The sequence below is a fragment of the Humulus lupulus genome, chromosome X, assembly GCF_963169125.1.
Source record: "Humulus lupulus chromosome X, drHumLupu1.1, whole genome shotgun sequence".
In the NCBI taxonomy this organism is placed as follows: domain Eukaryota; kingdom Viridiplantae; phylum Streptophyta; class Magnoliopsida; order Rosales; family Cannabaceae; genus Humulus; species Humulus lupulus.
In genome coordinates this window covers 129391335-129463423 of record NC_084802.1, presented here as the reverse complement: position 1 = coordinate 129463423, position 72089 = coordinate 129391335, and positions in this window count along the sequence as shown.

The following is a 72089-nucleotide window of genomic DNA, read 5'->3' as shown; positions in this document are numbered from 1 at the left end:
GTTTGGGGTTGGAGATTTGGTGTTGCGAAGAGTCTTCTTAGCCACCCAAGACCCCCGGTGTGGGAGTGTTAGGACCCAACTGGGAGGGCCCATACCAAGTTGAAAGTGTTGTATGCCCGGGAACATACAAGTTATCCCGACTGAGTGGGGAATTGATACCCCACACCTAGAATGTCGAGCATCTACACCGATATTACCAGTGATTTGAACAAGTAGATTTATTAATTTTTGTAATCTCCTTGTAGCCTCCGGGAATAATTAATGGAAATCGTGTAGACAGAACACGGTAAAATTTTCAAGAGATTCTACTTATATTTCTTTTTAGTTTCCTTTATTCTGTATGTACTACTTGTAGAGTGCCCGCTTGCTGGCCTAGATAAGTGAACATAGACTAGTCTTCGATCACTTGGGGGGGCATGGAGTTAGAGCAACCTCGCAGAGTTAAGCCTAGGAAACTATGCTTGTCAAAAGTGGATTAAGCCTAGTGTCAATGTCATGAGAATAGAAAAACCTAGGAAACTAAAAGAAACTAAAAATTCTTGAGTACGCGACCTAAAAAACCAAGCTCGTTCAGAGCGGAGTAGGCTTAGCGTCTAGGGATTGAAGACTAAGAATCCTAGTAGCGTGAGAACGGACTTAGGTTACCTCTCGTGGACATGACGCCCGAGGAGCACTAAACAAGTCCTTTGATCTCGAGATGCGAGCGAAAGACCGAGTCCTCCTTACTCAGTCCTAAGGCATGGACTTGGGTTACCTCCCATGGGACTATGGGCCTAAGGAACACTGACCAAGTCCTCGGTAGGCAGCAAGCAAAAATAGCATTGGGATGTTGATGACTTGGGAAGCTAAGCTAGTCGACGAGTGAAGCGTCCCTAATGTCATGAGACTCCATAGCTAATTGGCTTGGGAAGTACCCAATGCCAAAGAGTTCCAAGTAATGCGAGGTTGGATTTTGCATATTCTCTCGAGGACAGTGCGCGCCCGAGGAGTAATAACCAAATCCCAATCCTCGAGATGTGAATGGAAGCCCGAGTCGTTGGTACTCGGGCACGAGCCTAAGTCGCCTAAGAATAGCGCGAGAATTGGCTTAAGGTTACCTTCCATGGATTCCATGCCCGAGAAGTGACAACCAAGTCCTTCAATCTCGAGATGTGAATTGGGGCCCGAGTCACTAGCATTCAGAGTTAGGAATCGACCTAGAGTAAAACCTAGTCTAAGGGTGGGGAACTCAATTACCTAAACCTAGGATGATGAGTTCACAACTTCCACATGATTAGGTCTCAAGTTGTGTGCTCGGGGGGCAAATCGAAAGGCCCAAGTTGACCCACCGGTGACCATGTACCCGGGGGGCAGGTAGCTTAGTGCGAATGACCTCCTAGGGACCCGAGTCATTGGGACTTGGTAACATAGGAAGACATTAAAGTTACTTTCAAGGACATCAAGCCTCGAAAACAACAATAAATGTCCTAAGCGTCAAGCACTAAAGCAAAACCCTACAGTGCAAAGACCTCCTCAAAGCCCGAGTCATTGAAACTTAGAGGCGTAGGATAGTCAAGTGCCCTCACTTGACCCCACATCAAAGTTACTCTTAGGATTGCGAGCCTAAGAAGAAACATTAAATGCATAAGCATTCTAAGTACCACAGGCTGGCCCCGTCCTGAGCCGTTGGAAGTCGGGAATGCAGGGTCGCGTTAAGTGAAACTTGACTTCGTGTTAAAGTTACTCTCGAGGACCATGAGCCTACAGAGCAAAACTAAATGCCTACAAAGTGTTTAAGTACTAAGATAAGTCGATAAAGACTCAAGTTTTTGGGACTTGAGCACAAAACCTAAGTCGGCGACTTGGAACTCTCGTGAGTTACGTTATGACGAGTTAGATTAGTAAAGTCTGTGTTGCTTATTTATTAGATGTCAATTCGATAATAATTATGCAATCATGGCGATAAAGAAGTGCAAGATGCATAGTTTTCAATGGAAAAATAGTTACAATAGACCAATAAACTATGGCACGCAGGCCTATTTAGCTAAAAATGTATTATATAGGAAAAAATTACTAAGGCCCTTGGCTTGGAGGCACCTCTACCACTAGCTCGATCACAAGATTGACTTCGGGGATACGACCTGCCGCTGAAGTTTCCCTCTCCTGGGCTGCCTTGGCTTCCCTCGTCTCAAGGCATGCCTTGAGCATTGTCCTCATATTGGGGCACCTTAATGAATGAGAGATCCATATCTCTGTTGCTCTGCCATGCAACAAAGAGTGTATCATTGGCTATCATGTCGAGGTCCTTCTCCAGTTCTTCAGCTCAGTGACGGAGGTCTTCAGCCTCTTTGCCTGCCACCTCAGCACGAGTAGGAGCTCATGCAACGTCCTCCCTGCCTTGCTCAGCTCCTCCACGCGGGACCAAGACTTCACCCGGCTCGATCGGAGCTCTTCACGAGCCTTAGCCAGCCCCTCCTCCATGGCCCAGGTGTGACCCATGACCTCCTCTAACAACTTAGAAGAAGTGTCCTCCATAATGGACAGTTTTGACCGCTCGGTGGCTAGTAGACTCTCCATCTCGCAGACATGGGCCTTGTCCTCCACTCCCTTCTGGAGTCGTGGGTGCTCCTTCAAAGGGATCGTGGTTTCCCAGAACCACACCAACTCTTCCCGAGCTTGTGCCAGCTCTTCTCGAGCTTCCGTCAGCTCAAAGGATTGCATGATCACGATGTCCCTAAGCCGTTGGTTGAAAGCCGCAGTTTGCCAAGTTAAAATATCAAATCAGTGAAAAAGGGACAACGAAGTAAACTATACTGAGATAAAAGAATACTTACCCTCACAGAGGAGTGGCAGCTGGCAGCTATCAAAGAGACTTCATTGTCGTTGCCACAACGAGCGAAGCTGCAAGAGGACATCTCACAAAGGGACCTCGTTATCCCTTAAAGGAGTTCCACGGCGAGTGAAGCAGTTTTTCTTCCTACTCTCGACATGAGAAGAGGCTCCAGCTCCTCGCGGTTGGGATGAGCGATAGAATCCTGCAATCGATCCTCACACAGGAACTCAACAAGGAGTTTGAAGTCCTCACTGCCCTCATCAATACAGGTGTTGTAGTAATCAATGACCCGCCTATGCTTCTCGAAGTCTTCCCCATCATAGTGCTCCAGGAAGACTATCAATCAAGGTGCTCTGATCGGAGGGGAGTCGACACCTTAGAAGGGATTTCCTTACCCTTCTTGGAGGATTTCCCATCTTGAGGGGGGGGGGGGGGAACCTCGAGGTCAATGACCTCACCTGGGGCCACCGTCCTCAGGGTGAGGATTGGTGGAGCAGTTGCTGGGGCCACCAAGGCTGAAGCTACAGCAGCGGGGGGCGTGGATGCTGCCAGGAGATCTATCTGAGAGGGTCCTGACACCCTCTGATGCTTTGACCTGACTAATTCGGATAGGCCTATGCTTTCTGCACAAAGGAAACAAACCAATTAAACCCTCAAAGGGGAAGGAAAGCAATAATGACAAATAAAAATGTATGTGAAGTCCTCGGGAGCCCCACCGTGATCAGGATCCTCAAAGTGGAGGACGGAATTGGCTAATTCATGGATGAGTCGACCCATCTTTTTGTGTTAGATTGGTCTTGTATTGATAAAACCAAGTGGCATACATAGTCGCCATCTCTCCCAGAGGCACGAAACCTTAGGGTGTCTCTTCCTCCTCGAGTGGCGAAAGAATATGTCGATGAGGTCCTGATAGTTTTGGTACTCCTCCTTGGACCAACGACATCATGAGATTTGTCCACACTCGTGGAGTGAAAATAAAGAATGGTTGGGAATAGTTCCCTCCCCTACGTGTTTAGCATAACGAAGAAAAATTGGGGATTTACCTTAGGGCATGGAAGATGACCTGATCCCTGCCTCGAGCTCTTCATCTTCCTTTGCCTCCGTGAAGGCCTTGATGGCAAGGACGCTCACCACATGCTCTTCGCAAAGGCGTTGCATATATTCAAACTACTCCTTAGCTGCCATGTATTCCGTGTGGAGCCTCGCCTCGTGACACGACGCTTCGAGTCCTGAAATCTGGTGAAGACCATCGGGCTTATACTCTGCCCGTCCTGCAATAGCCCATACTACTGGAGATTGGCATCAGTGATGAGGAAGGTGAGGTCCAACTCCTCGTCAAGGAGGTCGTTCATCTCCTTAAACCTATCGTTGAAAGAATCCACGGAAGGTGTACGGCGGAAATGACCTGAAATGAGAACTTTCAAGACTAAGGATTAGTTACGGGCGAAAAATTGTTAGACAAAATGACACAAGGATAAAAGGACTTACCAACACTAGCGAACTCTAGGAGTAGAGTGGGATTGGTCCTCGTTGGGATACCACTCGCACAGAAGAAGTGATCCTTGTAGTCCCGAGGGTGATTCTCATTGCCGCTCGGGGCCCTGTAACTTCTCCTGGGGATTGTGTGCTTCATCAGGGTGTAGTACCCATCTTGGCCCCCCTTCTTTGGACACTTTCGAAAGCTGTAGACATATAGTATCTCAGCTGGGTAAGGGGTAGGCTAATTTTGTCTCCTATACAGAACATAAAGCTCGTCCAGCACCCGATATCCATTCGGGGACAGCTGGAAGGGGGCTATGCCGATGAACTTGAGGAAGTCGACATAGTACTGGTGCAATGGCAGGGTCACACCAGTCTATAGGTGAGAGGCACTCCAGGGCCCGAGCCCGTGGATGCTCTCATGCGCCCTCTCGTCCTCCTGAGACAAGTGCACCAACATCTCATGAGTGTCCACTCCATAGTTGGTGAGAATCTTCTACAGAGCACCTCGATGTCGGAGCTAGTTGGGGACGACCTCCGCCTCAAATCCTGCGGCAGTGTAGGGTTTGTTTGTTGGCATCGGACCCTCATTGGCTGCTTCCTCCGAGATTCAAACTTGAAGAGGTCTTGTTGCCACCGGGGCGAGATCCTCTCGCACCATGAGGGGTTGACTGCTGCTAGCCACTCGCTTCCCTTTCTCAGGTTGTTGGTCAGCTTCTCGAGCCATTTTTAGAATTTTGGCGTTGAAAGCATAGAACCCTTGTGTGTGTAGTTGATAGAGCTTTTCGGACATCTGAAACAACAAACCAAGCAGTTATCGCCTTGCCCCGAAGAAAGATGGGTCAAAATGAGAATGCCTAAGACAATTGCTCTAGGAGAAAAGTGAAGAAATTCTAAGGATGAGGGGTGTCCTCGGGGCCAAAAATTGGCACCGGAGAGCACCACCAGAAATTATGAACACAGTTGAAATCTAGGAATTTTATAGATTCCGGTCGAGTGTCCAGAAAGGCAAAAATTGCCTGCCAATTTGACCACTTCTAACACCAAAATGTGCCTAAAAAGGCCTATAGAAGGTCAAAACAACCTCTCAAATACCACAAAAGCCCATTCCTAAATATGCATCTAAACTCTCAAAATTAAACCCGACGCAAACACAAAAACAGTAAATACTTACTCGAGATGTAGTGGTAGTAGATGCTAAAACGAGTTCGAATGCTAATGAATCGCTTGGCGTTTGCCCAGAAGTATGGTGATTCTCACCAATCATCCCGAATTGCAGAGGAATCTCAAAAACGGTTGAAAAACTGGAAAGCTTGGTAGAAGAGAGAGTTTTGGAGAATTTGAATTTTGAAGGGTAAAAGTGCTTACTAAGAGGCGGTTCTCGAGTTTTTATACTCATAGAACTTGGGGTGGAAGAAACCCCACCCTGACCTTTGGATTACCTATGACGTAGGCACTCGAGAACAATCCAACAGTCAGGATCCAAAAGGCTTGGATCATGATCATTAACATTGGAAAAGAATACCTCGGGTATGGAGCAAAATGACACCTAGGGTACGGATTAGACGTTTGGGGGAGTGGAGTGGATTCCTCATTAATTGCATAGATTGATGGGCCTAGAAATAGGGAGTCAACACATGGCATGGCTTTCCAGAGTGACATCAGGGGAAGCCCAAATGTCTCTCCCCCCCCCCCCCCCCTTCGAAGACCTTTTCGAATTACTCCTCAGTATAATTCTCCATTGTTATAGGATGAGTGAAGACTTGGGGGGCAAATATTGTCTGTGTTTTTGCCACATGACACGTGGCAGTCAGGAATAATTAGCGACAAATCATGAAGTTCTTGGAGTTTGATCTCTTCCCAGAAGGCTAGACCGGCCATGTCATGGATGTCTCCAAGTGAGGCCATGCCTCGAGGTCTGCCCCTGAGGCGAGGATGTCTCTAGGTGAGACCATGCCCCAAGCCAATCTCCGAGTCATGGATGTCTCTGAGTGAGACCGCACCCCGGGGCCTGTCCTCAAGGCAAGGATGTCCCACGAGGCTCTCTTCATTCTCCCATTTCTTAGGTCCAAGATTCTGGTCCTCAGACTTGTAGTTGATGCCAGGTGTTAGTCACTGTGGGTGCGGACCACAAGAGGATCTTATGACAACTTTAGGTGAGCCTCGATTAATGGTGTCGAGTTCGTACCCTCAAAAATTGGCATTTCCCACAATGCCATCTGACACGGGCAAATGTGTGTCACACCCTGACAGTTAGAGATATGCTCCCCATAAAGTTGGTACGCGACTTTCTGCTGGAGTTTTATGCCCTAATTAAAACCCAATTTCTTTGTAATCTCATTTTATTATCAATAAAAGAATAGAAATCAATTTTTGACTTGGTCAATCGCTTTGCTCACATGTTTTATTTTCATGATTATAAGTTTAATATAAACTTCTATTAGATCCCGAGCATATATCAAATCATATTTATAGTGACGTAATCACAGTGGAATATAAATATGATTATATGTTCAAACATAAGTTAGTCCTAAGATTAGTCAGTGCTCATGATTTACACTGACTTACTAATCTATGATATGATCTACTTACACATTGTAATGTTATGTTCTTTCTAGAACATTAGCAAAGTAGATAAGATCAGATGTATTTGTTGCATCCGACTGGACCGATATTGACAGTAGATAGGATAACTAAACATACTGTTATTATCTATTCTACTCATATCATATAGTTGACCATAGGTCAATTCAATCTCAATTCTGAGTGATTAGTATTCTAACTGATTGTATGATTTGAGTTCTTTGACTTGTTTGTTACCAGCTTACCCTACGGACTAGCCCATACTTACATCTTGGGAACTCGGTAGTATAATTGAGTGGTAGTGTTAATCATAGATATGAACATCTATAGCTTATGATGAAGAAGTAAAATGATGGTTTCCTTTTAGTTTGGTTTAAGGTGCTAAATGATAGAGATCTCATTTCAGTAATTAATATTAGTTTACTAAAATATCATTTACAAGGAACTAAGTGTTTTAAGGATAAAATACAATGAGGGGTAAAACAGCATTTTACTCCCATCTCATTGTAGACCGTCTATAGAGGATTGAGTGATAATTATGGTTGTAATAGTGGATAACTCATAACGTATCTATATTGGTTATAGAGCGTTCTATGAATTCAAGGGTGCAATTCTGAGTCTTTAATGGAGTCACGAGGAATTAATAAGTTAGTAAATTTATTTGTCAAATTTATGATAACTTATTGGAGCATGATTTCATAGGCCAATGGTCTCCACTGTACCTTGGATAAAATCATCTAGATGGTCTCAATTAATTGATTTAGTTATCAATTAGAATTATCAAAGTTGACCAGGTCAATTTTGGATAGTTTCACAAAGTTATACAATTTAGAGAAGAAAAGAGATTTTAGGGCAGATTTATTAATTAAGACAAATTGGTGTCTAAATTAATGAATAAGTTTAAATCAAGGTTCAAATTATAAATAATTAATTTGATAAATGATTTAAATAATTATTTAATTAATTAAATCAATAGAAAATAATACAGACCTTCATTTTAAGTCCAATGAGCTTATAATTAAATGAGAAATTTCACACGCCTAAAGCCCATGAGAATTTTGACCTAATGGTTGATATTATAATAATTTTATTAATTTTTTATTTAAAATAAATGACCTAATTTGAACCTATAAAAGGAATGCTAAGTGGGAGTTGAAAACACATGTTTTAGATGATCAGAACATCTATGTAGCGTCCAAAATTTGCTAATAAAGCTTAGGGCCTTGATTAGCATGTCGGGAGGGCAATAATTGATTTAATTATGCTAATATATGAATCAAATGATTATGTGATTAGAAAAGCATGTTTAGGTGAATTAAATATGCATGTGAGCCCCATCTGGTTATTAAGGACGAATTTGTAATTTTAGCCCGTTGAGGGCATAAATGTGATATATGTGTATATTGTGATTGATACCACGAGTGAGTGGTGATATATCTTTGATATACAATTCGAGACGGTCCCAGGGAGCGATTTAGTTAAATAGTCATAACGGGGTCGAATACCCGACTCGAGAGGGGCCTAGGGGTATTTTGGGGACACAATTGGTGTTCGGGATTTATCGGGAAATGGGTAGTAATTTGGAAATTTTTGGACATGTCGAGATCAAACATGGATTTATAGGAATGCTTGAGGACTTAACGGGATGTGGCATATGACGGGATTGCCCTTAGTGGCACTTGAGGATTAAGATAAGCTTAAGGGGTATTTTGGACTTATGACTAGGGATAGATTTGAACACTTAGGCTACTGAGACTCTAGAAGGAGTTAGAAGGAAACAAAAGGAGATTCCCAGCTCTCTCCCTCTCATACTCGGCTCACTCCCTCTCTCCTTTGGTGCTTGAATTTTGTTGAAGGAACTTCAGGACTTAATGCTAGAACTTGTGAGGATTGAAGCTTGAAGAGTTAGGGAATTAGCTCAGCCCGGATTTATAACAGAGGTAAGAAATCTAGCACTGAATCGTCTGAGTTTTTGCTGAATTCTGTTAGAATTATAGGTTTGCATGTGAAATGGATTCTAATATTGTTTTTGGGTGTTTGATGAGTGTATGGAGTTGTTTTTGGATTTGTTGTGATGTTTAGGTTATGTGAATAAGGATTCTAGGCTTAATTATGGGTGTAATTGATGTTTGGGGTGAGAATTAATGGTTTAGGCTCGGGGAAAAATGTAGGAAAATGGAGGATTTCTGGGTTTCTGGGGCCTGAGCCGCGACCCTGTTCTTCAGTGCCGCGACCCATGTGTGCAAAAAGGCCTAGGGAGGCCTGAGATTGCCCAGGAGCCGTGGTGTAGGGCTTAGCGCGCCGCGGCCCGTGTCCTCCAGCAAAGAGGGCTTTACCCTCTGTCTAGTAGCAGGTCGCGGCCCTAAAGAGCATGATGCGACCCTAAATGGGAAAAAGGGAAAAAGGAGGGTTTTCACTCGGGAACTTTAATGTTAAGGCTTGGGAAGGATCCTACTACCCGGATTAGTAAAATCCAAGGTCTCGGGGGCTAGATTAATATTTTGAAGTTATTTATTGGTTTAAGGCTTGATGGATGGTTATTATGAATGTGTTGTGATTAGGTTTTCAATGAAGCTTGGATTAGAGGACTATGCTCGGAATCACATTGGCTTATCTGCTAGGGACACAGGTAAGAAAACTGTTGTACCCGTAGATCAGGGCATGACCCTATTGTTTGTATTTCAGGGCGCGACCCTATTGTTTATGCTTAATATATTTGTGAATATCTGTGATTATTATGCTATGATATGCATGTATGTGAGTGAACGGCAAAGGCCAGGAACGGCGAAGGCCGAGAACGACGAAGGCCAAGAATGGCAAGAAGCCGGGTACGGCAAGGGGCTGGGATAGATGTTGAGCACGCTGAGTGCATGCCGTTAGGGTGAGACCTTCCTAGGGTGCTGTATCCACCCTCTCGGTGAAGACCACGAACCAAGGGCCTGGTAATGCGCCTAGGACGGCGTAGGCCGCTATTTTTTTAGCCCATTAGCAGTTTTGTTGTATATTGTGAATTGTTTCGTATATGTTATATGATTTGTGTTGAGTTTTCTTGTTGGGCTTCGGCTCCTGGGTGCTCTATGGTGCAGGTAAGGGCAAAGGGAAGGTCGACCAACCATGAGTACGGAGAGCGTGGAGCGATGGGTACATGTTCGACCTACTTGGCTGCCACGGCTAGGGTTATTTTGGGAAAATGTACTGTAATGGTTGTTTTGTCTCCTAGGTCGACCGTGTGTATATTTTGAGTTGTAATACAATTTTCTAAACAGTATTTTTGGGGATCCCAATTATATAGCTTTTTTTTTTTATAATTTCAATGAATGTCCAAATTTTATAACTAATGTTGCTAAATGAGTTTTATTTTAGTTTAGTCACATATTAACCTCGATTAGTGAGCTAATGCCACATTTTTTTAAACTCACATAGTAACGACTCTAAGGATGTAGGGCGTTATAACTTGGTATCAGAGCGTGCCAAGGTTTATGGTTCCTGGAGATTGACCGAACATGTACGCTCACTGTTAGTTACAAGCTCGACTCAGGGTTGGTTGGTAATTAATGAATTATATGCTTAATTTCTTGTTTAAGTTCCCTGTTTGCCTGAATATATAGATCGAGCATGATGAATGTGTTATTATATATGCATGATGTTAGGGCATGGCCCTTTGATTGTTATATGCTATGTGTGATATGTGGACTTGCTGGTTGTGGTTGATTGATGAAATTGGGAGGTGGTTTTGGATGTTGTTATCATCCCTGATGTGCGGCGTCATTGATTGCAGGCATATTGCAGTAATGCCTCAGTGATCGATCAAACTTCGCGGCAATAGGGTCGAGGATGACAACCAGGGTCAGGACCCTCCACTTGCCCCACCGAATTTACAATAGTTATTTGCCGAGATGAAAGCTAGACTCCATTGAACATAAGAAGAGCTTCGATAATTGAGGCAGCAGACCTCTCCTCAGGGCATTGGGTTATAGGTTCCACAGGCTATGGCACCAGTGTAAGTCCAGTCTGTTATGGAAAACAGGTGGGAACCTTTGTATAAAAGATTCAGGAAGCAACATCCTCCCACCTTCGAGGGTGGCCCAGGCCTGCTGCGGGCAAAGCAGTGGATGAACATGATTTCTTCCATCCTGGATTTCATGAGGGTGGAAGGGAATGTGAGAGTAGCCTGCGCCAACTACATGTTGAGAGAGGATGCCCGCATCTGGTGGGATGTTATGTCTTAGAGAAGGAATATTGCAGTCATGTCTTGGGAAGAATTCAAAAGTATATTCAATGAGAAGTATTACAGTGTCGCAGTTCGAGCTGCGAAGGTGGATGAGTTTATGAACCTGACTTAGATACGGATGATAGTCACATAATATACATTGAAGTTTGACCGGTTAGCGGAGTTCGCGCCGGATCTGGTGCCTACTGACATGGCACGAAGAGATCGGTTTGTGCAGGGATTGAATGTTATGATCGCCCGTGACATTAAGATAACCTTGGATCCGGAAACTACCACCTATGCACAGGTAGTGGAGAAGGCCCTTACAGCTGAGAGGGCCGAGGATCAAATATGGAGAGAGGGCGCTGCTAGGTACGATGCTCGGAGGACGGTGCCTCTTTTTATTGGATCTAGCCGAGGTAGTGGCCCCAGTGAGCAGAAGAAAAAGACCCCAGACTCTTTTGTTCCTCCTTGCTCGAATAGGAGGGCATTGGGTGCTTTCAGTGGCCGTCAGGGCGGGGGACACAACTAGGGGAGTTTCCCAGTGTGTCCTCGATGTAGACGACGACATCAGGGAGAGTGCAGGATCAAGGCCTACTATAATTATGGGAGCATTAATCATTTGAGGAAGGACTGCCCACAAGCCAGAAAGGAAGAGCCAAAACAAAGCGATAGTCTCACTCATGCCAGAGTATTTACCTTGACCCAGACTAAGGCTGAGGCTAGCCCCTCGGTCGTGACAGGTCAGATTTCTAGTGCTGGTTCTTCTTTTACTGCATTGATTAACTCAGGGGCTAGTCATTCATTTGTATCTGCTAGAGTGATAAATCAGTTGTGTAGACCTAATGATTTGTATGCTAGGGGATTTTGGACTTAGTTGCTGACTGGGGAACTGGTAGTCTCTAGGAGATGGGTTAGAGCATTGCCGTAGAGATGGACAGTAGGGAGTTGTCTGTGGATCTGATTGAGTTAGCGATGGATGACTTTGATATGATCCTAGGGATGGATTGGCTATTAAAGTACGGGGCAACGATTGACTGCAAGCATAGGATGGTCACCTTTGAACCGGAAGGGGAGATACCCTTTGTATTCGTGGGGACAGTGAGTGGACCGCGAGTACCTATGATTTCGGCACTGAAGGCTAGAGACCTAATGCAAGAGGGTTGCATAGGATTCCTAGCAAACATTGTGGATACTTCTAGAGTTGTTTTAGTTGGACCAGATGAGACCAGACTAGTATATGAGTTTCTTGATTTATTCCCCACAGATTTGTCAGGGTTGCCGCCACACCGGGAGATCGAGTTCATCATAGAGTTGGCGACAGGGGTGGAGCCAGTGTCTAGGACACCTTAGAGAATGGCTCCAGCAGAGTTGAGGGAACTGAAGATTCAGTTGCAGGAGTTACTGGATTTAGGATTCATTAGATCGAGTTTTTCGCCGTGGGGTGCTCAAATATTGTTCTTCAAGACGAAGGATGGATCCTTAAGGATGTGTATTGACTACAGAGAGTCGAACAAGTTGACCATTAAGAGCAAGTACCCACTACCTAGGATCGATGACTTGTTTGACTAGCTACAAGGGAAGACAGTGTTCTCCAAGATTGATCTTCGATCAGGCTACCAGTTAAGGATTAAAGAGGAGGACGTACCAAAGACCACATTCCACACGAGGTATGGACACTATGAATTCCTGGTATTGTCCTTTGGATTAACCAACGCCCCAACAACCTTTATGGAATTAATGAATAGGGTCTTCAAGGATTATCTGGACAAGTTTATGATCGTATTCATTGACGACATACTAGTGTACTCTCAGTCAGAGACAGAGCATGAACAACATCTATCCCTGATATTACAGTGGTTGTGAGAGCATAGGTTATATGCTAAGTTCAGCAAGTGTGAGTTTTGGCTACCCCGAGTTACATTTCTGGGTCATATTGTCAGTAAGGAGGGGATTCTAGTGGACCCAAGTAAGATTGAGGCAGTGAGAGATTGGCCCAGGTTGAGCAGTGTACTTCTTGGGATTGGCAGGGTACTATCGGCGGTTCATCGAGGGATTCTCCAGAATAACCACACCATTGACCGAATTGACGCGTAAGAAGACTAAGTATGTATGGACAGACAGGTGTGAGAATAGTTTTAAGGAGTTGAAGCGGCGACTGATCACCGCTCCAGTATTGAGTTTGCTGTCAGACAATGAAAAGTTCGTAGTCTACTGTGATGCTTCTAGACAGGGTTTGGGGTGTGTACTGATGCAAGCTGAAAAGGTAGTAGCCTACGCATCAAGACAGTTGAAGGAGTATGAGTAGAGGTATCCCACACATGATCTAGAATTGGCGGTGGTGGTATTTACACTAAAGGTTTGGAGACATTATTTATATGGCGAGAAGTGCGAGATATGCACTGACCATAAGAGTTTGAAGTACATCTTTACTCAGAAGGATCTGAATATGTGCCGGAGGCATTGGATGAAATTGGTAAAGGATTGTGATTGTGATATTCTATACCATCCTGGGAAGGCCAACGTGGTGGCCGAAGCGCTAAGTCGGAAGGGCCCATGACAATTGTTCAGTTCGAGGCAGATATCAGATAAGTTAGCTGAAGAGATGACTAGAGTAGGTATTGAGTGGGTAGTTGGACAACTAGCCAACATCACTCTTCAGTCTACGCTCCTTGAAAGGATCAAGGAGGCACAGGGGGAGGATCCCCAGTTGACAGAACACAAAGAAGGCATCTTAGCCGGAGCGACTAAAGACTTTTCTATTTCAAAGATGGGATTATTGAAGTACAAAGGCCGGATTTGAGTTCCGTTGGATTCTGGTATCCAGCGAGAGATTTTAGATGAGTCCCATACCACTCCCTATTCTTTACATCGGGGTACAACGAAGATGTACTAAAATTTGAGAACTTTGTATTGGTGGTTGGGAATGAAGAGAGATATGGTGGATTATGTGGCCAGGTGTTTGACTTGTCAGCAAGTAAAGGCTGAACATTAGAGGCCAGCAGGGTTGCTGCAGCCTCTAGGGATTCCAGAATGGAAATGGGAGGATATTACCATGGACTTCATGGTTGGATTACCGAAGACTGTGGGACAATATGATTCAGTGTGGGTGATTATGGATAGGTACACCAAGTCAGCCCACTTTTTGCCTGTTAAGAAAACTTATACTGTGGAGCAGTATGCTGAATTGTATGTGAAGGAAATTGTACGACTACATGGGGCTCCAAGGTTGATAGTATCCAAAAGGGACCCCACCTTCACCTCCATGTTTGGGAGAGCTTGCAAAAGGCTATGGGTACATAGTTGCTGTTTAGTACATCGTATCATCCTCAAACGGATGGAGAATCTGAGGGGATGATTTAGATACTGGAGGATAAGTTATGAGCCTGCGTGTCGGATATTGGAGGATCTTGGAGTAAGTATCTCCCTTTGATTGAGTTTTCGTACAATAACAGTTACCAGGCGACTATCGGAGTAGCTCTGTATGAGATGTTAAATGGGAGGAAGTGCAGATCACCCATCCATTGGGATGAGACAGGTGAGAGGAGGTATCTAGGTCCTGAGGTTTTCAGAGGACCAACGAGGTGATTAAGAAGATTAGAGCTCGGATGCTCGCCTCCCAAAGTCAGAAGACGAGTTACTCAGACTTGAGACGCAGGAGTGTAGAGTTTCAAGTCGGAGACCATGTGTTTCTCAGAGTTTCTCCCTTGAGAGGAGTGAAATGGTTTGGAGTAAGGGGCAAGTTAAACCCTAGGTTTGTTGGCCCCTTTAAGATACTGAAACAGGTTGGAGAGGTAGCTTACAGATTGGCGATGCCTCCAGCTCTAGAAGGGGTTCATAATGTGTTTCACGTATCCATGCTCCAGAAGTATGTGTCAGATTCTACGCACGTGCTGAGTTATGAGAACTTGGAGTTGGATCAGGATTTGTCATACGAAGAGAAGTCAGTTCAGATTCTAGACCGAAAGGATAAAGTCTTGTAGAGCAAGACCATCACCTTAGTGAAGGTGCTGTGGAGGAACAACAAAGTGGAAGAGGCGACTTGGGAACTCGAGACAGATATACGGGATCGGTATCTCGAGTTATTCAGGTAATTTCGAGGATGAAATTTCTGTAAGGAGGGGATAGTTGTAGCGTCCCAAATTCTCTAATAAGGCTTAGGTCCTTGATTAGCGTGTCAAGAGGGCAATAATTGATTTAATTATGCTAATATGTGAATTAAATGATTATGTGATTAGAAATGCATGTTTAGGTGAATTAAATATGCATGTGGACCCCATCTGGTTATTAGGCGCGTATTTATAATTTTAGCCCGTTGAGGGCATAAATGTGATATATGTGTATATTGTGATTGATACCACGAGTGAGTGGTGATATATTGATGCACGAGTCGAGATGGTCCCAAGGAGCAGTTTAGTTAAATAGTCACAATAAGGTCGAATACCCGGCTTGGGAGGAGCCTAGGGGTATTTTGGGGACACAGTTGGTGTTCAGGATTTATTGGGTAACAGGTAGTAATTTAGAAATTTTTGGACATTTCGGGATCAAATAGGGATTTATAGGAATACTTGAGGACTTAGCGGAATGTGGCATATGACAGGATTGCCCTTAGTGGCACTTGAGGATTAAGATAAGCTTAAGGGGTATTTTGGACTTTTGACTAGGGATAGATTTGAACACTTAGGTTGCTGAGACTCTAGAAGGAGTTAGAAGGAAACAAAAGAGATTCCCAGCTCTCTCTATCTCATACTCGGCTCACTCCCTCTCTCCTTTGGTGCTTGAAGTTTGTTGAAGGAACTTGAGGATTCAACGCTAGAACTTGTGATGATTGAAGCTTGAAGAGTTGGGGAATTAGCTCAGCTCGGATTTATAACAGAGGTAAGAAATCTGGCACTGAATCGTCTGAGTTTTTGCTGAATTCTGTTAGAATTATAGGTTTGCATGTGAAATGGATTCTAAGATTGTTTTTGGGTGTTTGATGAGTGTATAGAGTTGTTTATGGATTTGTTGTGACATTTAGGTTATGTGAATAAGGATTCTAGGCTTAATTCTGGGTTTAATTGATGTTTGGGGTGAGAATTATTGGTTTAGGCTTGGGGAAAAATGCAGGAAAATGGTGGACTTCTGGGTTTTTGGGGCCCGAGCCACGACCCTGTTCTTTAGGTGCCGCGGCCTGTGTGTGCGAAAAGGCCTAGGGTGGCCTGAGATTGCCCAGGCACCGCGGCGCAGGGCTTAGTGCGTTGAAGCCCGTGTCCTCCAGCACGGAGGGCTTTGCCCTTTATCTAGTCGCGGGTCATGGCTCTAAAGGGCATGACGCGACCCTAAATGGAAAAAAAAGGGGAAATGAGGATTTTAGCTCAAGAATTTGAATATTAAGGCTCGGGAAGGATCCTACTACGCAGATTAGTAGAATCCAAGGTCCCGAAGGCTAGTTTAATATTCCAAAGTTATTTACTGGTTTAAGGCTTGATGGATGGTTATTATGAATGTGTTTTTACTAGGTTTTCAACGAGGCTCGGATTAGGGGACTGTCCTCGGGATCGCATTGGCTTATCTGCTCAGGACATATGTAAGAAAATTATTATACTCGTAGAGCAGGGAACAACCGTATTCTTTGTATTGCAGGGCACAAACCTATTGTTTATGCTTAATATATTTGTGAATATATGTGATTATTATGCTATGATATGCATATTTGTGAGTGAACGGCGAAGGGCGGGAACGGCGAAGGGCAGGAACGGTGAAGGCCGAGAACTGCAAAGGCCGAGAACGGCAAGAAGCTGGGTACGACAAGGGGTCGGGATCGGTGTTGAGAAATTTGAGTGTAGGTCGTTAGGGAGAGACCCTCGTAGGGTGTTGTATCCACCCACTCAGTGAAGACCGCGAACCCAGGGCCTGGTAAAGCTCCTGGGATGGCGTAGGCTGCTATGTGTTTAGCCCGTTGGTAGTTTTGTTGTAAACTGTGGATTGTTATGTATATGTTATATGATTTGTGTTGAGTTTTCTTGCTGGGCTTCGACTCACGGGTACTTTATGGTGCAGGTAAGGGCAAAGGGATGGTCGACCAACCATGAGTACGAAGAGTGTGGAGCGACGGGTACATGTTCGGCCTACCTGGCTACCACGGCCAGGGTTATTTTGGGAAAATGTACTATAATGGTTGTTTTGTCACCTAGGTTGACAGTGTGTATATTTTGAGTTGTAATACAATTTTCTAAACAGTATTTTTGGGGATCCCAACTATATAAAATTGATTTATTATTTCAATGAATATCTAAATTTTATAACTAATGTTGTTAAATGAGTTTAATTTCAGCTTAGTCACACTTTTAACCTTGATTAGCGAGCTAATGGCACATTTTTTTTAACTCACATAGTAACGACTTTAAGGAAGTAGGGTGTTACAATCTAGTTTTGATGCTTTAGGGTTTTAGACTCTCTCTAGCAAAAGTCCTTTTCTAAGCCCCAATATTCTCTTTTCTTCTTCTCTTTGTATCTATCTCATGTGTTGAGAATTGCCCACTCTAGTCTAGGTGATTCTAAGGATACTTTGGAAGGCTGTGAAGAAAATTGAAGATCGGTTCAATTTCTTGGTGATACTCTGCGACAGAAAGGATTCAAGGGTTTGAGAAACTGAAGGAATGACTAATACATTCCGTTGTGTATAATGTAAGTGTTCTTATAATTATCTCTGTTTAAATTCAATTATAGAAACATGTTCTAGGTTGTCTTATATTAATTTGTTTAATATAAGATTTACATGAAAATAATTAAGATCATGTATAAGTTTTCCCAACACTTTCTGCAATGGGCCCCGTACAATCTGCCTGGGTCGTAGCCTTTATTTAGTGCAGCTATTTTTGTAATAATTCAACACTAATGCCCCCGGATGAGGGAATTTATATTAATTATAGATGATTAACATTAATGACCCTAACCTCTATAAATAGGGCTGGGGTATCTCCTTGTAAAGGGTTCAGATTTTTAGAGAGAAAAACTTTGTAACTCAGTGCAATATATACGATGCCTGAGAATCACCATTGAAGCTTGAAAACACAAGCTTCAAGCTCACTAAATACCATAAACTCATGGACTAGGGTTCTTTTATAGCTTGAACCACGTAAAACCCTGGAGCTCTTTTGTATTGTTTTCTTTATACTCTCAAATTTAGTTGGTAGTGAAAAAGGCAATCAACAAGCTGCCTACATACCCCGGTTGAGTGATCAAGCCACTTGTAGTTCTAATGTGATATTTTAGAAAGTGAGTAGAAGAATTCTGATGAATGACCATTTAGAAATCCATGGTAATTTTAGAAATTTACAAAATTCCGGTAGATGACCATATCATGGAATTATTTGATGTTTTGGAAGTTAGGAAAAATTCCGAAGTGAATGACATTTTTATTGAATTTTGAGAGTTGTGTTTGATATTTGAGAACTTTGGGAATTTGTGACTGCACTTTGCTTTAGTGACTAAGTTGCCTAGGTATCTTTTAAATGAATCAAGTCAAACGTAGTTCATGGATTTTGTATCTTTGAGAATTAAGTTGCTTGGAGATTTTCACCATTTAAGGTGGGATTTTGAGGTGAATGACCTCACTTAGAACTTGTATTAAGGCGAATCACCTCTTTTAGAATTTTTGTTGAGGTGAATGACCTCGTTTGGAAATTTTGAGGTGAATGACCTCATTGAGAGATTTTGGGAGTTTGACACTGTATCTAACCTTAGCAATTAGGTTGCCCACGTATCATTTGGAGGAATCAAGTCGAATGTTGTTTAAAGATTTTTGTATCTTTGAGAATTTGCAATAAGTTAACTTGCTTTGATATTTTTAGGTGAGTGACGTCACTTTGGATTTTGTTGAGGTGAATGACCTCATTTGAAAATTATATTGAGGTGAATGACCTCACTTGGAAAGTTTGAGATTATATTACCATTGATTATTGACTACATGTTAAAGCTCAACAATAAACATTACGTTCTTGCTTTTGCTTCCTTTCTAACACTCATATATATACACATGATAAATACAATGTACATGCTTTATATGCACACGTACAGACATACATATATATTGCGTCCAAGTGTTAAAATCTTGCATATTATCATGATATTTCTTTTGCTTTAGAATATTTCAAATCAGTACCATATATATAACTACCCATATATATATATATAACATAAATTTACAATTATATACCTAGAACCTAAAGTATTTAAAAAAATATTTTCAACTAAATTATTTACACAAATACCGGTGCCACGTCAGCATAACATACTAGATTTTGAAAAAAAATTGGGAAATCGCACTTCCCAAAAAAATTTATGGGTTGTAAAAAATTACATTTTGGTTGCTTACGATACCGATAAGATATCAATTAGTACATTTTATTTTATTTTTTATTAAAAACTTTATTTTTAGATCATATTATTTTAGTACTTTTTGGTTACCTCCAAAACTCATTTCTAGACATCTTAATATACCAATTAGTTATTTGTATGTTATATTATGATATCTTATTATTTAAGATACATTTTGGTAACCTTCAAGCTTATTTCACAGCAACTCATTTCAGAAACTAATGAGTTGTCATATAGTATAATAAGTTACCATATAATTTATTAATAAAAATTAATTTACTATACTACACGGTAACTTTAAAATGAAAATTTATAATAGACTTTTTTAGTCACTCATGTAATTTACATGTCTTATTATTTAGGATATATTTACATTACCTTGAAGTCTAATTTAGAAACTAATTAGTTATCATATAGTATAAAAAGTTACTCCTATAATTCCAAGTTATAATGAATAGCTTATTAGAGAAAATGATATTATTCAGTATACTGCATAGTTACTATTGTACCATAATTTTAGCACGAGTTCACTCACTCAGCTCGGGTACAGCTGGCAGGTAAATACGTGGAAAGATAACTAAGTAGAATATTTTATTATTAAATATGTGAGCAGCTCGAGATTCATAATGACTAGATCTAATGTTAGGCGTCCTGGACTTATTATGAGCTAGGGGTCAGATAACTATCAAGCACAAGCTTGGAGTTAGATAAACTGTCAAGCTTGAGCTCAGATGAGATATTCAACTTGTGAGGACCTAGATATAACGCATACTGAAGGATCCCAAGAGACTCAGAGATTCTCTATACGCTCATTAATGATCATGCTACATCGTATTTATGTCATTTATTATCCGAGATAGTAGGAACATGTTTATTATGCTATCAAATCATATCCCAATGTAAATGGGAATGATCTGTATTAATTATACACCGTATGTGCAGTTACGCGGTATGTTTACACGGTTACCCAAACCTGTCCATGGAATTCCCCTATAAATACTGGGAATATTGGACAAGAAAGGGGACCATTATTCTATATTATTGAAACTCTGCCAAAATAGAGAGAGAAACAGTAATAATATTGACTCGTGGACTATGTGGATTTTAACTACTGAACTATGTAAAAGTTCTGTGTTTTTGATAGAGTTGTTATTTCATTACGGTTTACTATTAAGCACTAATCTACCCATTTCGTTTTTTATTATCTTGTTGGCGAAAAACTGCGTCTACAGTTTGGTGCTTTCGTTGAGAGTAAATTAGTGCTACACAAGTTCCAGTCCATTTTCATCATGGTGGTCACTCGCTTAATGCACGATAATGAGTAGAACAACCTGGTGGGCAGGAGGCCCATCATACTGCTGTTCCCAATGAAAGGGGTCTGGATGTTCAACAACGTCTGGGAAAATAACCAGCGGGTCAGGGCGATACCGGGAGTTCAGCGTCGTTACCACCAAATCCTGATCCAGGCTATCTGAATGCCATCGAGGTGGAAAACATGCAGCCATCTCGCTAGGGAAAGCAGATAGATTGAGGAGGTTTTGGCTAGGTTACCCCTTCTTGCAACCGACATTAATGTCGGAAAGAGGCGAAGTGGGTCTCATAAGTCCCACAGGAATAACCGATCTAAATCGAATCGTTCTGTCAGGACCACCACTCCAAGTTCTGTGCCTACGGGGAGAGATCACCAGAATGCTTGGCCCAGTGACCATCCCAGGGGTCATCAGCATGTCAGTTGGTCAGTTAGGACTGCAACCCCAAGTTCGATGCCTTCTTCACAGGTCCCCAGGAATGTCCATGGAAATCCACGAGGAGGGGCTGGGACAGGCTCACGAAGGCATAATGCTCCAACAAACCCTTATGTGCCACGATCGAATCACCAGGCACCGAGACCCAGGGGCGTTGGAGTAGAACAGAAGCGGGCTATTTAGTCTGTTCTGATGGAACAAGAAAAGCCTCACTAATAAGGCATCCCCATCACCTGCAAGACATCTGACACCACCTCGTCCTCAATGAGATATTCCAGCTTATGGGGACAGTTGGAGAAATCCTCCCCCATCTGCGAATACTTATGTTCCACGAACACGTGTTGAGAATCCAGGCCCTCGATCTCAACCGCGAGCTGTAAGCTTCGCAAATGGAAGTTACTAGACCGAAAGTCATCGTAGCGGCAGGTCCGAGAGCGACCTAAGAAATCAATTGAATTTAGCACAGAGCCCTTAGTATGACCCAAAACTCGACCTGTGTGATCATTTGAACTAGCAGAGAAGGTATCCAGCTCCGGGTGAAGATATTTGCTATACTCGACATGAAGGAGGTCCGTCCATAGTACATGACAATGGGAATGCCCCACCGAACCAAGCTCGAGCTTGGAGGGACAATAACCCATCAAACGCGTACTATAGGATGGGAGCTGTTGAACAGCCCCCAATTTACCTAGGGACTAGGGACCAAACCCTCGAGAGACTAGCTCTAATGGAAGAGCAAATGAAAAGACTCTTGTCCGGAAAAGAAAAGGATGATTGTGACTCAGATGAGGAGCTCGAGCCTTTCGCTCCAAACATTGTGGCGACAACATATCCCGTAGGTTTTAGGATGCCACACATGTCAAAGTTTAATGGAGATGGAGATCCATCCGATCACCTTGGAATGTTTACCATGATGATGGCCCACAATGTTAGGCTTGACCTAAGGTGTATCTTGTTCCCTACAACTTTAAACAATATAAGAGGCATTCCATAAGCTCATGGAAGAAATTTTCTTTCGATTTTAAAAAAGTATTTCGAGTTTCCCAGGCATCTCGGGTTGAGGCTAATTCATTAGCCAATGTAAAGCAGCAACCTGGCAAAATGTTGAAGGCATATCTGAGTAGATTTGCCAATGTTGCTGCACGAGCTAGGGATACTGATGACAGCTCTAAGCTCATGGCAAGGAGGACGGGAATCCTCATCGGGGGCGACTTATGGCAGGAACTCCAAAGAAAAGGAGTTAAGAGCGTAGACAAATTCTTGGCCCGAGCTCAAGAGTGGATAAACCTAGAGGAGGCACGAGCTTCTGTCGCAGGAGCCATCCAGACCCCTGTCTAACCCATTGGAGCGGTAACAGATGTTGCAGCTATGGCTCAAACCGTTGCCCAAAATAACCAAGGGGGGAATAACAAAAGGAAGGGTAATGGTGAGGGTGACCAGAGCGGGACGAAGAAAAACAAGTCCGGTGAAAAATTCAAACCTGTCTACGCTACTTATATTGACCTAAAAGACACCCGGAAGCACATTTTTCTGGCTAATTCTAATCGCCTTCCATGGAAAAAGCCAGAACCATTGAGGAACCAGAGGGCGAAGAGAGATCCCTCAAAATTCTGCCGATTCCATAATGACATCGGTCATAACACTGATGACTGTCAGCAGCTGAAGGATGAGATTGAAACTCTCATCAGAGTTGGACTGTTGGCCCAGTACGCCCGAAATCGGGTAGTCCCTAATCATCTTGCCGGGCAGAACCCTCAATCAGTCCTTGAAGCTCTGATAGGCCAAACCGGAGCTCAGGCAAATAAGGTCGAACCACCTCCAATAGTAGGGGGAGATATAACCACTATTGTGGGAGGGTCACATTTGGCGGGCATGAGCAGCGGGGCCCAAAAGAGGTTCGTTATCGAACTGAAGGCTCATAATGGGGTGGAGTTCATCTCGGAGCAACGATTATCGAAACAACAATGATTAGAAAAGCAACCAATCATTTTCACAGAAGAAGATGCTAGCCATGTCCAATTCCCACATAATGATCCGCTGGTGGTAACTGCTCAGCTCGCCAACCAAAGGGTCCGAAGAACATTAGTGGATAATGGAAGCTCTGTAAATCTACTTTTCAGGTCCACCTTGGAAAAAATGGGACTGTCTGTATTTGATTTGAAGGCGACTTCGATGACTCTGTATGGGTTTTCGGGCCAACCTGCGCTGATGGCATTTGAAGCCATAACCTCTATCCGTCACCTGGCAATGAAATTCCCCTCAGCTACGGGGATATGCACAGTCAGAGGTGATTAGCTTGCTGCCAGGGAATGCTATAACATTTCTATGAAGGGAAAATCACAACCCAGGCAGCAAGCTATGGTCATAAATGACGGAGGTGAGGAGTTCCAGGAAGTAGAAGTTAGTCGTGGGATGGAAGACCCTGAGCAGGAAGAGGATAGTGAGATCGCCCAACGCGACGACATTGACCCGCGGATAGGCGAAGACAGATCAAAGCTAAAATCCATAGAAGAGCTCGAGGAAGTAAACATCGGTCCCAAAGAAGCTTCAAGAGTCGTAAATATTGGAAAGAATCTTGACGCAAAAGAAAGTCGGAGTTGGTCGATTTTTTACAGAAAAACCTGGACATCTTCACTTGGTCGCATGAGGATATGGTGGGAATCAATCTGAATATAATTATGCACACCTTAAATTTGGACAAGAATGTGCCTGGAAAATCCCAAAAATGGAGACTTTTGAGAATGGTCCGAGCTAAAGCCCTTGAGGAAGAAGTAGCTCGGTTATTAAAATGCGGTTTTATTCGGGAGGAAAAATACCCGATCTGGGTTACCAATCCCGTGCTAGTCCGGAAGCCGAATGGGAAGTGGAGAACCTGTATCAACTTCTCCGACCTAAACAAGGCTTGTCCCAAGGATTGTTTCCCACTGCCTAGGATCGACCAGTTGGTAGACGCCACGGCAGGTCACGAGCTCATGTCTTTCATGGACGCATACTCTAGATATAACTAGATCGCGATGAACCCTCTAGACTAGGAGCATACTAGTTTTATGACTAAGCATAACATATATTGTTACAAAGTTATGCCATTCGGATTGAAGAATACAGGAGCTACATACCAATGCTTGGTCAACAAAATGTTCGCTAACCAGATCAGGAGAGATATGGAAGTGTATGTCGATGACATGCTTGTCAAATCCAAACTGCCAATAAACATGTATCCACTCTGGAAGAATGTTTTGGAATCTGGAGGAGATATGACATGAAGCTGATTCCCCAGAAATGCACTTTCAGAATGGCATCTGGAAAGTTTCTGGGGTTCATAGTTAATATGAGGGGAATAGAGGCGAATCCTGAAAAAATCAGATCGTTATTGGAAATACCTTCACCCAGGTCGTGAAAAGAAGTTCAAAGCCTAACCGGAAGGGTGGCGGCTTTGAATCGCTTCATTGCAAAATCCACTAACAAGTGTTTGCCATTCTACAACTTGCTCAGAGGAAAAAAGAAATTTGAGTGGACTGAGGAGTGTGAACTGGCATTCCACAACCTAAAAATGCATATGGCCAGCCCCTGGTATTATCTAAACCAATATTTGGAGAGTCTTTGTTCCTTTATTTGGTCATGACAGTAAATGCAGTCAGTGCCGTGTTAGTTCGAGAAGAAGACCATGCTCAGAAACCAGTGTATTACGTAAGCAAGAGGCTTCTCGAAGCTGAGTCATGATACCCACTGATAGAGAAGCTGGCATTCTGTCTGGTATTGGCTTCCAGAAAGCTCCGGCCATACTTCCAGTCCCATTCTATCAATGTCTCTACCGACCAACCTTTAAGGTAGGTTTTGCGGAAACCTGAAATGTCGGGGCGTCTTTTAAAATGGGCCATCGAACTTAGCCAGTTCGATATATTTTACATGCCATAGACTTTAATCAAGAGTCAGGCCCTTGCTAATTTTATGGCTGAATGCATGGGTTTTCAAGACGAGCTCATGAGGGAGCCGTCGTAGGAATTATGGAAAATCTTTGTTGATGGATCGTTGAATGAGAACGGATCACGAGCTGGAATAATCTTAATCTCGCCCGAGGGGCATCGATTCCATACCGCTTTAAGATTTGGATTTGAAGCATCCAACAACGAAGCAGAATATGAGGCCTTACTGGCAAAGCTGAAGGTGGCAAAAGAGCCAAAGGCGAAAGCCATCCAATGCTACAGTGATTCACAACTCATGGTAAATCAGGTATTGGGGGAGTACCAAGCTCGAGGCATCAAGATGGCAGCCTACCTAGCTAAGGTAAAGGGGGAACTTTCTGAATTTGAGTATAGCTCTATTGAACAAATATCCTGCGAGCAGAATTCTAACACTGACGCTTTGGCACGGTTTGCTACCACGAAAGAGGCTGAAACATTAAATGTAGTGCTAGTGGAGTTCTTGGAGAGCCCAAGTGTGACGGGAGAAGTAACGGAGGTCGGAATGATTGACATAAGACCGGCCTGGATGGCTCCTATAATGGAATATCTCGCAACTGGAAAGTTACCTGACGACAGAAAATATGCGAGAAAAAGTACTCTATCAAGCTCCAAGGTACGTAAAAGTCGATGGGAGCTTATATCGGCATGGTCATTCGTTGCCTCTCCTGCGATGTATTCTGCTCGAGGAAGCCAAAACCATTTTGCAAGAAATACACGAAGGTTTTTGTGGAGATCATGCTGGGGGGCAAAACCTGGCATTGAAGGTACTAAGACAGGGCTATTTTTGGCGCACTTTAACGAAAGATTCGATCTCGTATGTTCAGAAGTGTGACAAATGCCAGCATTTCGCCATAGTTGCCCGATCTGCTCCGGTCAAGCTAACAATGATTTCCTCCCCGTGGCCATTTGCAACATGGGGAATTTATCTGATAGGTTCCCTACCTATGGGAAAAGGAGGAGTTTGATATGCGGTAGTGGCGATCGATTACTTCACGAAGTGGGTAGAAGCAGAACCTTTGGCAACCATTACTTCAAAGAGAGCCATGGATTTCATGGTGAAAAGTATCATCTGTCGATTTGGACTCCCTAAGAAGATCCTGTCAGATAACATAACGCAGTTCGATAGTGATCTCTTCACAAACTTTTGTGAAAGATACGGCATAACAAAGAGTTTCTCGTGGGTAGCATACCCACAAGCCAACAGGCAAGTTGAGGCTGTAAATAAGACCCTTAAGGCGAGCCTGAAGAAGGGGTTAGATGTATCCAAGGGATTATGGCCTGAACAACTCCCACAAGTACTTTGGGCCTACCGAAATTCTCACAGGACCTTCACGAGGCATACTCCTTTTTCCCTAACTTTTGGAAGCGAGGTCATGCTTCCAATTGAAGCCATGGTAACTACTCACAGGCAAACGACGTTTGATCAAGAACATAATAACGGGCTACTTAATGCATCTCTTGATCTGATCAAAGAAAAATGAGAAGAATCACAGTTACAACTCACCCATTATCAACAAAAGATCACTCACTATTTCAATTAAAAAGTCAAGGGGCGTAGACTTGGATTAGGCGACCTGGTTCTTAGAAGGGTCTTTTTGGCGAACAAAGACCCCAAGTATTGTGTGTTGGGCCCAAACTGGGAAGGACCATACCAGATCGTAGAATTCATACGCGAGGGAACGTTTAAGCTAGCTCGACTGAATGGGGAAGTAGTCCCACGGACCTGGAATGCTCTTCACTTGAAAAAATATTATCAATAGTACTACCATCAATGTAAGGCTTGTTTATAAAAGCCGCTTCAATTAAATAACAGATGGATTATTAAATAACAATTTCCTAGTTTTATTATTGCGAGCTCGTGTTCTTATAATTGTAAAAGCAACTAGGAAAGTTTATACTTCCTGGTTCTTGGGGGGCACAGAACCAAGAACGATGAGTTTTTTTTAGAAAGCCTACTCGGATAAGATTAAAAACTTAGAAGTTGGAAAAATTGATTATTCAATGACTTTTTAAAGCTCGAGTTTTCAATAAACCTAGTGCGAACTAAGTTTAAATCATCTAAAACCCTAGATATAACTAGGTCCGAAACTTAGAAGCTTGGAAAAATTGATTATTCAGCGACTTTTTAAAAGCTCAAATTTTCAATATACCTAGTGCGAACTAAGTTTAAATCCTTAAAAAAACCTGGGCATAACCAGGTCAGAGGCCTGATTATTAACAGGTATGACACAAATAAGCGAGCGAAATCTTGGATACAACCAAGATTGATATAATCTATCTCGATCTAAAGTCGATTCCTAAGATTTCAAATGTACAAGGGTCCAATGATTCACAAGCATGAGAAAATAATAGAGGAAAGACAAACAGATCAAAAGTTAAAATGTATATTCAAATAAAAAAAACTTCGAGCTGAGCCCAGAGGCAATTGTTTTAAATCCCAAGGGATTGTTAGAAAATACATGATGATTACAAAAGAAAATCTTAAAAATATGTCATTGGGCTCTGCCAGCTCGCCCCGTTGAAGTAACCTCCTCACCATCTCCCTCTGCTCCTCCGGAAGCCTCACCAGTTTCCGAGGGTTCTTGTGAAAGCCGAGTCTTGAATTTAGCAAGATATGGATCCCACAGCCCGGGCTCCATGAAGGAGAATTTCCCGTCCTAGTTGAAAGCCCAGTAATGGTAAAGCATCTCCTCCATTGTTGACGATGACAACGCTGCCTCCTCATTGGCTTTAACTTCAGCCTCGACTAGCTTCACTTTGAGTTTGCCATTTTTGGTCTGAAGCTTTTCAGCATGACGGTTCACCTCTGCAACCTGAGCCTAAGAGGTAGACAACGCAGTCTTTGCAGACTACTCGCCTTCTTGGGAAGAGATAAGAGCAGTCTTAGTAGCATGCTCACGCTCCTGAGCAACTGTCAGGGCAGCCTTAGCAGCATGCTCACTCTCCTGAGCGGCTTTGGCAGTAGCCAGCTTGGCTCGGAGCTCTTCATTTCTGGCCTTAGCACAAGCAATACTTCGGTATTGGGCCAGGATGGACTACAGAATAACAAAGCAAGTCAGAAAAAAAAAGGAAAAGCACATAATAATGAAAAAAAATCAACGGTGGGAAAAGGACTCACAGTGAGGTTCATCCCCATTGAAGACTCGAGGACATCCTTCGGGCTGCGCTATTCTATGGCCCTCAGATCCCTAGCACTAGCTTTATAGGCATGCCCCACCATATGACTCGCTTTCTCATACACTATACCCTGAAAGGCCTTGGGGATCTTATCCAGATCGTGTGGCTCAACTGGTATTCGGACGATGGGGGCCTCGGTTTGAATTACTTGGGGGGGGGTGGGGTGGAGGCATATGTCGAGGAGGAGGAGGAGGAACTTGTCGAATGGTGACAGTTGTCACTGGAGCTAGCTCTTGAGCAAAGCTTTCATCTTTGCCACCCTGGGCCTCTTCACGACGGGACCCATTCCGGACCTTTTAGCCTGAAAGGCACTCCTTAAGTCAGGAGCTTTTATCGATTCCATCACTTCACCTGAAAAAGAACAAAGGGGAGTTAAGTCACAGGAGTAATGTTTCAAAGTGTTATCCAGTAAAATAGCATTTGTGGCGTGGCGAAGCATTTCTTGACACATGGCTAATGTCTGGAGGCATCTGCTAGAGTATCGATCAGGAGACACATCAGATGTAAGATAAGCCCGCCTTACTCGCGACAGTCTGGTCGATGGTTCCGTAACGAAGCAATATTTATGGGAAGATCTTATGAATCCCGAATTTATCTCACGCAATCTTCTGAATATCCCGTGATTCAGGGGATAATATCTGTAACAATATTGGGCAACCCTCCATGAGCCTATAAATAGCAAGAGATGGCTCATGGGAAGGGACTTTTCGAGAGCCTGGGAATCATAGAGATTATAGAATTTATCTGAGTAAACTTGTATTGTTTATGAGAAATGTTGAAACTCATTGAACCCAAGTTCTCTGATCACACTTTTGATCCCATATCAATATCATTCTAAGTGGACGTAGGTCATTACCAGATCCTGGGGCCGAACCACTATAAATTACTGTGTTTTCTTCACTTTCGTCATTATATCACTTTCTTTATATCTGTTCATATCATTCATATTTTGACTCCGTGTCAGTTGGCCAAATCGTGGGTCAACATTCTGGTGCTTTCATTGAGAGGACGATTCATCGTTGTTGATAAAACTAATGGCGAAAGCAGGGAAGAAAGCTGCTCAAACTGCCGCCGCTGCACCATCGAATCCACCACCTCCTCCTCCACCCGCAAGCATGGCGGAAGATGAGCCGCAACTGGATTTTGAAGAGGAGGAAATGGACGACGCGACGCAGAAGAGCACCCTGAGCGCGTTGCAAGAAGAATTGGCTAGTCTGAGAGCCAATCAAGAGACTGCCGCAGAAGCTATGGCAAGGCAGCAGCAGGAACTTGATCGTCAGCGGGCGGAGTTGAGCGAGAGACAAGCAGAGGTAGATCGCCGCCAGACCGAAGCCATGGCAGTCCTTGAAGCGGCCTTGCTGTTGGCCAGAAATCAGGCCGCGCCTGCCTCGCAGCCTAACCAGCCTGAGAATGGGCCACCTCAGAAGGGTCCCAATCCTAGCCCACCGGTCCATCCTTCAAGTCCGCAAAGGCCCGAACAGCCCCAGATGCCCCATGACGACGTCCCACTGGACCCCGAGGCGGATCCACCATCCCAAGCTGCTCGAGGTAATCCCCCGCAGCAAAGGCAGAATAGGGCTGAGCGACAGCCTCGTAGTCCTAGACACCGCGAGAATGATGGGCCACACCAAGCGAACAGGGGTCACTACCCTCCTGGTAACAGGAGGGACTCGGAGTTAGGCTCTGCGGTCTGTGGACCCCAACGGCATGATAATGCACGGGGACATCGCGACCAGCGCAGGCCACCCTCTAACGCTCAGGGTGTTTCTGCCAGAGACGGGAATAGAGGGAACAACCAGTCTTACCACAGCCAGTCACAGTTCAAAGATGGCCACGGCTATAACGAGGCTGACTCAGGCAAGGGCAATGCTGATGGGAGGAACAGAAATAGAGGTAAGAGCAGGAGCCAGATACCTCAAGATGATCAACCAAATAGACAAGATGCTGGGGGGCAACCCAGGCAAAATAATGTCTTCAACCGGCTTGGAGGTAGCGAGCAACGGAGAAGAGAAGAAGATCTAAGAGACATACTCAATGATCGTCGGGAGAAGCATGGTGATAACATTCCCCCAGCAGCAGAGACCATAGCTCTTCCTACTGCGTTGCAAGCCCAGATAGACGCACTAAATCAGGCTGTGCAACAGCTAGTCGGAGGAAGGACCTCTTACATCGACCACGATAGAAGAAAAGGCACTCCATTTGTCCAAAGAATAGCCAACGCAGAGACTCCCAGCAAGTTCAAGATGCCCACGCTCCCGAACTTTGATGGATACGGGGATCCCGTCTCGCATGTGAATAAGTTTGAAATCCAGATGGACATTCAGAAAGTGTCCGAAGACGCTCGGTGCAGGATCTTTCCTGCAACACTTTCTGAAGCCGCGCAGGAATGGTTCTTTAAGTTCCCACCTACAAGCATAGTTTCCTGGGAAATGTTCGTAAGGGAGTTCTACGGACAGTTCTACGCAGGTCGTGTCCACCCGACCGAAGCAAACCAACTGGTCGAGATCCGCCAGCAGGATGGAGAATCACTGAAGGATTACATCCAGCGCTTCATGCGAGCGGCAGCCGGAGCAAAGACAGTCGGGGACGAAGGAAAAATGATGGCTATAACCGCGGGAGTGAGGCGCCGTTCGCCCCTCTGGAAAAGTCTTCGTAAGGACGGAGTTAAAACAACCCAAGAGTTCTTGGATCGAGCCGATCGATACATAAAGCTCGAGGAAGCCATTGCTGACGATGGGAAACCCTCGAACAAGGGAAAAAAGGCCGCCGAACCTTCCAAAGCGGCCAATGGGTCCAAATCTAATGGCAACGACAAAGGCCATAAAAATGGCAACGGTAATGGCAAAAATGGCGGAAAACGGCCATACAACGAGCCCTCCACCTCCGACAATAAACGTGCCAAAGGTAATCGTTATGAACCTAGGTTCACTAACTACACTGCCCTCATCGAGTCTCGAGGAGAGGTTTACCAGGCCACGAGCTCTAGTGTGCCTTACAAGAAACCAGGGCCCATTCGAAAGGACAATTTGAAAAGAGACACCACCAAGTTTTGTCGTTACCATAACGACTACGGACATGACACTAATGAATGCAACCAGCTAAAAGACGAAATCGAGTTCCTCATTAGACAAGGACACTTGAGAAGGTACGTACGGGCCTCGGGAACTTCCCAACGAGAGGCTCCAGGTGGCAACGAGCAGGCGTCCGCACGCCAACGCTCGCCACCATTACAGCCTGCCCCCGTGGCCGGAACACTTTTAACCATCTGTGGAGGCCCGCACCTCGCAGGAAATAGCGGAAAGGCTAGAGAACGATGTGCTCGAACTCTGCGCCACGACTAGGACATCGAGATGATGACTGTGGAGGACCGCGCGCCGAAAAAGGCCCGCTCAGAGGAGTACGGGATAGCCTTCTCTGAGGGCGATGCCCAGCACGTCCGGTTCCCACATTCCGATCCGCTGGTCGTGGATATCCAAATGGCCAATATGATGGTAAAAAGAGTACTGGTCGATACAGGAAGTTCAGTGAACATCCTGTATAAATCAACGCTGGAACGCATGAAGCTGTCCGTGAAGGACCTGGAGCCCTGCAATCAAACCATATACGGCTTCTCTGGAGAAGGACTCGCACCAGCCGGAATGATCAAACTCCCAGTGACAACGGGTATAGCGCCTGCCTCAAGGACATTACTCGCCACTTTTGTAGTGGTCAATTTTCCTTCAGCGTATAACGCTGTTATTGGAAGACCCATACTGGTAGAACTGAGGGCCATCATCTCCATGTGGCATCTAGCCATGAAGTTCCCAACAGACGCAGGGGTAGGATGCGTTTTAGGGAACCAAAGGGAGGCCAGATAATGTTACAACGCCTCAATTACAAAGGCAAAAAGTGGAGCGTTGAGGAGCGCAACCCCAGAGCGATTGCAGATGACAGAGGATGGACAAACCCAATCAGGTGGTAAAGTCACCAAATAGGGTGTTGCCCAAAGTGAGGATATAGATTTGGATCCTCGCTTTGGGGATTTTGAAGAAAATGTTGGACCCGTCGAGGACCTGGAGGAGGTCCAGCTCGATGAAAAAGACCCGACCCGAATCGTAAGGGTTGGGAAGAATTTAGAACCTACCGCAAAGCAGGCGTTGGTGGAATTCTTGCAAGAGAACCAGGAAGTCTTCGCCTGGTCGCATAAAGACATGGTCGGGATAGATCCTGCAGTGATCAGCCATGTCCTGAACATAAACAAAGCCTTTCCACCGGTGCAACAGAAAAGAAGGCTGCTCGATAAAGATAGATCAAAGGCCTTAAAAGAAGAAGTCGAAAGACTTAAAGAAAATGGGTTCATTAGGGTAGCGTTTTATCCGTCGTGGGTCTCCAATCCGGTGCTGGTCCCCAAGCCTAACGGCAAGTGGCGGACCTGTGTGGATTTTACAGACCTCAATAAAGCCTGCCCAAAAGACTGCTTCCCACTCCCGAGGATCGACCAGCTAGTCGATGCAACTGCTGGACATGAGATCCTCTCGTTCATGGATGCGTATTCAGGTTACAATCAGATCAGCATGCATCCCCCTGATGAGGAACACACCAGCTTTCGGACCGATACGGGCTTATATTGTTACAAAGTAATGCCCTTCGGACTGAAAAACGCAGGCGCGACTTACCAACGACTGGTCAACCACATGTTCAAGGAACTGATCGGAGTAAGCATGGAAGTATATGTGGATGACATGCTGGTAAAGTCCAAGAAGGCTGAAGGACATGTGAGGGATTTGCGAAGGTGCTTTGATGTGTTAAACAAATACCAAATGAAGTTGAATCCCCTCAAATGTTCCTTTGGAGTCGGGTCAGGAAAGTTTTTGGGGTTTATAGTGAATTCAAGAGGAATCGAGGCCAACCCCGACAAGATAAAAGCCCTGATCGACATGAAGTCGCCGAAGAAAATCAAGGATGTACAAAGCCTGACCGGAAGGATCGCTGCCCTGAGCAGATTCATCTCAAAGTCAACTGACAAGTGCGTTCCATTCTTCAATCTACTCAGGGGAAATAAGAAGTTTGAATGGACGGAAGATTGCGAGCAAGCATTCCAGACCTTAAAGGCTCATATGTCGCAACCTCCCATCCTGTCAAAACCAATCGAAGGGGAGACTTTGTATATTTATCTGGCGATTACCGAAGTTGCTGCTAGTGCGGTACTGATACGGGAGGAAGAAGGCGTGCAGAAAGTTGTTTAATACGTCAGCAAAAGGCTTATCGGTGCAGAATTAAAATATCCACCGATCGAAAGATTAGCATATTGCCTAATTCTAGCCTCCCGAAAGTTGCGACCGTACTTCCAAGCCCATCCTATCACAGTTCTGACCGACCAGCCCCTTCGGCAAGTCCTCCAAAAACCTGAGGCGGCTGGACGACTGTTAAAATGGGCGGTCGAATTGGGACAGTTCGACGTAACTTATTCACCGCGAGCAGCAATAAAAGGGCAAGCCTTAGCCGATTTTATTGCGGAGTTCACCGAACTCCCCAGCAACGAGCTGTGCAAACAGCTTGAAGCGCCCACGCCTCAAGACAAGACTCCTTCATGGAAGCTATTCACGGATGGATCATCTAATGAATCTCACGCTGGAGCAGGAGCGATATTGATAACGCCCGAAGGACATCGATTTCACTGCGCAATCAGGTTTGACTTCGCAGCGTCAAACAATGAAGCGGAATACGAGGCACTCCTCGCTGGGTTGAGAATGGCGAGGGATATGAATATAAAAGCGCTCGATGTTTACAGCGACTCTCAGCTGGTCGTGAATCAAGTCCTGGGAGAATATCAAGCGCGAGGATTAAAGATGATGGCTTACCTCAACAAAACAAAAGATTTGCTAGCACAGTTTTCAAAGTACACTCTCCAGCAGATTCCGCGAGACCAGAATTCGAATGCAGACGCCTTGGCCAAACTCGCAAGTGCTAAAGATGCTGACGCCTTGAACATAGTCCCAGTGGAGAGACTAAGTGAACCAAGCATTGATGCGACCGAAGCTAGCATGGAAATTCGTATGGAAGATACATGGATGACGCCTTACCTGGAGTACTTGACGAATGGGACATTGCCAGCAGATAGAAACAAAGCCAGAACTCTGCAAAGGCAAGCTGCTAGGTACACACTGCTCGACAGTGTTATGTACCGAAGAGGGTATTCAATGCCACTGCTCAGGTGCATTACATCAGAAAAGGCCAAAGAACTCATGAAAGAGGTGCATGAAGGCTTCTGCGGAGATCACGCTGGGGGGCAGAGCTTGGCGAAAAAAGTTCTCCGACAAGGCTACTTTTGGCCAACGATGAACGAGGATTCAATGGAGTACGTACGAAGGTGTGATAAATGTCAGAGGTTCTCCAAAATCCCACGAGCAGCTCCAAACGAGCTAAAGCAGATGCAGAGCCCGTGGCCTTTTGCAATATGGGGAATAGACTTAATTGGATCACTGCCAACAGGAAAAGGAGGAGTAAAATACGCAGTTGTGGCAATTGATTACTTCACAAAATGGGTCGAAGCTGAACCACTCGCAACCATAACGACCAAGAAAGTTCTCGACTTTGTCATCAAGAACATTGTGTGCCGCTATGGTTTGCCCAGAAAGATAGTTTCAGACAACGGGACCCAATTTGACAGCGACTTGTTCATCGATTTCTGCGAAAGGCATGGGATAATTAAGAGCTTTTCTTCAGTCGCACACCCCCAAGCGAATGGGCAAGTCGAAGCTGTAAATAAAACCCTCAAGGACACCCTGAAGAAAAGACTTGAAGAAGCTAAAGGGGCATGGCCAGAGCAACTACCTGAAGTCCTCTGGTCGTATAGAACATCTCATCGAACAGCCACAGGACGTACCCCATTTTCCTTAGCTTATGGGTATGAGGCCATGTTACCCGTTGAGATAGATCCCCCCTCGCATCGGCGTTTAACGTACGATCAAGACCAAAACAGCCAGCTAATGCTGGAGTCCTTAGACTCAATTGACGAGATACGAGAAAAATCTCAACTCCGAGTTGCTGCTTATCAGCAAAAAGTCGCCCGTACTTTAACTCCAAAGTTAAAGAAAGAAGATTCAACGTCGGAGACTTGGTGTTACGACGAGTTTTCTTGAATACCTGCGACCCCACTGCTGGCGTGCTCGGACCTAACTGGGAAGGACCTTACCAGATTGAAGAAGTCCTTCACCCAGGCACCTACAAACTTGCATGCTTAAACGGAGATCTCGTTCCACGCTATTGGAATGGAGAACACCTGCGCAAATATTATCAATGAACAACCCTTCTTAAAGGACTGGCTTGTTTAAATTTTTTTTTTACAAGTTTTGCAAAGAGGGTTAGCCAAGATGTATGGCTAACTGCTCGTATATGTAAGATTCTGTTTCAGAATCATTCGTAAAGACATGATTAGTCTATTTTTAATACGAAATTATAAGGGACTGTGCTCAGCCAGTCGTTCTTGCCAACCTTTGTGAATTTACATTTGCAAGTATTTGTTCATTACGTGTGTTGTTTTGCTGTATTACAAGTATCATTTTTCCGCACGAACAGGAATGTTCGGACAGGCCATGGCCAAGGCAAGTGACCAAGGACCTAAAGCTCCTCGATCACTTGGGGGGCATATAAGGCACATCGATAGCAAAGCATACTCTCAAGGTATGTAAACACATGAACAAAATGAGTGAAAGCATGCTTCAAGTACTTAGAGTATTTTTTCAAAATATATGTTTTGTTAAATCATGCCAAAGTACTATGTTAAGTTCGGTCATACGGACAAACGTTATAATAAGTAAGAATATTATAGCACCAAGAGTTAAGCTTTTACACCGCAAGCATTGCTGCTTGGATGTAACTGTTCAAACAAAAAGATTTACTGCCCGTGCAGCAAAGTTAAAAAGAAACTATTATCTTTACATCACGACCCGTGGGTCGCATGTTCAAAAAAGAAAAATAGTTAAATAATAAATTAAGAAGCATGGGGGGCAGGAGGGTCCTGGGCAGCAACCTGGTCAGTCACTTCCTCGATGGTTTCTTCCTCCAAACCAACGGCGCTTGGGGTTGCAGGAGTCCCAGCCCTTGCCTCCTCTTCAGCTAGTTGAGCAGCGCACCGGGCCAACTCTGCAGCTCTGACTTCCTCCGAAAGGTAACTAAAGTCAGCACCCTGATTGTGTTTCCAGAAGTTATAGAAACATCGGAGTGTCGTCCTTTTGTACTTTTCCAGATTCTTGGAGTTGTCAAGCTCCAGCTGCTGCACCTTACCCTCGAGAGTGGCAATAGTCTCGTCCTTAGACTTGACTACCCCCTCCAGATGCTTGATTTCACGAAGATGAGTTTTGTTGTACGACCGGTACTCTTCCCTCAGCTTAACCGCTGCATCTTTTACAGCTTCAACTGCGGACAGTTTGGTTACCGCTGCATCCCTCTCTCGGACCACCGTCTCCAACTCCTTAGCATGTTTGGCCTCAGCAGCCGAAAGCTCCTCAGCCGCCTTCACCTGATGCTTCTCGAGAACTTTAGCCTCAATCTGCTCATAATAGGCCTGGGCTCGGGTACGAGCAGTAATGGCAGAAAGTAAGGCCTGTAAACGAAAGAAAAAGAAGTCAAGACTTATCACGAGGGCTGCAAAGACAAAGACTCGAGGAATAACGAAATACTTACGCTGGAGATCTCGTTCAGAGCCCTGTTCAGGATCTGATCGACTGGTAGCTCTTCAGCTTGGATCATGGCGGCCCCAACACGTTCACCTTTGCCTATGCGTTCAATTCGATCCTTAGCGGATCGGATGGTACGGCTCACAAGCCTGGCCTCATGGGCCTCTTCACGAGAAAGCTGCCCCCTAGCAGGCGCAGGTGGAGGGTTAGACCGAGGAGGAGTGTTTTGCTGTTCAGAAGGAGCTGGAGGCGGAGTGGGAGTTCGCCCAGTTGGCGCAGGACTTTGCCCAGTTGGTGTACCCTGAGGAAAGTCTTCTGGTCGACTCTTCTTAGCCGAAGGACCTTGACTGGTTTCACCAGTCCGTTTCTTTGACCTCCGTTGAAGTTGAGGGACTTCCTCTTCCTCTTCCTCTTCAGCCTGGTACATGTCAAAAATATTGGGAGTCGACATATCTGCATGAAGATAAACACAAGAGGTTAGTAAGGGAAGAAAAAAGGTGAAAGTAAGTAATATAACAGAAAGAAGATAATAAAGTGAATACCCGAGCTACAACTACTGGTCGCTATACTATTGACTCTATTAATCATATACTCATTTTCTGGCACGAAGAAGTTTGGCCCTAGATTGGGAGCATATGTAAAGTTACCATCCCCGTCAAACATATGACATGGGATTGGCAAATCATTTAAAAGCGAAATAACGTTACCATTGTCATCAGAAGATTCTCCCAAGTCAACGACAATATCTGTGGCCTTTTCTTTCCCCTTGCCTTGGGGAGCAGAAGGCCTTTCTGCAGAAGGGCTGCCTGTGGGTTCCCTGATCGTAACTCCTGTGGGCCTCCTCATAGGAGAGGGCACAGGAGGTTGCTGCTCGGGAACCCCCTCGGCAGTAGGTTCGTCCACTACGGACCCTCTATTCTCATAGCGAGGAGCCAGAAGGCCAGAAGACCTCAAGTTCTTTTCTAGTGTCAGAGTTTTGACACATTTGGCTGCAGCAGACATCTTGGCCAGGGTGTTAGACCTCGACACCATGTCTGATGTCGGGGTCGGACGAAACCAAGGGCCTGAAAGGCAGAACAAGTTTGAGAGACAACGAAAGGAAATACTCTATGATAAAGTATCGACCAAGACAAAGACAAATTTGTACCTCCTCTCGCGAAGGCCAAGTTGTTACTGGATATATCCGGAGTAAAGAAGTACTCCTTGTTGTAATGCCCCACGTTCGATATATGGGTGGTGCCACTCAAAAACGTCCGGCCGGTTTCCTGGTGACAGAAGTGAAAAAACCCCATTCCATTGTGTTGAGGATTGGACTTGAGGTCAAAGAGGTAGTTAACCTCATGGGGTGAAGGTTCTGGCCATTTGTTAAGTTTATACAGGACATAGAGTGTAGCCAACATCCTATATCCGTTAGGAGTTATTTGAAAAGGAGCGACGCCGAAATAATTGGCCACCCCCACAAAGAAAGGATGAAGAGGGAGATAAGCCCCCGCTTCAATGTGATACCGGGACCAGGCGCTGTTTGCTCCTCCTGGACGGTTAGCCCTCTGCTCCGCAGTAGGACGTGTGATGGTTACTCCCGTTAGGGGGTATCTTCTGAAGCAGTTGGCGACCATTCGAGGGGTCATCGAACTGGCTGGGGGAGTGTACCACTCGACATCAGGCGGATTCCGATGACGAGGACGAGCCCTAGTTTGGATATTAGGGTCAGGAACAAGATTCTCTCGACCACTGGTCGAGGGAGCCCCCGCCTGCGAGTCAGGCTGGGCAGAAGAAGAAGGGTTACTTTCAGATTCTGGCCTTTTCTTGCCAGAGGATTTTGAACGGGCCATTGGAGGTAAAGAGTGCGGTCTGGAAGAGGCTCGTGAGAAAGGTATCTGTTGGATGCGGTTGGCTGGTTGTTCTTCTCCCTCGAGCAGTTAAGCGAGGAGGTCGTCGTCGATAGGTCTCTCACCTCCCCACAAATCTGGCATTAAAATCTGCAAACAGAAGAATGGGGAGGCGAGGTCAGAGGAGTCTAGAAGGCTTTTAGAATAACGCTGGTCGAGTATAAAAGCTAAGCCTTTATATAACATTATTCTAACAAGAAACTAAGTCTTTCTATGCGAACATTTTAAGAAACGGATCAAAGGGTGAAAGTAAAAAGTTTTCCTGAGAAGCTTTTTCAACTCCCCTTAGGGCGGGAAAAAATTATTTTCAACTGGCTTAAAAATCGAAATACTACTTCGATTTTACGTCCTAAAAAGCACTGATCCTGGGTCTTAAACTTACTCATAAGCCTACTTTGTCTACAAAAATATCCTATTTGCAAGCATTCAAAAACTAAAAACCGAGAGACTCAAACAATGCACCACAAAAAATTAGAAGCATGGAGTTTCAAAAAAAAAAAAAAAAAAAAAAAAAAAACTTACCAAGGAAAATGGTCGTGAAGATGGAAATGAGAGCTTCGGGAGTCAAGGAGCCCACCGTCTGAGTCTAAGAAGCACGAAGGAAAGTTCGCCGGAGAAAGTAAAGCTATGGTTTTTAGAGTTTTTCAGCAGAATAGTGGCGTGCGTGAAAAGGAAAGAAGTGGCTCAAGTAATCTTATATAAGTTTGTCTTTGACATTCAAAAGGCGTGATCATTAGTTTTCCTTTTTCGAAGTATGGGGAAACGTGATGGCCGTCGAAATTGTTTCTGGGAAACTGAAAAGCCCTGATTAGACAGGAGTGGTTTGCTTTTTTCGAAGACGCATGAAGGGCTCTGACACCTCAAGAGGGGTTACCGAAGAGTCATTCGTTCAAAGTTTATTTACTGTTCGTAGTAAATAAACTTTGGGGGGCAAATGTTATCCAGTAAAATAGCATTTGTGGCGTGGCGAAGCATTTCTTGACACATGGCTAATGTCTGGAGGCATCTGCTAGAGTATCGATCAGGAGACACATCAGATGTAAGATAAGCCCGCCTTACTCGCGACAGTCTGGTCGATGGTTCCGTAACGAAGCAATATTTATGGGAAGATCTTATGAATCCCGAATTTATCTCACGCAATCTTCTGAATATCCCGTGATTCAGGGGATAATATCTGTAACAATATTGGGCAACCCTCCATGAGCCTATAAATAGCAAGAGATGGCTCATGGGAAGGGACTTTTCGAGAGCCTGGGAATCATAGAGATTATAGAATTTATCTGAGTAAACTTGTATTGTTTATGAGAAGTGTTGAAACTCATTGAACCCAAGTTCTCTGATCACACTTTTGATCCCATATCAATATCATTCTAAGTGGACGTAGGTCATTACCAGATCCTGGGGCCGAACCACTATAAATTACTGTGTTTTCTTCACTTTCGTCATTATATCACTTTCTTTATATCTGTTCATATCATTCATATTTTGACTCCGTGTCAGTTGGCCAAATCGTGGGTCAACACAAAGGTATAAAAAAATGGGGGGAATAAGGATCCTACCCTCTGGGCTGGGGGAGGAATCTATTACAATCAGCTCGGGTGTATGAACCGGGCTAGGCACAACCTCCAACTCTTGGATTAACGGAGGGGAGGGGGAATCTAAGGCTACAATATCTGGGATCCTAGGGGGTTCAGGTCCCTCCTCGGGGTTGGATTCATCTACATTACCTAAACCCAGGAGCAAATGCACCCTGGAGCAGAGAGGGCCAAGTCCTACAGTTAGTCCCATATTCTTTGAAAATAGAGGATCTAAAGTTTAGCGTGTTGTCGACTACAACAACGCCTCTAGGATAGCTATGATCGTAGCGCATCACCAAATGATCCATGCATTAGAGAAGGGTTACATTTAGATCCGAATCAGTCGGATGGCAGCTAACGAGCTGGTTTGGATTAAAATGTACTAACCTAAAGCTAGTAGCAGCCCGATCTAACTCTCTAGATAGGTATGGGTTACCTTGGTCGGAGGGGCCGGCTGCTGCCCCTGATGCAGCTTGGACAGGGTCGGGCCCCCGATCGGCTTTGGGAGCCCATCTTTTTCGCACAAGAGGCACCTCGGTCTCTTCCTCGTCGGTGTCCTCAGCGGCTAGCAAGGCCTCTTGAGAAGAGGGAAGCTTGAGGATAACTGAAAGCAGAGCTCGAGTCCTTAGAGCTAGTGTTTGACCATCGCTGATCAATTTACAGGCCAGCATCGTGGCATCATTCAGGAATTGACGATAATCTTTCTCCCCGGGGGGGGGGGGGGGGAAGACTGGACAATGTCTTGAACTGACCCTTGAGGGTCACAGATTTGCCCATCCTTGCGAATATAGCTGCACGACGAACAAACTCAGTCAGAACATATGTAAAAAAAATATTTACAATGAAAGGGACAAAATTCACATGCTGAGATTACAAAGATAGAGGACTTACGAGGACGATTGAAGTATTAATATTCGTAATTCTTGAACCCATTCGACATAAAGAATAAATCTTTATAGTCGTTCGGGTGGCTGGGGAGCTTGATGATGGAGGTGGAATTCAGAAACCGCATAAGGTAGTAGAACCCATCACCTTGCCCCTTATGGTCGGGGCTTGCTTTGAGGCAGAAGAAGTATAAAATATATGCGAGACTGGGGACCTCCCACTCATGCCTCAGAAACAGATACTTTAGTCCCGCTAGAAGTCTATAGGAATTCAGGGGGAGCTGGAAGGGAGGCAATTTCACTTAGTTTAAAATATCTACGAAATATTGGTCCAGAGGGAGGAAATCACCAGCCTTCATGTGCTCATCACTCCACCACCCAAAGTCATCTTGGAAGGGGGCACAACTCCTTTCCCCTTCGAATGCTGGTTGGGCGAGTAGACCGTCGGCTCCCATCTCGATGTTGTGACTCAGCATAATTTTGTTCACCTTTCCTTGAGTAGTTATCTTCGAGATTATGCGCTCAGCCTCGAAGAATGCATCGGGGTCGACTATAACTTCTCTCTCCACCACCAGACCAAAATATGGGATAGGAGATTTGGGGGCAATCTGCATCCCTTTGTCTTTGTGTTGAGTGGATGAGCTTGCAACATTATTCTTAGGGGGTGCCATCAGATCACCTGATGACAAAGCGACCTAGTTAATGTTAGGAAAATATGTATTTTGCCTCAATGGAAATAATAATAAATTACAACTCTATGCAATATATTACAAATAAATAATGATTGATTAAAAAAAGTTACAACTCTATAACTGAAAATTACAAATAAACAAAGAAAATGATGAAGAAGAAGAGAATAGTAAAATACAACTCTAAGCAAAAGGTTACAAATAAAGTAAAGTGTTTGAAACAAAAGAAAAGAAAAGATTACAACTCTTGAACAAGAAATACAAGTAAATAGAGAAGAACAATATAAAGATCTAAAACAATAGAATGAAAGAAAGGAACAAGAAACAAAAGATAAACAACTCTCACTCACACTACCAAAGTGAAGAGTGTTGGGGATCACCAACTTGAACAAGGTTTGAAACCTTTGTCCAAAAGCTTAATTCCCCCTAACTCAAGCACTAAGGGATCTTTCACAGATTATAAGAAATGCTTTCTGGAATTATCAAGCCTCAAGGTGTTTCTAGCCAAGTGCTCTAATAGATAGAAATGTTGTGTCTTACAAGTGAGCTATAGGCTCCTATTTATAGAGTTTAGAGACACCCTTTGAATTTCAAATTCCACCAACCCCCATAGCTGTTACCAATGTTTAATTGGATTAATATGGAATTAAAAATGAGATTTGGGAGTTATTTGGGTTTTTTGAGCCGTTCAACAAAGATTGAAAAAATTGAAAAAAATGGTCAGTTTTTAGCCTGTGGCGCGGCCAGAGACATTAGTGGTCGCGGCCATTAGCCTCTGTCCCACAGGCCGCAGCCACCGACCATTTTCAGCACTAAAAAATGTGTTGTTTTTCCAAACGGTTCCAAACCCTCCCAAATGATTTTGTAACTCCCAAAACACATTATTGGGGTTAAAATCATATCTCTAACAAACATATCACATATGGCTTTATGAAATTCATCTCAATATTGTGTAACAACAAATTTACACAATAAAGGGTAATATTTGGAAGTTACAAATTTGTAACACCAACTATGTTACATTATTTGGATATATCTCATATATGTAAATATTGTAACTCTCTATTATATGTTACAATATGTGGCACTCTTTGTCACATTTATTTAATCTAAAACATTATATTATAATATAATATAATATTACATTATATTATAATATAATATAATATTACATTATATTATAAAATAATATAACATTCCCCCACTAGATTAAATAGTTATCTATTGTAACACTTATTTAATCAATCATTATATTTTAAAATATAACATATCCCCCACTTGATTAAATAAGAACTCTCTCTTATAGGAGTCATTGCATTAGTGCATAAAGCAAAGAGTTTTTCAACTTGAACTTTACTATAGTGTAATTATCACAAAATTTGTCAAAAATTTGGTTGCACTAGGCATTGAACCATCTTTTGATGATAACAAATCGGTGATAACACACACACACCTTTGCAATGTTCACTTGAGACCTCTATGTCTCGCTTTGCACCGTTAATGGCCATGTACACTTTCCATTCATGGACGTTCTTGAGAATACTCCCAATTCTCATGAGAGGCGGCACCACCCCTAGGTCCATATAGGTATAATTCTTATAGTATTTTGTTTCCAAAAATACTTGTCTTTACAAGATTGAATTCTATTAAAAAACCTTTCGGTTTTAACCCTCCACTTGGTAACACACAAGTACTCAATATCTCAGATGGGACTTGTTTTGAGTACAACTAATATTCACTTGATTGACTTGTTATTACCTATTGAACCTAACACTAGTTGAATAACTAGTGTTAAGATAGGGTACCATCAATCATGAATCTCCTTAGGGAGTTTAAGTCCCATCCCTCGAGATGATACAGCCACTAAATCCCTCGTTCGTGGCTTAGTGAAAGGATCCGCCAGATTTTCACTTGTTCTCACATAGGATATTGAGATGACTCCTCTTTGAATCAATTCTCTTACATATCCATGTCTTAGACTAATGTGTCTAGACTTCCCATTATACACTCTGCTGCATGCTCTAGCCAATGTCGCTTGGCTATCACAATGTATTGATAAAGTAGATACATTCTCTTTGATTAGGGGAATCTCTATCAACAGATCCCTTAACCATTCGGCCTCTTTGCCGGTAGCAGCTAGAGCTATGAACTCTGCTTGCATAATGGAATGAGATATGCAAGTTTGTTTCTTGGAACCCCAAGAAATTGCACCTCCACCAAGTGTAAATAACCAACCAGTTGTGGACAAATTGTCCCCAAGATTGGATATCCAACTTGCATCTGTATATCCTTCTAATATCGAAGGAAATTTGGAGTAGTGAAGGCTTAGTCCTTTGGTTTTCTTGAGATAACCTACGACTCTTCCAATTGCCTTCCAGTGATCCACACTTGGATTACTTGTAAACCTACTAAGTTTACTTACCGCAAATGCTATATCAGGTCTAGTACACTGGGCAGCGTACATTAGACTCCCTATAGCACTAGTGTACTCCAATTGAGCCACCGCTCTTCCTTCATTCTTCTCTAGTTTTACACTATGATTGAATGGAGTATTGGCATCTTTAACCTTGAGATGGTTAAATCTTTTCAATACTTTCTCAACATAGTGGGCTTGCCCTAACGCAAAATCCCCACTTTGTTTCTTTACTTTGATACCAAGTATGGTGTCAACTTCTCCAAGATCTTTCATCTTGAAGGTTGATGATAGAAACCTCTTCATTTCTTCTATCCCTTTCATTCTATTACTTAGAATAAGCATGTCATCCACATATAAGCAAACAATGATCACATATGCTTTACAAGTTTTGGAATACAAACACTTGTCTCCATTGTTATGTCTAAACCCATTAGACATGATGGCTTGATCAAATTTCTCATGCCATTGCTTAGGAGCTTGTTTCAATCCATATAAGGATTTTACAAGTCTACAAACTTTATGTTCATATTTTGGTAGGACAAACCCTTCGGGTTGTTCCATATAGACCACCTCATTGAGGTCACCATTAAGGAATGCCGTTTTGACATCCATTTGATGAACATACAAGTTATGTATAGAAGCTAAAGCGAACAAAATTCTTATAGAAGTTGTTCTTGCAACAGGTGCATAGGTATCGAAATAATCGATACCCTCTTTTTGCCTAAACCCTTTAGCTACTAATCTAGCTTTAAAGGTTTGGATAGTGCCGTCAGTGTGGTATTTTCTCCTAAATAACCACTTACACCCAATTGGCTTAGACCCCGGTGGGAGGTCTACCAATTCCCAAGTGTTATTGGAAAAAATGGAATCTATCTCATCATTGATGGCTTCTTTCCAAAATGCACTATCTCTCGATTGCATAGCTTCTCTATAAGTCTTAGGATCATCCTCAACGAGAAGTACAATAGGAATTTTCCTAATGACTTCCTCTCTATTTCCTTCTACCATGTAGAATGAAATTCGTTGAGAATTTATCTCATCCACTACTAGACTTTTATGATTTTTAAGCCTTTGACTTCTTCTAGGTTCAAATGGTTGCTTTACATCCTGTTGAGAATTCTCCTCTTGAGAATCAACTTTGGATGTAGAAGCTTGAGAATTATTCTCATATAATAAATTCTCCTTTAGAGATGTTGAAGCTTGAGAATTGTTGTCACATAACATATTCTCAAAAAATTATACTTCTCTAGATTCAATCACAACATTAGACTCTAAGTCTAATAGCCTGTAAGCTTTACTATTGTTGGCATAACCAACAAAAGCACATTTTATGGCTCTTGAACCTAACTTTGTTATATTAGGTTCGTTTTTCTTGAAATATGCAAGACACCCCTACACTTTGAAGTACCCTATGTTAGGTTTTCTTCCTTTCCATAACTCATATGGAGATATCTCATTTTTCTTTATCGGTATTCGATTAAGAATGTGACAAGCGGTTAAAAGTGCTTCACCCCATAAGTTGAAGTTCAACTTAGAAAACACCAACATAGAATTTATCATCTCTAGATAAGTCCTATTTTTCCTTTCGGCAACACCATTGTGTTGTGGTGTATAAGGTGCGGTGCACTCATGAATTATACCATTTTATTCACAAAATGTATTGAATTCATTGGAGAAGTACTCTCCCCCTCCATCACTTCTTAGCACCTTAATCTTTTTATTTAGTTGATTTTCAACTTCTAATTTATACAATTTAAAAGCATCAAAAGAAACCTCTTCCATGGCGAAGAGGAAGAAACCGATTCGTAAGCCTGACATTTCACTAGAGGAGCGATCTGAACATGTTCCTCAAGAGACTCAACAGAAGAACTTGAATGGCTTGGACGGAGAAGTTGTGCCCGACTTAGAGCAGAACCGGAGTATGGATGAAAGAAATGGGTCTGAGTTTATGCAAAATGCAGAGATGGCTTCACATGGAGAGGGTTCTCAGTCGAAGAATGGCTTGATGGATGGAACGAACATGGAGATGCCCTCAGCTGCTTGGGCGGACAGGTGCGAAGAAGTTATTAGGGGCACGGATGAGGATTTCCAGTCGGATTCGAAGTTCCATTGGCAGCAATTCCGATCTAGCAATCTCTCCTTTTCTGAGCCAAAATTAGAATACACAGAACCAATCTTTAGAAACGGTCAGAAGCTGGCACAAGTGGATGCTGAAGAGGTGAGAATTCAATCTGCTAATTGGAGTTCTGCAGTGGTTTGTATAAGGTGCAGTGCACTCATGAATTATACCATTTTCTTCACAAAATGTATTGAATTCATTAGAGAAGTACTCTCCTCCTCTATTACTTCTTAGCACCTTAATCTTTTTATTTAGTTGATTTTCAACTTCTAATTTATACAATTTAAAAGCATCAAAAGTTTCATCTTTATGCTTTAAAAGGAACACATAGGTATATCTACTAAAATCATCTATAAAAGTAAGAAAATACCTTTTACCACCTCTAGTTAAAACACCATTTAATTCACAAAGATCACTATGGATTAAATCTAGTAAATTAGATGATCTTTCTACACTAGGAAATGGTTTCTTAATCATTTTCGCCTTAACACATGTTTCACATTTACCATAGTTTTTAATATTACATGCAATCATACCACATTTACCATAGTTTTTAATATTGCATGCAATCATATTGCTGCCCGACCCTATTCTGCCTTGGTTGTGGGGGATTTTCGCGACCAGCCTGGGATGGAGGCTGCACTTCAGGATCCCTTGGTGGGACATCCTCCTGAGGCATTGGCGGCTGCTCGGGCCTCTGGGGGCTCGAGGGTTGGATCGGCGGGCTAGGATTGGGACCCCTCTGGGGTGGCCCATTTAAAGGTTGATCAGGCTGTGATGTAGGTGCAGCCTGATTCCTAGCCAGCTGTAAGGCTGCTTCGAGGGCTGCCATGGCCTCCCTCTGACGACGGTCCATCTCCGCCTGCCTTTCATCCAGTTCCAAGCCCTGTCGCTCAATCTCTTATTGCTGCCGTGCCATAATCTTGGCAGCACTTTCCTAGCTGGCCCTCAGATTGGCCAATTCATCCTGCAATACCCCCAGGGTATTCCTCAGCGTATCGAAATCCAATTCTTCCTCATCGAATTCCAAATGTGGCTCATTTTCAGCCACATTGGGAGGAGGAGGAGGCGGTTGAGATGGTGTCGCGCTAGCCGCCTGTCCAGTCTTCCTTGTTGTTTTCGCCATTACTATATCAACGATTTCGTATCAAGCTCTCAATGAAAGCACCAAAATGTTGACCCTCGATTTGGCCAACTGACATGGAGTCAAAACGCTTAACGTGGAAAGAGGTGTTGGAATGAATGTAATGACAAAAACAGTAAAGGACACAAGGAATTATAGTGGTTCGGCCCCAAGAACTGGTAATGACCTACGTCCACTTAAGCTATTATTGATATGAGATCTCAAAGGAGTGATCAAAGAACTAGGGTTCTCTGAGTTTCACCAGCCTGAGAGAGACAAATAGTATAATCGTAATATAATAGCTCTAATTTTCTTCTGAATATGTAATTCTAACTAAGCAAAAGCCATAAAGTCCTTTCCTTGAGCTATCTTCTCATTATTTATAGGCTCAAGGAAGATTACATGAATTAGTTACAGATATTATTTCCTAATTAATCGGATATTCAGTAAATAATGGGAGATAATCTCGGATATGACGATGATCTCTATAAGATTATCTTTGAAAGATCTGGAATGTACGACCATGCTGGTCGTGATAAAACTCAGCTCCGTGCTTGCAATGCCTTACTGGTCGATAGTCGAACAGAACTCTGCCAGGTGTCAGCCACGTGTTAGAAATCGCCTGCCACGTCATCCGTGTCTATTTTTTGGATAACAAATTCATTTATGTTTTTAATTAAAAGTTGTTTTAATTAGAAGGAAAATAAAATAATGATTATTTAAAAGTTTTGTTTTAATTAATCAAGATAATTAGAAAATTATTTTCTTATTATTATTCTGGACCAACGACACATATCCTATTGAAAGTAAAGTAAAGAAGCCTGATGGAGATCAAGGCGATTTTATTTTATTTTATTTTAATTTTATAAAGAGGTTGTAAAATTAGAAATACCCAAAAGCACTCGGTTCAACATTTATTGTTTATTTATTTATATAATTGTTTTCATGTGATTGATAACTGTTTATGCATTTTGTGCCATACATAAAAAAACTCACACAGTCATTATCATGCATCTCATTGGTAGAAACATGATTATTATGATTGTCCTATATGTTTATATGATTTGTTTTGCGAAACCAATTACATATAAATTACTTAGTTTTATTCTTTGAAAACTTGGTAAAATATCACACCGTTTTTTAAGTCTTTATGACTTAATTTCTTTAAACCAAATGTATTTTAAAATTATTTTTTAGTAAAGTTTAGATGAACATAATTGGTAATTTAAAATTGGATATGGACCTAGAAACTTGCTTTCTTACCAATTTTAATTATGTTCATAAAGTTTAAAGAATCTATAATTAATTTGGAATTAATTAAGTTAAAAATACTTATTTCAAAATAATGAGTGGGAGAGGATTGATAACTCAACATAACCCGTGGTCTCCATTATTAATATAACACCATGAGATATGAATAGCGCCTCGCGACGGCTTTGTTTTCGTCCCCCTAAGGAATGTGTCTAGACATGTCAATAGCAATGTTATATTTCTTAAACAGATAGGAACTAATGATGCATTTTAGGTTTGATTGACCCTAAGGCGGCATGTCCTAAGTTAAGTCATGAACTCCGAAATAATGGGTTACACTCACAAAATTATGATTAAGCTTTTGCAGTGGATAATCATAACTTGACCAAACTAAGCGGTACTTTAATGTTTAAAAGAGAAAATAATGAGTTATTTTAAGTTTCAAACAATAAAGATAAGAATGTCTTATAAATTCTCTAAGATTAATTTGACCGACCCTAAGGCGACACTTTAATTGTTAGAAAATTTTATCGTGGAAATTAAACTTTATTTTATGTGTTTTAATTATGCTCATGCATCACGTTTAATTTCTGAAACTTTGATATTTATTTTTCTAAATATAATAATAATATTTGTATTTTTTTATATTCAGAATATGTCTATCTTTGGTAATCCAATCACTGCTTTAATCGCACAAGAAAAATTAACTGGTGATAACTTCATAAAATGGAAATCAAATATGAATTTGTTGTTGGTTAGCGAAAACCACAAGTTTGTCCTAAATGAGGAATGTCCTGAAGAACCTGGCGCCACTGCCTCGAAACATGTTCGAGACAAATTTGATGCATGTATTCAATCCAATAACAAAGCTAAGTGCTATATGCTTATATGCATGAGTGATGTCTTACGAGCAAAGCATGAATAAATGGAAACTACTTTTGAGATACTAGAATCTCTTAAGGAAATGTTTGAGCGCCCATCTGATCAAAGTCGTCATGAGGCTACTAGAACCTACATGAATGCTAAGATGAAGAAAGGTAAATCTGTGCGTGAGCATGTCTTGAACATGATCAGTGTACTCCATGAAGCTGAGACGCGCAGAGCAGTCATGGATGAAAAGACACAAGTAAGCATTATACTTGAGTCTTTAACTCCTGATTTTTCTACATTCACAACAAATTATGTCATGAACAAATTAGAATTTAACATGACACAATTGCTGAATGAATTACAAACTTTTGAGTCTTTGAACAAGACAATCTCAAGTCAGGCTGAAGAAAATGTTGCTGAAGCAAAACCATCTTCTTCTAAGAAGAAAAGGAAAATCAATATCAATGACTGCAAACCTAAAAAGGACAATCCAAAAAAGGCAAAGAAGTCATCCAAGGCACCCAAGAACAAAAAGAACAATGACCCCAAACAAAAGGCACCCAAAGGAAAGTGTTTCCATTATAATGTCGACGATCATTGGAAGAGAAACTGTCCAAAGTATCTGCCGAGCTGAAAGAGAAAAAGAAAGGTAAATTAGATTTACTTGTACTCGAAGCTTGTATGGTGGAACATGATAAATTATCATGGATAATAGATTCTAGTTCCACTAATCATGTTTGTTCTTGTTTGCGGATTCTTGAATCCGCAAAGCAGTTGGAGCAAGGAGAGATGACTATGAGAGTGGGAAGTGGAGCACTTGTTTCAGCTAAAGCATGTGGAACAGTCCGTTTAAATTTTAAGAACAATTTTCTAGTTTTGAATAATGTTCTCTTTATTCCTGAAATTACTAGAAACATTATTTCTTTATCTTTGTTACATGAACAAAATTTTGGCATTTCTTTTAATAATAATATGATTTTTATTTCAAGGAATGGGAAAAATATTTGTCATGCAAAACAAAAAGACGGACTGTACATGCTTAATCCAATTGAAAAATCGCTCAATAATTCTGAATTATTTAAAGTAGCTATTCCACAAAGTAACAAAAGACAAAAGGTTTCTAAAGAGAATGACACGTATCTTTGGCACTTAAGATTAGGTCATATTAGTCTAGATAGGATAAACCGGTTAACTAAAGATGGACCTCTGAGGGAACTAACAGTTGGAACCCTACCGGTTTGTGAATCTTGTTTAGAAGGAAAATTGAAAAAACGACCTTTCACTTCAAAAGGAAATAGAGCCAAAGAACCACTAGAGCTTATACATAGTGATGTATGTGGTCCAATTAACATACAAGCTCGAGGTGGTTATGAAGATTTTGTCACATTTACTGACGACTATTCTAGATACGGTCATGCTTACCTAATGCTTAAGAAGTCAGAAACTTTTGATAGGTTTAAAGACTTCAAAGCCTTAGCTGAGAAGAAATTAGGTATATCTTTAAAGACACTCCGATCTGACCGTTGTGGTGAATATTTGGATTTTGAATTCAAAGATTTCTTGCTGGAGAATGGTATTATATCCCAACTCACAGCACCTGGAACACCACAACAAAATGGAGTTTCAGAGAGAAGAAACCGGACCTTGTTGGACATGGTCAGGTCTATGTTAAGCTACTCTTCACTTCCCTTATCATTTTGGGGATATGCACTTCAAACAGCTAATTACATTTTGAATGTAGTTCCGTCCAAAGCTGTGACAAAGACACCACTAGAATTATGGAATGGAAATAAACTTAGTTTAAAACATTTCCGTATTTGGGGTTGTCCTGCTCATGTGCTAAGACCTAAATCTGGAAAACTGGATTCAAGGTCCGAAGTGTGTATATTTGTGGGCTATGCTCCATAAACAATAGGTGGATATTTGTATAGTCCAAGTGATCAAAAGGTATTTGTTTCGACGAATGCAACCTTTCTAGAACACGACTATATGAATGATTTTAAACCTCAGAGCAAAGTAGTTTTAGAGGAACTAATGACAGATAAAATTTCATCTCCATCTTCTTCATCAGTTAATGATAAAACAACCAAAGAAACCACAATTCCTGAAAAGGAAAAACCAGTGTGACGTTGTAGTGGGAGGATTGTGAGACAACTTATTCGCTATGAACATGAGGCACACGTTCTTGTATCAAATATTGAAAAGGATGATCCATTGACTTTTAAAGAAGCAATGGAAGACCCTAATGTTTATAAGTGGCAAGCTGCCATGAATCAAGAAATGGAATCAATGTATTCCAATTCAGTCTGGGAACTTGTAGATCTGCTTGACAATGTCAAAGCCATTGGATGTAAGTGGGTCTACAAGAAGAAAAGGGGTGCAGATGGAAAGGTAGACACTTATAAAGCAAGGCTTGTGGCCAAAGGCTACACACAGAGAGAAGGTGTAGATTATGAAGAAACATTTTCTCTTGTGGCCATGTTAAGTCCATTCGCATACTTTTATCCATAGCTGCCATCTATGATTACGAGATCTGGCAAATGGACGTCAAGACAGCCTTTCTAAATGGCCAACTTGATGTAACCATATATATGGAACAACCAGAAGGGTTTATGAAGAAGGATCAAGATCAAAAGGTATGCAAGTTGTTGAAATCCATATAGGGATTGAAACAAGCATCAAGAACTTGGAACTTAACATTTGATGAAACTATCAAAACATATGGCTTCGAACAAAATGTTGACGAAGCATGTGTTTATAAATACATCAAAGGGAAAGTTGTGGTTTTCTTAGTTCTTTACGTTGATGATATCCTACTCATTGGGAATGATGTAGAGACATTATCAAATGTAAAGAAATGGTTGGCTGAAAAATTCCAAATGAAAAATTTGGGAGAAGCGAGCTATGTTCTAGGCATTAAAGTTCTAAGAGATAGAAAGAACAAGCTCTTGGCACTTTCACAAGCAAATTATATTGATAAAGTGCTTGAAAGATTCTCTATGGAAAATTCCAAAAAGGGTCAATTGCCGACCAGACATGGAATTACTCTTTGCAAAGATCAGTGTCCAAAGACACCACAAGAGCAAGAGGACATGAGAAAGTATCCCTATGCATCAGTTGTAGGGAGCCTAATGTATGCAATGTTATGTACTAGACCTGACATATGTTATGCAGTAGGGATTGTCAGTCGTTATCAGTCAAATCCAGGTTTGGAACACTAGATTGCGGTGAAACATATTCTCAAGTATCTCAGGAGAATGAGGAACTATATGCTAGTATATTCGGGTAGTGACCTTGAATCTACTGGATTTACTGACGCAGATTTTCAATCAGACAAACATAATAGAAAGTCTACTTCTGGGACAGTATTCACTCTTGGTGGTGGAGCAGTTGTCTGGAGAAGCATTAAGCAATCCAATATAGCTGATTCAACCATGGAAGCTGAATACATAGCAGCTAAAGAAGCAGTTTGGCTGAAAAAGTTCTATACGGATCTGAAAGTGGTTCTAGAAGTGGAGAAACCACTTGTTCTTTACTGTGACAATAGTGGAGCAGTGGGTAATTCTAAAGAACCAAGAGGCCACAAGAGGGGAAAGCATATAGAGCACAAATACCACTTAGTCAGAGAAATCGTACATAGAGGAGATGTGTCCATTTTGAAAATCACATCAGAACACAACCTGACTGACCCGTTTATGAAGACGCTTTCTGCAAAGCACTTCGAGGGTCATGTACGTAATATGGGATTGAGAGAAATGCCCTACTTGCTTTAAGTACAAGTGGGAGATTGTTAGGAGTATGTCCTAAAAGCATGTAAAAGACATTTATTATTTCGATGAATAAATAAATACAATGGTCTATTATTGTTATATTTAGATTATTAAATTATTGTTTGAATAATTTTGTAAATATCAGAAAAATTCCATATTCATTATTGAGGATGCGATCTTGTATTAGTACGAGAGAATTAAGATCACATGAATGAATTAAAATAGTCAACAACAACAAATTGAAGTTCTGGAATTCTTTAATTGGGGTTGTAAGTACGGTTTGCTAAGTATCATGTTGATACAAATAATCTAGATTCGGATTATTGATGTGGTAAGATATCTCAGTAAAGGTGCTTTATATAATATGATTATATATGACATGGACCGATATGAATAAAAGTCTTTATCCAAAAACCATTTAATAATAAAGACTTGTAATTCATATCATAACTGATGATCATTTATAGATCAACCTAAATCCTGAGTGTTCATGAACTCCTGTTCATGTTTATTAAATCTTTTTATTCATTCATTAAGGTCTCTTCATAGAATGAGGCTAATGACTTTTGTTTTGGAGATTTAATATCATGGAGGGCTGGGAACATGTATCAACAACACGGAATCTAATCTTTCCTAACGGATGGTATATTGGTTCCCTTAAGGGTTAATTCTGGAACTGAATGATTTTGAGCTCAAATCTATAATCAGATTATAGATTAATTATTCAATAGTGAATTAATGGTACTTAAGGAATAAGAAGTAAATTAGAAAGGTAAAATGGTAATTCTTCCATTCTAATTTATGAACTAATTAATTAGAGGGTTGAGCTATTGTAAGATGGTTATATCAATGAATAACTTAAAATACGATTTCTATAAAAGTATATCTATAACATAAAGAGTTCAATTATGAATTTATAGTGGAGAAATATCAGAATTAATAAATTAACTATTATAATTAAAGATTTTAATTATTTAGTTTTAATTTATTGGAGCTTAATGTTATAGGTCCATGGTCCCCGAAATGGCTCAAACAAACACTGACAAAGATAAATACAAAAATGGGCAAAATGACTTATTTGATAAGTAAAATATTTTTCTATGCACTAAATATAATTATTGTATAATTATGTGTCATTAATTAATTGAGAATTAATTAACTAAATATAAAAATTGGGAAAAATCATATGCCTTCCTTGGCATGTGGTACATGTGTAGCACAGTGCACAGTCACTGTGCTACACGCACAAGAAGCTTCTAGAAGTTTCTTTGTTCCACAATTTTAGTTATTTAAATATTAAATAAATAATGAGATATTGTAATATGATTAAAATATTATTATTTAAACAAAATCTGATAACTGATTAGTTATTTTAAATTGTTTTAAATAACTAATATTTTATTTTTAATATATTGGATATATTAAATATAGGAGATTAGTTTTTCAGAGCGATACTTTTCAGTAATAGAAAACAGATCGTGAAATCTCCTTGAGAGAAATAGAACAGTGATACAAGCATAGGTCACTGTTCTTCACAAACTTAGGTCCAAACTTTATCAAATCTCATGTGTTGAGAACATCTGATAAATAGATTTTGCCAATTGTTTTGTGTAATAAGCCCACACTCGTTCTTTGAGTGTTGAGAACATTTTGGAAGATCCTGGTGTGAGATCTCAAGGATTTTTGCCGTACAAAAAGATAGCAGCAAGGAAGGACTTGAGGTAATTTTCTATTTATCTCTTTGATTCAATATATATATATATGTATGTGAAGAAGTAGATCTAGAAATCTTGTGGAGTTAAATTAACAATTTTGATTGTTGTTCCGCTGCATATAATCTCTGATTTAATCTATAATAACCACAGGTTCAACAGCTGGTATGAGAGCAGATGGCTATTATGAGCTTTCTAGCAGGACTTTAATCTGATTTTGACTCTGCAAAGTCACAGGTTCTTTCTGGTTTTGACATCTCCTCTTTACAAGATGTGTTTACTTGTGTTCTTCAAACAGAAACTACCTCTTCGGTTCCTCTTCATAGCGCCTTGGTGAGTCGTAACAATTATGCACCATGGAACAACTCTAATCCAAGTGGATATAGAGGAGGTAATTCACAAGGACCTAACAATCGAACACCAGATTCTGGGAGCATTATGTGCAACTATTGTAAGAAACCAGGCCACACCAAGTTTAAGTGTAGGAAGTTACAGCTCAAAAATCAACAAAAACATTCTGCTAATATTGCAAGCACTAGTGATGCATCTAACAAATCGGTCCTTATTTCTGCTGATGAATTTGCCAAGTTCTCGAGGTATCAGGAATCACTTAAGTCTTCATCTCCTTCTATCACTGCGATTGTTGATTCAGGTAAATCTAATGCATGCCTTCTTTCCACATCCTCAAAATGGGTCATTGATTCTAGTGCCACAGATCACATGACAGGTAATTCCAGTCTCTTTTCCACTTTTCAGTCTCATAGTCCCACTTCTACTGTTACTTTAGCTGATGGATCACCATCTTCTGTTCTTGGATCTAACACTGTTGCTCCTACACCTTTGCTCCCTTTGTCATCAGTCTTATATTTACCTAATTTATCCTTTAATTTGCTTTTTTTTAGTCAACTCACTCGTAATCTAAATTATTGCATCTCATTCTTTCGTGATCATTGTTTATTTCAGGATCTTATGACGAAGAAGACTATTGGTAAAGGACATGAATCTGGCGGCCTGTATGTTCTTGATCCACTGCCACCAACCTCTATTGCTTGTCCGAGTGCCGCTTTCACTTTTGAAGCTCATTGTCATTTGGACCATCCATCCCTTCCTTTACTCAAGAATCTCTGTCCCCAATATAGTAAGGTGTCTTCATTAGATTGTGAGCCATGTTAGTTTGCCAAACATCATCGTGTTAATTTGAGTCATTGAGTCAATAAACGTGCTAGTGTTCCTTTCAAGTTAGTTCATTTTGATGTTTGGGGTCCTTCTCCTATTTTGTCTAAACCTGGATTCAGATATTTTTTTACTTTTGTGGATGATTATTCTCGTGTAACTTGGTTATATTTAATGAAAAATTGTTTTGAGTTGTTTTCTATATTTTGTGCTGAGATTCAAAATCAATTTAATGTTTCTATTCGTACTTTGCGAAGTGATAATGCCAAAGAATATACATTTGCTCAATTTCAATCTTATATGATCTCTCATGGCATGCTTCATGAAACTTCTTGTGTTGATACTGCATCCCAAAATGGTGTAGCAAAACGTAAAGACAAACACCTTCTTGAAACTGTACGAGCCCTCTTGTTCCAAATGCAAGTTCCTAAACCTTTTTGGGCCGATGCCGTTTCCACAACATGTTTTCTTATCAATCGCATGCCATCTTCTGTAATTAATGGTGAGATCCCATATAAAATTATTTTTCCTGGTAAGTCATTATTTCCAGTTGCTCCTTGGATATTTGGTAGTGTTTGTTTTGTTCGAGATGTTCGTCCACATGTCACCAAATTAGATCCTAAGTCATTAAAGTGTGTCTTTCTTGGTTATTCTTGCCTTCAGAAAGGGTATAGGTGTTATTGTCCTGATCTTAACAAATATCTTGTTTCTATTGATGTTACTTTTGTGGAAAATACATCTTATTTTTTGTCTTCACCTCCTCCTACTCGTCAGGGGGAGGATGATGATTTGTTAGTATATTCTATCACATCTTCTGTGCCTGACACATGTTCTGACGAGTCTCTTGTTGCTCCAACTGCCTCGGTCATAGCTCCTGACATGCTTGCACCTCCTGAACCTCCTCCGCCTCCTATTAAAGTGTACTCTAGGCATCCACCTCCTATTTCATGTCCTACACCTGCTTCTTCGTCATCAGATCTAGACCCTATTTCTTCTTTTGTTTCCTATAATCATTTGTCCTCTTCTTCTCGCTCATTCATTGCTTCTCTTGATTCTATTTCGATTCCTAAAACTGTTCGTGAAGGTATATCTCATCCTGGTTGGCATGATGCAATGATAGAAGAGATGAATGCTTTAGATGCGAATGGTAGTTGGGACTTGGTTGATTTACCTTTAGGAAAACGGGCTATCGGGTGCAAATGGGTATTCATAGTTAAAGTTAATCCAGATGGCACAATTGCTCTATTAAAGGCCCGTCTTGTTGCTAAGGGTTATGCTCAAACCTATGGAGTACAATATTGTGATACTTTTCTCCTGTTGCTAAACTGACATCTGTTCGGCTGTTCATTCAATGGCAGCTACTCATCATTGGTCTTTGCATCAGGTCGATATCAAAAATGCTTTTCTTCATGGAGATCTTCAGGAATAGGTGTATATGGAGCAACCTCCTGGGTTTGTTTCACACGGGGAGTCAGGGCGAGTCTATTATCTTTGCAAATCTTTATATGGTTTGAAACCAGATACTTCAGTATTATTTTCTTCTGTAATATTTTCATTTTTGAATTTTTCTTTGATGATTAATATTTGATTTTTAAATTCATCTATATTTTTATCCATATTATCTTTTCCATCGTCTTCTAATTCTTTGTTACTTTGTTCTCCATAATCTGAAAATGAAATACTAAGTCTATTATTATTTTGATATATACTTCCATTGGTGGGAACACTTATATTTTCTTTTAATTTTACGTCCCATTCTATTCATCTAATAGTTGTGAAGAGTATTCGGGAGGTTTTATCATTTTATTCCTTTACTTTGAAGGGTTTCTATTACTTTTTCTAATTTTTTAATTAATTCTTATGCTAGTATTATGTATTAATTTTCGTTGAAATCCTGTACATATTATGAGGTTTTCTCGGTCTATATTTTCGTATCCTCTACTTTGAATTCTTAGTTTAATACTTCCTATATCTTTAATCATCATCATAAAGTCTGGAGTTATAAAGAATAATCCATAATTATTATTCATGTCTACTTTCCATCATAGAGATAATACTTTTTCTATCATCTTCTATACTTTCATCATATAATATTAATAAAACTTTTGCTCCTAATTCCTATATATAACTTGTACTATGTATAATATAGGACAATTCTTCTATAGGGGCTTCACTTTAAGCCTTACCGGTAGGGAACTCAGTGTTTCTCGACCCGTGAACAGTTTTCGGCATGATTTTTTTTATGACCATGTATATTGTAGCTTTTTAGAGCAACCTGCAAATTTTCAGAAAATTCCGAATAGTTTACAGTACCGAAAACTAGGTTCAAACATGTTGCTTTCCACGCGCATAAAAAAAATTAGTCACACGTGCAACAACATGTTTGAACTTAGTTTTCGGTACTGTAAACTATTCAGAATTTTCTAACAATTTGCAGGATGCTCTAAATAGCTACAATATACATGGTCATAAAAAAAATCGCACCGAAAACTGTTAACGGGTCGAGAACATTGAGAGCCCCACCGATAGAGCTTAAAGTGAAGCCCCTATAGGAGAATTCCTCGTATAATATATATGCATGAATTGTAAGTGTACAAATTGAAGGCACTGGGCTTTGAAATTTTGAAACTGTGTTTGGGCCAGATGTCTTATTTTGCTTCTCTTTTTTTCAATTTTGTCACAATTTTATTTGGGCTGTGCAGAAACACATCTTCCTTTTTGGACAAATTTTTGGGACTATCGAAACATAATTTTGCTAGACTTTCGATCATAGATGCATAAATATTTGGCGCTTGGTGCAAATGACCCTTACTGGTGTGTGAAAGTAAGTAAATCTTTATATTTTTAATTTTGTAGTAAAATAGCATAACCACATTTTTAATATTACATAATATCAAATATGCCATTTAGCAAATTACTATTTTATTGTATATATTTTAATATTATGGTATATGTATATTAGTTTTTATTTTAAATTTATTTTGATTTTTTTTTGTTTTTTATGGGTTGTTTAATGATAAACCATACTACAAAGTACATTAACTGAGTTGAAAAGTAATATACTGACAAAACTTATAAAATTATCACTCAAAAAAATATATATTATGCTAGCAAAATTATATAATATCATTAAAATGAATTGTTGACGGTGAGAACTCGTCAACCAAGTTAAGTTAGAAAATTAGAAACGTAGAGATTATCAAAAGAAAAACTTTAAAGATCTAATTGGAAACTCAAAGAACACTTGCAGAAGAAAAATGGTGAACTAAATTTGTATTTCTTATGGTGTAGTGCTACAGTATTTTTTCCAAACCCCTTCAATGTTGAAGAAGGGTTCCCTTTATAGTGGGCTCTAATGACCCTTGATACAGTGTGGTTCAGGGGACCAGATGGTACACAAGTACATTCTCGAGTGGTATCAAGTGTAGTGGTGTTGGGAGAGTGGTGGTCGGCTCTGGTGCATGTCAGAGACGTGGAGGTGGTGCTGCCATTCCTCGTACTACCCCTAACCGCCACTACTTGTCGGGTACAGGTGTCAGGTCTGTCCCTTAATCCTTGCAGGCATGTACGTACCTATTTAGAGGTACCATGTTCATATTTTTTGTCTCTTGTGGGCCACCCTGAACGACATATCTGGTTGGCCTTCTTGTATGTGGTCCCAATTGGCTAATTGAAGAGAGTGCACTTCGTTGGTGGCCCCAACCTCACCAAGTGACGTAGGGCCTTTTCTACGAGGTGGGTATAGCATGTTATAAGGCTAGTGAGGTTTCGCGAGGACATGGGGAGGTCCTAGCACCATGTGCACCCGCGAGGCGTAGGGTGTCATATACACCTTCGAAGCAACATGGCCGCGAGGTTGCGGGAGCACCTACGCGCATTGGCCCCTGGGCGAGGCCCTTTGGGGCGAGACCATCATGCACGCGAGGCCCTTGTGCGAGGCCCTTTGGAGCGAGACCCTTTGGGGTGAGGCCATCATGCACGCGAGGCCCTTGGGCGAGGCCTTTTGGGGTGAGACCATCATGTACGCGAGGCCCTTGGGCGAGACCCTTTGGGGTGAGGCCATCATGCACGCGAGGCCCTTTGGGGCGAGGCCATCATGCATGTGAGGCCCTTGGGCGAGGCCCTTTGGGACGAGGCCATCATGCACGCGAGGCCCTTGGGCGAGGCCCTTTGGGGCGAGACCATCATGCACGTGAGGCCCTTATGGGTGCGAGGCCCTTTGGAGCGAGGCCACGTGTGCGCGGATCCCAGGTGGCGTCACGAGGCTAGCGCGCGCATATCCCAGGTGGTGTCGCGAGGCTAGCGCATGCATATCCCAGGTGATGCGCGAGGGGCTCTTTGCGAGGCGAGGCCTCGCTGGGTGCATGGGTGCTCAACACACTGAGAAGTTTCGTCGAGGTGCACGGGTGCTGGGCATGCCGAGAATAGCCTCATGTGCCTCCTTGCGAGAAGATGATGGCCCATGGGTTTCGTGGCAGAAGTAGGTGTCTAGGCGTTTGGGGGACCTTGGCATGTGCTTTGGATCTTTCACAAGCATGGAGTTTTGAACATCTACACTTACCCCCCAGTCTAGGAGAGGACCTTTAGGTGCTTTGGTAGACTCTTCTCTTTAATTCTTATAAATAGGCCCCCATGCCAAGCCTATTATCTACACTTCATCTCCTTAGCTTAGTGGCATTTAGATCCTTGCTCCTTTCAAGAGGTAAGGAGTTCAATCCCCCACAACCTCACTTTTGCTATAGTTTTCTCCTTTTTTTTTATATATATTTGAGCTAATTTTTGGTATGTCTATATCCCTTCATATATTTGGAGGCTAACACATCTTTTCTGTTTATTTTTGCAGACGCGTACTTTCGACCATTTGGCTCTTTTTGACCGTGACGGTACTTTTGGCCCCCAACCTCCTTTTGACAACAACAGCATTTCATTTTTCCTGCTTGAGGTATATTCTCTTTTTCCCTTATGTTTATTGGGTCCACATTAGCACCACTCGGGATGGGGTACTTTGGCCTGAGCCCGTCGTGAGTTAGCCTTGAGGCATGCCCCTTTATTCACACCCCGTAGCAGGTCATTTAGAGTGTTTGTGCCTAGAATTTTTGAGCCCATTCCTTTGTGTTTTGTAGCAATCCTCTCATTTATACGTGAACCCTTTTTGCTTTCGGGACGAGGTCTCATGGCAAGTGACGGTCCGTTCGGCATTCCTCCGGGGGTTGAGTTTGTTGACTTGTCTTCAGACTCAGATTCCCCTGAGGAAAACCCTTACCAAGACCATGACACCTTAAGGCAGGCCCGTATTCGTCATCTTGAGCACATGGCTGAACTTAGGCATAAAATTTGGGTGGTAGAGAGCAAAATTGACTCGGTGTTGAGGGGAGACGGAGAACCTTTCCCTCTTGACCTTAGGGACCATGTAGCGAGCCTTAGGGTGACCCTTTTAGATTTGCAGGGGGAGTTGAAGTTTATGGAGGGACATCTTGCGCCTGAGCCTTCTAGCCCATCCTTGCCTGATGATTGTCATGGGGCCGCTTCTACTTCTCTTCAGCCCTTATTTTTGATCTTCCCTAGCTTAGCGCTTCCGCAGCTGGTGCCCCGGTGGAAGACTCTTGCTAGGAAGAGAAAATGGAGGGTCAAGTGTTCTGTCTCTTCCTCACCTTTTTCTTTTGGTTTTGCAGATATGACAAAGGGAGGACGATGACAGGTGTCCATTAATGAACAGGACAATGCCCCCCTATTGGCATCCACCTTGGTGTCCCACGTGTTTGAAAATAAATTGGTGGGAATTGTAGAGCACTACTGTGTTCCTCCGGAGTACGCATTACACACCCCTTTGGACAAGTGCCGGGCTAACTGTCCTAGTCTCAGCTTCGTGGCCCTTAGCGAGCATATCCTGAAGGCAAGTGGTACCATCCTATTACACTCGTTCTTCATTGCGGTCCTCAACTACTTTGACCTTGCTCCACTTCAGCTGGCACCCAACAGTTGGCTGACCTTGAGCTGCCTCTTTATCGCGTTTGCGGAACTTGCCAAACGTTCTCCTATGGCCCTAGAGGTTCACAACCTGTACAATCTCATGCCCTCTCCCAAATCTAAGGGCTTTTATTACCTGCAAAAAGCCAATAATGAAATCCCTTTGATAGAGGGCGCAGTGTCCAAACCGGGGTCCTGGAAGCAGGACTTTTTCTTCGTGAAAGGCCCTCTTTCTGTTCGCGAGCACTTCCGTTCTGCTCCCAGTAAGTACCTCAAGTCACCTTTTCTTCTCTTTTTTTTTGTTGAAACTTATGTTTGTGTCGACAATGGTGCGGATCGTGTAGAGCAGTTCACCATACCTGTAGTTGTTGGGTCGGAGGCGAACGCCGTGAACGATCTTATCAATGCTGACCCCGCCGTGAAAAAGGCTGCATACCTATTCACTGTGGAAAATCTTAACCTTCACAAGCTGTCCCCGGTTTCAGATCCCAGGTTGCTGTGGACTATTCCTGGGTCAAAGAGGATGAAGGCTGCCTCGGCTGAGCCTTGTTCGGGTGAAGGTGAGGCTGAGGATGTGCCGGAGGGAGTCTCCCTTGGACACGGGCAACCTTACCAGCTATCCTCATCCCCCGGGGGATGTCCTCCCTTTGTCCCTTTCAACCCGGACATGGCTTCCCAATCCCAAGGTCAACAGTCCATACTGGGGCATTTTGTTTGCCCCGACCTCGCGGACTTTGACGCTTTTCCTCAGGCTCCCCTCGACCCCGGTCCATCGGGGGCTTACTTTCCCGATCTTCCTGCACCCCCTCCTGATCTACTCGGGGCTCATTTTTCCAATTTTCCTGTGCACCCTTCTGTTTTAGCGAGCGGGTCATTTGTCCTTACCCAGCCAGGTACCCTTGACTCGAAAGGGGTGCCTTGGGTGGGTTGCATGGCGACCTCTTACGGGCGGCGGTATGTCCAAATCACCTCAGGCCTCCCCGAAGCTGATTGGCGTGGTCTTGGGAGTTTCGCCATGTCAGACCTTGGGGAGACTCTGACGCGCACTACTGCTTGGGTGAGTTCTTGCATCTTGTGTTGGCCTTATTATTATTTCTTTCTGTTACTTATCATTGTTGTTGTTATCTTTCTTGTGCAGGCCTATACCATGGCTCAGTGGTTTGCCGACTCGGCTCACAACCTTTCCGTGTCGAGTACCGAGAGGGACTGTCTTGCGGCCCGGGTCCAGGAGCTCGAGAGAGAGCTTGATGAAACCAAGTCTAGGCTAGAAAGGGCCTTGGCGAAAGTTTCTGCTTCGTCAAAAAGGAAGAAGAAGGCAGTTTTCAAGGCCATGATGTTGCAGGAAAAAGTCACCAGCCTAGAGGGCGAACTCTAGGGTGCCAAGGCTACTGCGGCCGCGTCGCAAGAGAGGGTCGCTTCCCTAGAGGCCGAACTTGAGGTTGCTAAGGCTGCTGTAGTTGCGTCGCAGGAGAGGGTTGCTTCCATAGTGGCGGACATGGCTGCTATCGAGTATAGGTCCATAGAGCGTGCCCTTTTTGGTGTATGGAGATAGGATCCAAACTTTGATTTTTCTTCCTTTGGCGAGCACGCCGTTGCCCGGGCGGCTGGGTGGAATGCCCATGGCAGGAGGCCTTGAGGTCGTCATTTCGTAATTTCTGTCAGTTAGCCCGCTGTGGGTGTATGCTCATTTGAGCCTTGTTGTTCTTGTAATAATTTTTTTTTAAATCTTGCCATGTTACCAAGACTCTTTTTTAATATATACATATGCGGTTATTCATCTCTTATTCCTCTGTGTTTGAGGTCTTTTTGACTCTGTATGATGGGGTTTGGTAGGTTCCCCTCTTTTATTTATCAGGCTAGAGGTCCTTTGGAGCCCATGTGAAAGGGTTCAATGGGTCCTTTTTTGGTGCCTCTTGATTACTTTTATAAGGATATATTGACCCCTTGGGTTCTAGCTATCCTTTTATATATTTTTGCGTGTGCTTATTATTTTTTGCAAGAAGCATCCTTCTCGTCATTATTCATAGTACTATTTTTGCAAGGGTCTTTTTTAGGACCCTTTTTTTGGCTAGATGGCTTGGTGGCCGCTCTAGGCTTATCGACGGGTGCTTTTTCTGGGGCTTCTCCCTTTGAGAGAGTATCTGCCCTTATTTGGGAGCTCGTTGTTTTTTTTTTATAAGACCTTTTGGCCTCCTTGATGTTCGTAATGGTAGCTAATCCTTATGAACTTCGAGAGATGCCTTGCAAGGTCTCCTCCCTGTTTGTTAGGGTTCACCATACCCTGTTACAAGGGGTCCTTTTAAGGATCCTCCTTTTTAGGAGCCCTTTCTGGGATCCTCCTGATAGAGGGTCCTTTTTAGGTTCCGAGGAGTCCCTTTAAGGAACTCGTTTAAGGCCCTGATATAAGGGGTCCTTTTGGGTTCCTCCTTTTTAGGATCCTCCTGATGCGAGGAGTCCTTTTTAGGATCCTCTTGCTTGCTGTATGCTTTTGCCTCCTGTCCTACCCCCCAAGTGTTTGGTGAAATTTGTTTTGGCAGGCACTTTGGCTGATGCCCGCATAGAGAAGAAAAATAACACATGAAGTTGCGAACAGTTTCATTCATAGCATGTGGTTTACAACGGCATATAAAAAAAGGGTTACATCTAATTGGGAGGTTACCCAGGTAGCCTCTTTGATTCTTACTCACTAAGCTAACATAACAAGGAACAAACTAAACATAGGTCCTCTTTGCACCAGGTGCAGAAGCCTCACTGGTAGCATTTCTTGAGGTGTTCCGTAACTCGTGGGTCCAACTCGTGTGGATCGCGCCTTCATACACAACCATTGTCATCGGCACCGATGGTTTTGTGGCTGTGCGGAGGGACATGTTATAGCATTCCCTCGCTTCCTTCTGCTCCCCTTTCATGCATGTTACTCCCCCACGGGTTGGGAATTTCATAGCTAGGTGATACACAGAAGTTATCGCCTTCAATTCTCTTAGAGAGGGTCTCCCTAATACTGCATTGAAGGCTGAGGCGCAATCAACCACGACAAAGTTTTCCATTATGGTGGTTTGCCTGGGTTGTTCCCCCATGGTGAGGGCTAATTCAATTGCACCTAGGGGCTGTATCGAGTCCCCTGTGAACCCGTAAAGGGAGGTATTACAAGGTTTCAGGTGTTGGACACTCAGTCCCATCTTCTCCAAAGTGGGACGATGCAGGATGTCTACAGACCTTCCATTATCCATTAGGACCCGATGTACTCTCATGTTCGCAAGCTGGACAGTTAGCACCAGGGGGTCATTATGAGGGAAATGTACCCCTTGCGCATCTACTTCAGTGAAGGTTATCGAGTCATTCTCACCCTTGAAACTCTTCGGGGGGCGTTGTTCCAAACTTAAGACGCACCGTGGTGGACTTTGTCTGGCCTCCTTGGCATATTTGTCTCGTCCCTTCCTTGAATCGCCTCCGAATCCTGGTCTTGACCTCTCCCTGTACTTCTGGGGCCACCTCTCGTGCCCGCGGCGAGGACACTCTTTCTTCTGGCCTCTGGTTCTCCTTGCGCATATATCTGCCCAAATGTCCCCTGCGGATGAGCTCCTCAATTTCTACCTTCAAATGGTTGCATTCCGCGGTGGTGTGGCTGATATCTTTGTGATACTTGCAATACTTGCTGGGGTCTCTTTTAGACCGGTCTTTTTTCATTGGCGGGGGCCTTTTGAAAGGGACCTGGTTTTCGTTCGTAACGAAAATATGCTCTCTCGCATGGGTGAGGTCAGTATAAAAGGTGTAGGGGCCCTGTATGCGCTCATTAGGGCGTTGATGCTTCCGGGGTCGATCATCTCTCGCTCCCTCATAGACCCCCTTCTTCTTTACACTCCTTTGGTTTTCTCGGATCGAAGGTTTTGGGGGCGACTGGCCTTTTCCGGCTTTGAGGCTCTCGTGACCATCCTCCACGCGAATATATTTTTGTGCTCGCTCGTAGAAATCATCCAAGTCTGTGACCTCCCTCTTGAGCATGTTATCCCACAACTTGCTGCTCGGGCGCACTCCAGCTGTGATGGCCATTTTTAGCTCTCTGCGGGTCAAACTCCCTACTTTAGCTGCCTCCATATTGAACTTGTGAATGTAGCTCTTTAGACTCTCATTTTCTCCTTGCTTCACATTGGCGAGGCTGGTGCCTGGCATCGTGTAGTCCCAAACGGCGTGGTGCTGCTGGAGGAATTCATCAGAAAGTTGTTGCCAGGATCTGATGGACCCCGATCTAAGTCTTTTGAACCATTTGTATGCAGGTCCTTTCAATGTGACAGCGAAGCAGTGACATCTGGCTCCGCTACTAACTCCCCTCAATTTCATCAGATCGTTAAATGCGTTCAGATGGTATTTTGGATCTGTGCTTCCTTCGTAGGGGGTCATATGGGGCTCCTTAAAGTTGGCTGGGAGCCAGATGGCTTGGATCTCCTTAATGAAGGGCGACTCGTGGTCGAACTCATCCTCAAAGGTTTGACCTCCAGAGGCAGTGATGATTTTGCTTCGTAGGCTTCTCATTTCTGTGTCCAGGTCTTGCCTCCTCTTGTTCAAGGAATCTCTCAGCGTGGATGGGTTAGGATCCCCCCTTCCTTTGCCTCCCCAGGGCGCCGCAGGGGGCGTGGTCCTTTTACCCGCCCTCTTTTTGTTGAGTTCTTCCCGTAGATCTGAGGTGACCTAGACATCGTTACGAGGGGCAGCATTGGTCTTCGGCCCTGGCCCCTGGGCCTACTTCAGTGGTCCGGGGTGTTCATGCTGCTTCATCTGGTGGGTGTTACTAGTGGAGAGTCGGGTCCGTCCATCATCTACTGGGACGGTGGTTTCTACCCCTTCTTGGCCTCTCTCTTTCCGGTTAGGGAGTGTCACTTGTGATCTCCCTTGCAACAAGCCATTTAGCACCTCTTGCATGTTCTCCAGGGTGGTTTCTAGCCTCTGATTCTTATGATGAAGTTCTCGTATCTCATCTTCGTAGAATTGAGACTTAGAACTCGAGCTCATGGAGTGGACCCGAGGGTGCTTGTCAGCCCAGCGCTTTGATGGGCCTGGATCCTGTCGACGGTGGTTTGGCACCTGCGGCGGCCTTGGAGGCAGGAACTCATCGGCGCCCCTTGCTGGGGCAGCTGCCGACCTTGGGCGATCCTCTTCAGGTGGGACTGCCGAGGACGAGGCCTCCCTTTCGTCTATGGGCACCTCAGGCTCCCTTGGGGCCTCCATGTTTGCAGGTGGAGGAGGATCCTTCATGGAGGCTTTTAGTTGATCTCCCTCAAGGTGGACTTCCACCTCGCGCGACTCTCTCAACCGTTTCGAACGTCGCGACATTTTTTTCTTATCGGAATCGAACAGTGACTTTTAATCTATCCTTCCCATAGACGGCACCAAACTGTTGACGGTGAGAACTCGTCAACCAAGTTAAGTTAGAAAAATAGAAACGTAGAGATTAGCAAAAGAAAAAATTTAAAGATCTAATTGGAAACTCAAAGAACACTTGCAGAAGAAAAATAGTGAACTAAATTTGCATTTCTTATGGTGTAGTGCTACAGTATTTTTTCCAACCCCCCTCAATGTTGAAGAAGGGTTCCCTTTATAGTGGGCTCTAATGACCCTTGATACAGTGTGGTTCAGGGGACCAGATGGTACACAAGTACATTCTCGAGTGGTATCAGGTGTAGTGGTGTTGGGAGAGTGGTGGTCGGCTCTGGTGCATGTCAGAGACGTGGAGGTGGTGCTGCCATTCCTCGTACTACCCCTAACCGCCACTACTTGTCGGGTATAGGTGTCAGGTCTGTCCTTTAATCCTTGCAGGCATGTACGTACCTATTTAGAGGTACCATGTTCGTATTTTTTGTCTCTTGTGGGCCACCCTGAACGACATATCTAGTTGGCCTTCTTGTAACCCAATTGGCTAATTGAAGAGAGTGCACTTCGTTGGTGGCCCCAACCTCACCAAGTGACGTAGGGCCTTTTCTACGAGGTGGGTATAGCATGTTATAATGCTAGTGAGGTTTCGCGAGGACGTGGGGAGGTCCTGGCACCGTGTGCACGCGCGAGGCGTAGGGTGTCATATACACCTTCAAAGCAACATGGCCGTGAGGCGCGAGGCTGCGGGAGCACCTACGCGCATTGGCCCCTGGGCGAGGCCATCATGCACGCGAGGCCCTTGGTCGAGGCCCTTATGCGTGCGAGGTCCTTTGGGGCGAGACCATCATGCACGCAAGGCCCTTGGGCGAGACCCTTTGGGGCGAGGCCATCATGCACGCGAGGCCCTTGGGCGAGGCCCTTATGCGTGCGAGGCCACGCGCGCGCGGATCCCAGGTGGCGTCACGAGGCTAGCGCGCGCATATCCCAGGTGGTGTCGCGAGGCTAGCGCATGCATATCCCAGGTGATGCGCGAGGGGCTCTTTGCAAGGTGAGGCCTCGCTGGGTGCATGGGTGCTCAACACGCTAAGAAGTTCCGTCGAGGTGCACGGGTGCTGGGCATGCCGAGAATAGCCTCATGTGCCTCCTTGCAAGAAGATGATGTCCCATGGGTTTCGTGGCAGAAGTAGGTGTCTAGGCGTTTGGGGGACCTTGGCATGTGCTTTGAATCTTTCACAAGCATGGAGTTTTGAGCATCTACATGAATATACCATAATACAAAATTATATACTATTATTATATATGATAAGATAGAAACTAAATATCATAAAAAAAATGATATACCATACCACTAAAAAACATATACAGTAGTTGAAAAATAATATACCAATAACCCATAAAAATCTTTAAAAAATTTATATAACTTTAAAATAAAAACTAATTAAACAAAACTAATATACATATACCACTATATTAAAGTCATATGCTTCTAAATAAATAAAAAAATTATAGAAAATGACGACTTAGGTAATCAACAATGTAAAATGATAATTTCTCTATAATTTTAAAAATGAAGACATTAGCTTCTTGCTGCCATTGTTTTGGGCCATTTACTATAATTCCTCTAAATATTTTCCTGGGTTTATATGTATGTACCAATCAACGTAGACCAGATCACTTTGAACTTTAATCTTTGCTATTATTTATATTATTATCATTTTTTTAATAATAATGTTGACCCAGATTTTGGTCAACTGACACGGAGTCAAAATACGCTTGACGTGGATAAATATGTTGAAAAGAATGTGATGACGAAAATAATAAGAACACAAGATTTTATAGTGGTTCGGCCCCAGGATCTGGTAATAACCTACGTCCACTTGAATTGTTATTGAAATGAGATTCAAAGGGGTGATCAAAGAACTGGGGTTCAATGAGTTTCACTAACCTCTGAATAAGAAAATACAATTATTCTCATGTAATCTCTCTCTAATCTCAAAAGATCTTTTTTGCTCCAAAGAAAAGGGATCCGCTTCCCTGAGCCCTCTTCCTCTATTTATAAGCTCAGGGAAGATTTACATTGATTTGTTACAGATATTCTTTCCTAAATAATTGGATACTCAGGAAATCATGGGAGATAATTTTGGATTCCATCATAACTGCCTAGGATTTCCTCCGCGTATAATGTGCTTACGACCAGTCTGGTCGTACGAAAAAGCCGACCACATGACACTGGATGTCTTCCTGGTCGATAGTCGAGCACAGATTCTGCCAGATGTCATCCACATGTATTTAATGCTTGCCATGTCATTCACTTCTGATTTTAGGGATAACAAATAATAAAATATGTTTTTTTTTTAAATCTCTTTAATTTTGACAGCATAACATCTGAAAATTTCTTTTACGACTTATTATATCCTCATGGATATATCTCACTTTTGAAGACTTTTTGTGGCTTATAAAGCCTATGTCAAAGTAGACCATGAAAAATATAAAAAAATTTATTTTTAGGAGAATTTGAGCAGCATAACGACATAGAGAAATAAAATTTTATTCTTTCCCCTTTGGCTATATCTCACTTTTGAAGACCTTTTGTAGCTTATAAAGCCTAGGTCAAAGCAGACCAAAGACAAACGAAAAGAATCACAGGAGAAGAAAATGTACTTGGAATACTGAGAAAAAAATAGGAGCAAGCCTTGGTATTCACTTTGTAGAAATCACTGGAGAATGAAAACTTAACTTTCTCACTTTCTCTATATTTTTATCGTAGTGTTTCTCTTTTTTTTTTTATTGTAATCTCTCTCAAAATTTCGACAGAGTTTTCTCCTCTCTGTTTTTTTTCTCCCTCTTTGTCTCATTTTCTTCTGCCCTTTTATAGACTTTATTTTATGATAGATTAATTAGAGAGTGGAGAAAGTGGAGGAGAGGTGAGTGGTGAGAGGTTATTGGTTAGTGGAGAGCAAAGTTTGAGAGATTATTTATTTTTCTCTTTATTTTTTTTCCTAATCGATTCTTGTTCTTTCTTCTTGTTATTTTATTTGTTTTAAATAAAGAAGAAAAAAAATGGTTCAACACTTATCAAGTAAATTTGATTTTTTTTTCATAACTATGCACCATTTGTTTTTGGCAATGATAACTTCATTGATTATATTCAAAAATTCGTACAACCTAGAAAAACTAAGCATTCCTAAGAAAAGATGAGATGTCATCTAACCACACAAGCTCTCTATCCATCTAAAGAGCATGCACATCTAATCCATGAGCAACCACAATGACCGACCGATGAACATGGATTAGGGACACTCCTGGAAATCTAGATAACAAACTTGCTATATCCGGTCCTGGAAATCTGGATAACAAACTTGCTATATCCTCTAACAAAGACCTAAGGTCATAGAAGAATGTTGCTCTCTTAGCAAAATCAAACACAGCTGTAAGACAATCTGTTTCAACAATATACACCTAAAGTCCCAATGAGAGAATCCAATCCAAAGCTACCATAACGCCACACATTATTCTACTTGTATGACTGTAAAACAACCTACAAAATAGAAAAATCAAGAAAATAGAAAAACATTAGTGAGGAGAAAGAAATAAAGTACCAAGACTTAAATATAATAGTTATATTGAGATTGATATATGTAAATAAAGATAGATAATACTCTCATTATTAGACATAAATAAATAACTAAATAGAAGAAATTAAAAAATTAATAAGTAAAAATCTTATCTATAATTGTAACTTCAGGCCCGTAGATGATCCATCGTAATAACCAATAACTTAATTATAACACAATATCATCAAATAATAAATAACTAAGAATTGATATAACCTCCCTCATAACAATTAAGCTCACACAGTTACTAATAATTATGAGATAAAAACGGTAATGCAGTTACTAACACTTATACGAAAAAAAATTGGCAAAGAAAAAGAAAATTCAAATAACCAACTTAAATAACTACCACCACAAATTGATAATCGGATGACACCTTGATCAAATCATGACAAATATATATATATATATATTAAATGATTTTTTTTTTCTTCAAGAAATCTTCTTTAGCAATATTCCTACATTAAAAAAATGTGAATATGTTGAAATACTTATGCGATAATAAGTATGTAGATAACGAAAATTCTTAGTTTTAATGGTTTTTTATTTTTTTTGTTAACTTTAACGAAATATTCTTATATATAACAGAACATTCTTATATTTAACGGTAGATTGTAAACATGATTTAAACTTAAATCAAATTAAATAAATAAATAATTAAACAAATTAAAATATAATATTTTTG